We start from the raw sequence: 72,089 nt of genomic DNA on the forward strand, positions 1-72,089 counted from the left end.
GGAGGAAAAAAGTCCTTCAAATTCTATGTACTCCAAGCTTACCTAGTAATTGAATACTTGTTTTTCTTTCTTTCTCCTCAGTGTATTCTGTAAAAATATTTTTAGTATGTGTGTAACATGCTATTTTAATATTAAATGTTAATATTTCACTGTTGTGTAAAAAAAGATTATGTGAGATAGATTCCAAAATAAAGGGGAAAAAAAACCCTAATGACTGGTTGTTACAATCATGAAAGCAGAGTCTTAATACTTACAGCAATGTTTATATTTTGATAGGTAGCATAAGAACATAAGAATGGCCATACTGGGTCAGACCAAATGTCCATCCAGCCCAGTATCCTGTCAACCAACAGTGGCCAATGCCAGGTGCCCCAGAGGAAGTGAACCTAACATGTAATGATCAAGTGATCTCTCTTCTGCCATCCATCTCCACCCCCTGACAAACAGAGGCTAGGGACACCATTCCTTACCCATGCTGGCTAATAGCCATTAATGGACTTCACCTCCATTAGTTTATCCAGTTCTCTTTTAAACCTTGTTATAGTCCTAGCCTTCACAACCTCCTCAGGCAAGGAGTTCCACAGGTTGACTGTGTGCTGAGTGAACAAAAACTTCCTTTTATTTGTTTTAAACCTGCTACCCATTAATTTCATTTGGTGGCCCCTAGCTCTTATATTATGGGAACAAGTAAATAACTTTTCCTTATTCACACCACTCATGATGTTATATACCTCTATCATATCCCCCTTAGTCTCCTCTTTTCCAAGCTGAAAAGTCCTAGCCTCTTTAATCTCCCCTCATATGGGACCTGTTCCAAACCCCTAATCATTTTAGTTGCCCTAAGAAGCCAGTGACAGCTCCCTAATCTTTGGTCTGATTTTAACCTCAAAGTTAATTTAATCTATTCTCAATGGCTATGGCCTCTATAGGGCTGTACTCCAAGCTGGAGTTCACTGCTTCCAGCAGCTCCCATTGGCTTGGAGCAGCGAACCACGGCCACTCGGAGCCGTGATTGGCTGAACCTGTGGACGCGGCAGGTAAACAAACCGGCCTGGCCTGCCTGGGGCTTTCCCTGCACAAGCGGCAGAACAAGTTTGGAAACCACTGATCTAGACCAGTATGTTCTACAAGTAAGAGCTATGGCAAGGCAGGGGGAAGCTTTGCAGCTTCAGGATAGACTAAATCTAGTTCTTCAGACCAAGGTTTAGTGATGGGCGCCACAGTGTAAGTATTGAATGTGTTAATTTCTTTTAACTTCAATTATTTCCATACATCATATGTGAAATCCTGGCCCTATTTAAGTCAATGAGAGTTTTGTTATTGTCTTCATTGGGGCCAGGATTTCACTCTATAATGTGTCTCCTTTTAATCCTGTCCAAATCCTTCCAAAGAATGGACACTTACCATAGACCACAGTAGTATCTCCTGACCAGCTTTTGTGTTCTCTTTCACTCAGAGCTGACATAATGGGAGTTTTTCTTCAATTCAATATGGAAAAATCAGAGCACATGTATTTGTCTAAAGCTTCCTTCAGATTTAAACCATGAACATGTCAAGAGAAATAATGCAGCTACTCCTTCCAAGCACCCCAAAAAATCATAAAAGTCTTTCTGGATGTGCCTAGTTTCTCAAAAATCGGAAGAGAAGATTATATCATTGATATGGTAGAGTAGTCCATTCCTAATGCATGCATTTTCTTTTCAAGTTTTACTAGTGAAAATTAAGAGTTGATTTGAACTTTCTTACTATAAACATTACTTCAGAAAAAAGTTACCAGTTAAAGAGATGATTAACAATAGCTAACTAACAGTTTCAGGAATAGTACATTGGTTTTGCAGTTCTGTTTACTGTCTGAAAGAATGACTGTTTAAATCCCTTCTTTTCAATAGTCTTATAAATTAGTCATAGAAATTGTTCAATTTAAAATTTTGCAATTTCTCATCTGAAAGAAAGAGGAAAAAATTGAAAAATGAAATATGTCTTCTTTCAGTTAACTTTTTGCACCTCACTAATCTAAAATGAAAGCTACTTAACTTGGTAAATAGTGTCAGCACAGTAATTACTTTTATCAAAAAAATCATATATGTTTTAGCACAGACAGCTTCTCCATGTACAAATGAACAGAATGAATGTCTTCTAAGTACACATGATTTAACCAATGAGTCGCAAAGCAGCAGGAAGACAATGGGAAACCACTCTGTACTTTCTCCCACAAGAACTATTATGGCAGAACAAAAGCAAAGTGATCCACATGTGGTGCTGATTGTCAATACCTCCAGTATAGAAGGCATGACAAATTATACCAAGGAGGAATTGGCTCTGGACATTAAGGATACAGGCTGTGGTTATGATGGCACTATATCAAATTCTTTGGGAAGTACATTTCCTGATGTTTGCATCAAGAAAAAGAAAGATTTTAACCTTTGTAAATGAATCATCAGAGTAAGGAACATTGAATGTGAGGAGTATGTATGAAGAGAAACTTGCCATTGTATCCAAAGAATTGGAAAAATGTGTGATAGACATTCATGGATTCTCAGAGCTGCATTGAAAGGGTAAGAGTCATTTCATGACGATGGATGGATATGCAGTGTACTATTCAGGATCTGAGAAAATGGGGTTGCATTTATCTTATCCAAGGAGAGATCAAAGTATGTGCTTGTATGTAACACAATCAACAACAGAATCATTACAATTCACTTTTAAGAAAAGCTAGTCAATATGTTGATCTTATAGGTTTATGCCACTACAACAGCAGCTGACAATAGCATGACTGAGTTCTATGAATGACTTGAAGAGATATTCACAAAAATACCAGGAAAAGTTATCTTTAGGGTTGGGGACTTGAATTAAAAAGTTGAAGCTGTAAACTCTCAAAAACAAAAGTGATGGAGGAAAAAAAGTCTGGGCTCACAAAATGAGAGGAAGGCATTTAACTGAATTCTAATCACCTCCTCATTGCAAACACCATCTTTGCCAAACTTCCTAGAAGTTTATACACATGGTATGATAAAGAACCAAATTGACTAGGTAACAATATAGCAGTGGTGGAGATTGTGGTGGAATCTCCATTCTTAGGGGTTTTTAAGGCCTGGCTTGACAAAGACCTGATTGGGGTGACTTAGTTGGGGTTGGTCCTGCTTTGAGCAGGGGGTTGGACTAGATGACCTCTGGAGGTCTCTTTCAACCCTAATCTTCTATGATTCAGACTTTCCCAAATGCAAACTGTTGGTTAGACCATCATCTGTTAGCCTCAAACATAAAATTAAAACTGTCAAGAATGGGTTTGAGCATTGGCACAGGGGAAAAAAGAGAGCAACCCCAACAAACTTTGGAATAAAATGAAACTGGTGAATCACATATTCTGAAAAGTAAGTGTTGGACTGTACTATGGTTAACTGAGAAGGCATTTGAAGTGGCAGAAAAATGACGGCGTGGAAGAGAATGGCTTGGAGACAGAAGAATATAGGAGAGACTATAAAGAACTGAGCAAACAGAAACAAAATGGAGCAGCTCAAAATCCTTCATTTCACTTATATATATGTTCTAGTCTCATCTGGTCTGTTTTTTAATCTAAGTACGGCATTGAGAGACACTGCTTTGCCACCATTAACTGAAAATAGGGAAAGAATTTAACTGAATTAAACTGGTAAGAAATGGGGTGGCAGGGTAGACCATAACATTAAGGTGCATAAGTTAACAATTAAGCATGTATTAAAGAAATAAGGTGATGATTTACAGTTTAAAAGTTTGGTACTTTAAGCGTGCTTACAATGTTGACACACAGTCAAGGGCAGTGAGATGGCAGTTTTAAGCAATTTAACCTATGCCAAGTGTGTTGGTAGGCAGAGTGTGGACTGAGGTTAGTAAAAGGTCACTCCAAAACTGAAGGGAGGGGTCAGTCAGGCATGTTCAGTCCAAAACTAGATAAAGGTCACCACCCCATAATAATAAACATCTCATAATACCAAAACTTTTTGTGCAACAGCTTTGATTGACAGTCAGATTTAGCTGTTATGCTGATATGATAGCAGATAAGTATGACCAATCAGAGAGGGTCTGAAAGTGACTGGAGTATAGGTATGCTAATACTAGGATTGAAAAATAAGTCACCAGAACAGGACAAAAACTGAATACATTACAGACATGACATGCCTGTACGTGCCATTAAGATCTTAGAGGTAACATTGCAAAGATTCCATGGACATTTCACGAAATCTGAACCTGATACAATTTCAAGACATAATTTCAAAAGTTCTGAGTATTTTCTTAATTAAAATGATTGTGACTGTTGTGACTTAGAGAAGAGACGACTAAGCGGGGATATGATAGAGGTCCATAAAATCATGAATGGTGTGGAGAAAGTGAATAGGGAAGTGTTATTTACCTTTCATGTAACACAAAAACTAGGGGTCAAACAATTAAATTAATAGGCAGCAGGTTTAAAACAAACAAAAGGGAGTGCTTCTTCGCACAACACACGGTCAACCCATGGAACTCATTGTCATGGAATATTGTGAAGGCCAAAAGTATAACTGGTTCAAAAGAAGAATTAGATAAGTTCATGGAGGATATTGTCAATGGGTATTAGCCAAGATGGTCAGGGACACAACCTTATGCTGTTATCCTTAAACTTCCAACTGCCAGAAGCTGGGACTGGACAATGGGATGGATCACTCAAAATTGCCCTGTTCTGTTCATTCCCTCTCAAGCATCTGGCACTGGCCATTGTCAGAGACAGGATATTGGGATAGGCTAACAATTGGTCTGACCCCAGTATGGCCGTTCTTATGTTCTTTACTGTATGGTGCTGTAAAAAAGTATCAAATAGCCAAGATATAAAAATTGTTCAAGGTTTCAATTTACCACATGAATGCTGGATTTCTCTATACTGCCAGACAAATAAATTAATTATTATTTGTATTAAATTAGCACCTTGAAGCCTCATCCTTGAACCTTGGGCTCCTTTGTACTAGACACTGTCCATACATGCAGTAAGAAAGTACAGAGCTTTCAATCTAAATAGAGAAGACAGAAAAAGAGTGGGAGAAAAGAAGTATTTTTAAAGAATGAGATGTTTTATGCATTTATGCATATGCAAACAATATAGATACCATGAGGAAAACTGGTGTTAATGGAAAACTAAGAAACAAAATCCCTGCTGGAGGGTCCCTCTCAAAGGAGGTTGCTATCCACTCTGCACACTCCAAAGAACAGTTTTTTTTTCTTACATTAGAGAGATTAGAATCATAGAATCATAGAATATCAGAGTTGGAAGGGACCTCTGGAGGTCATCTGGTTCAACCCCCTGCCCAGAGCAGTACCAATCCCAACTAAATCATCCCAGCCAGGGCTTTGTCAAGCCTGACCTTAAAAACTTCTAAGGAAGGGGATTCCACCACCTCCCTAGGTAACGCATTCCAGTGTTTCACTACCCTCCTAGTGAAAAAGTTTTTCCTAATATCCAACCTAAATCTCCCCACTGCAACTTGAGACCATTACTCCTTGTCCTGTCATCTGTTTTCACTGAGAATAGTCTAGATCCATCCTCTTTGGATCCACATTGGTTAAAAGCAGCTATCAAATCCCCCCTCATTCTTCTCTTCTGTAGACTAAACAATCCCAGTTCCCTCAGCCTCTCCTCATAAGTCGTGTTCCAGACCTCTAATCATTTTTGTTGCCCTTCGCTGGACTCTCTCCAGTTTCTCCACATCCTTCTTGTAGTGTGGGGCCCAAAATTGGACACAGTACTCCAGATGAGGCCTCACCAATGTCAAATAGAGGGGAACGATCACGTTCCTCGATCTGCTGGCAATGCCGCTACTTATACATCCCAAAATGCCATTGGCCTTCTTGGCAACAAGGGCACACTGTTGACTCACATCCAGCTTCTCGTCCACTGTAACCCCTAGGTCCTTCTCTGCAGAAGTGCTGCCTAGCCATTCGGTCCCTAGTCTGTAGCGGTGCATTGGATTCTTCCGTCCTAAGTGCAGGACTCTGCACTTGTCCTTGTTGAACTTCATCAGATTTCTTTTGGCCCAATCCTCCAATTTGTCTAGGTCCCTCTGTATCCTATCCCTACCCTCCAGCATATCTACCACTCCTGCCAGTTCAGTGTCATCCGCAAACTTGCTGAGGGTGCAATCTACACCATCCTCCAGATCATTAATGAAGATATTGAACAAAACCGGCCCCAGGACCGACCCTTGGGGCACTCCGCTAGATACCAGCTGCCAACTAGACATGGAGCCATTGATCACTATCCGTTGAGCCCGACAATCTAGCCAACTTTCTACCCATCTTGTAGTGCATCCATCCAGCCCATACTTCTTTAACTTGCTGGCAAGAATACTGTGGGAGACGGTGTCAAAAGCTTTGCTAAAGTCGAGGAATAACACGTCCACTGCTTTCCCTTCATCCACAGAACCAGTTATCTCATCATAGAAGGCAATTAGACTAGTCAGGCATGACTTTCCCTTGGTGAATCCCATGCTGACTGTTCCTGATCACTTTCCTCTTGTCTAAGTGCTTCAGAATTGATTCCTTGAGGACATGCTCCATGATTTTTGTGGGGACTGAGGTGAGGCTGACCGGCCTATAGTTCCCAGGATCCTCCTTCTTCCCTTTTTTAAAGATGGGCACTACATTAGCCTTTTTCCAGTCTTCCGGGACTTCCCCCGATCCCCATAAGTTTTCAAAGATAATGGCCAATGGCTCTGCAATCACATCCGCCAATTTCTTTAGCACTCTTGGATGCAACGCATCCGGCCCCATGGACTTGTGCACGTCCAGTTTTTCTAAATAGTCCCGAACCACTTCTTCCTTCACAGAGGGCTGGCCACCTCCTCCCCATGCTGTGCTGCCCAGTGCAGTAATCTGGGAGCTGACCTTGTTCGTGAAGACAGAGGCAAAAAAAGCATTGAGTACATTAGCTTTTTCCACATCCTCTGTCACTAGGTTGCCTCCCTCATTCAGTAAGGGGCCCACACTTTCCTCGGCTTTCTTCTTGTTGCCAACATACCTGAAGAAACCCTTCTTGTTACTCTTAACGTCCCTCTCTAGCTTCAACTCCAGGTGTGATTTAGCCTTCCTGATTTCATTGCTACATGCCCGAGCAATATTTATATACTCATCCCTTATCATTTGTCCAACCTTCCACTTCTTGTATGAGAGTTTTTTATGATGCTCTTCCAAGGATAATAACATGCAGATACTATGGAATCACTGGAAGCTCTAGATGTTCAGATGACTTCCGGTTTAGTGGCCCGGCTCAGGTGAGACTGCCCATGCCTCAGAAAAGACTGTTCTCTAACCAAGAAACAAAGGAGGCAAAGACTGGAAAATTCAAAATATCCAAGTGGTAGATTAGCATGTTTCTGGAAACAGAGACCCCATGCCAGATTTAAAAGGTTTTCATAATAGAAGGCCATTGCCAAGGGCACCTGTAGTCTTACAGTGGATTTTTTCTGCAGAGTCTCTTTGTTGGCATTCCTGTAGCAGGAGCTGGAGAAGCAAGAAGAGAAGAGGACTGATATATGGTGGAATGAAGGCAGTCTTAGTCTCTGAGGACTTGTTGATGATTTGTGTAGGGAAGCCATTGTCAGAGAAATACATGGACACAGAGTCTGGGTCAAAGGTGAAGTAATCTGCAGGAGAAGATTGTTTCTTCATAGACAAAGAAGGTATGAAGAGTCAGAAAAAAGACAAAGAGCTGAAGGTTGTGTTGGCAAATGGAAGGAGAGACTTGTTCGTTTGGCAATTTTTCTTGAATGTCTAGTGAAGAGTATTTAAGAGGAAAATATAAGATACATGCAATTCTAATAAATTTATGTTAGATACATAAATGGGCTCCACCTACCTGAAGTCAAATAAAGGATTAGGTGAATATCCATCTGTGAACAAAAATGGCTTTCTACCCATTCATAAATATATATAGCCTTGGATGAGAGATGAGCATGGAGAGACACTATTAACCATTGCAGACATCTGGAGTGTATAAACTCCAGAGAATTAAGGTGAATATTAGTAAAATCTTCTAGAGTAAGATTTCTTAAGCTATAGAAGAGTCTCCTGAGGAAAGTGATAGAAATCCTATTCAGAACAAGACTTGACAAAGCACTATCACAGTGTGTGTTTATACACACACACACAGTTAGGAACAAGCCGATACTAGCAGGGAGAAGGATTAGATAACCCATAAGGTCATTTTCATCTCCATCTTCTATAATTCTTATCTGCATTTTAATGATCTCTTATTTAACACTTTTAACATTAACTTACAAGTTGTTAAATACAGTAATTACTAGGCAACTGATGAAGTAAACAGTGAAATTAGTGAAAGTATGATTACATGGTCATTAAAGTGTTGTTTTTTTTTAAATCTATTTTAAGATAGTACTGTACCAGGATTTTATTGCCATGCTAGAACAAGTATCTGTTCCTCTACTTTGTGTATGTCTCAAAGGGAGAACTCCTGTCTTATTTCTCTCATGACACCCTATATGAATGGCACAAATTCCCTCCTAACTTCATCATACCTCTGTATTATCATCTTCCAATCTCTCCTTATGTCTTATTTTTACCCTGAAGCTAGAGAACAGTGACAGTTTATAATAGTGGTGAGCCACATTGTGCACACAAATAGTCTACATAAAAGCATTATTGCTCCCTCCTTCTCTCTCCCCAACCTGTTTATTAATCTCATCTACATTTTGTCTATTATTAGCCAAAACTGTAAACTCTTTGGAACAGAGCCTAGTATAAGCTAATATAGTATGGTGTAGCCCTTATCTTTGATTAGGCTGTATGTAATACAAAAATAATAGTAAGATGAACTATTTTATTTGACATATGTTTTCTGAATACATCTACTGTTGCAGGTCTTCCAAAAATAAATTGGATAAGGGGTCTCTGAATTAGAACACACCATGGAAAAGTTCCAGTTACAACAAAATGCTGCAGCTCTTCTGCTTAGTAACAGGTCATTATTTATAAATCACCCCGTCCTCTACTATCTGCATTGTCACCCTATTGAATCCAAAGTTCAGTTCAAGAGTTTAATACTGAAATTCAAAGCCCCTTGTAGAATAGCTCTAGATACTTCTCTATTTTTCTTTCCATGACCATGATTCTGAACATGCATATATTGCCCTCAAACTATAAAGCTGTTGACCAAAAGAGAGAGGCATGTGACCATTGGAGACAGAATTTCCACAGTAGCTGGGATTAGGCTGGAACTCTATACCAGATGAAACAATAAAAATAAATAACCACAACTTCCCCACCTTCAAATGTAATGCAGAACTCATCTTTTCAAATTGGCTTTTCCTCAGAAACATCAGTAAATAAACATTCTAAACACACACACACAAAATTAATCCAGACTGGGAAAGAAGAGAAAGTTATTGAGAGTCATTTTATTGTTGTTTCCATTTTTAAATACCTGAGAGTTGTTCAGAGTTTACAATGATGGGGGCCATGTACCTACCTACATAGAGAAGAAGTTCTAAAAATGCATATCTTTCAAACAGGGAAATAAAATATATTAAGGCTGTGTGGAAGAAAAACACAGTCTTCACTCTTAGGTTGTTTGTAAGAAGTCAGAGACAATGTATTCTCAAGCGATTGCAAGGGGGAGAGTGCGCATGGACAGGGATTCCCCCTTCCTAGGCAGATCTCCGCCTGATAAACAATTAGGGCAAGCATTTATACCTTTTGTTACATACAATAATGATCAACTGCTGCGTCTTGTTTATACCTATTCCTTCCTGATATTTTACTTTTTCTCAGCAGTTCCTGCTACAGTCTGCATTCCATTCTTATCTAACACAAGGTCAAAACAGCATCTCTTAACAGTTTTCCCACTCGCTTCCCACTCACCCAGGCCCTGCCTTAAAGTCTCGCGTTATTAGAGTTAGAGTTAGCCTGTCTCTTGCTCTATTCCTAAGAAAACTAAGATGTCTGCGACCAAATCCCTTTTATCCCTTTTTTACTTCCACATTGGGAATTAGTGAGTACTCAACAAAATAAGAAGATTTAAATCTGTCTCTGCTTGACGATTGCAGATAGTGCATTGCCAGTGGCGATCCAATGAAAGAGAATCATAAACGAGGCTGACCTTATTAATCCATGACAAATCACTGACTCTTTGATTTTAGTATTCAAAACAGCAATTAAAGATGGGTTTGGTTAAATGTGGGCACCTGTGAATCCAAGCATAATTTTGAAATCTGTGGGTACAGGAGGTCAATTATTATGGTTCCCTAAAATGCTTCTAAATAGGTGGCTGCTGTTCTCCCATTCTCATAGAGGAGCTGTAATAGTCACTTCTGAAAAAGTTACTGTGTTGCCCTGCTATATACAGCGTTTTCAGACAATATGGACACCAGTACTCCTCATCATGCCTTTTAATATACTATCCCACGAATCACTATTGTTTTCCTGATTCTGCTGGACTGCTGCTCATGCATTCAGTTAATAACTGGGTACAAATTAAACTGTTTTTTCCTCATTGTCACATTTAGCTATCAGCTGAAAGTTCAGAGTGATATTAAAATTTAGTTTAATTACAAACTTTCACATTTCATTTTTCACTTCCTATGCTGAAATATTAGATGAGAGCCAAATAAATAAGTATATCTATTCAATTTGCTACCTGGATGTAAGACTAAATAATTTATCAGTTTAATATTTTGTCTTTGAATATATATTGGATAAGTTCAAATGACTGCCTTTAGAACCGCCAGCATTAAATATTTGTGTGAACGATATTTCTTTACTGTTTAAACCCTATATATTAAAACTATATGGCTTGCCACTGTAGTGACAATAAAGGCAGCAATGGAAACTGAGTAATGGTGTTACAAAAATGATCTTATTTTTATTTAATTCAATAAATTTAGAGTGAAGACTAACCCAGTTATTTTAAGAGTGTGGTGAAAAAGAGTGGATTATGAATTTGGAACAAGACATAGAGGTACGTTTTTATGTGAAGCTAAACACAAGAAAGAACAAAAGTAAAGATTCTGCAAGACAGCATGGTTCTTGTATCTCTCCTTTGTAGAAGGCCCTAAATTTATCTCGATTCCTATATAGAACACAATGCTGTGGCATTTGAATGGACTTATGAAATTATAAAATATATGAATAAATATATGGAATATTTCTGTCTCTCTTTCTGATTTCTCTTCACACTTCAGGAATGGACTTTTGTGGGAGTGCTTGTACTCGCAGTCTTGGAGAAATCTCCTATTGTTGCACTCCTGCCAGTGCACCTCCATTTGTTGTAACAACAGCAAGACCGTTAGTCTTATTATTAGTAAATGAAACGCTGGCATTTTTACTACAGCTGGTTGAAAATTTTTGGACTCCCTGTAATTTGTAACTACTATTTTGCCCAGACCCACTCTTACATTTCAGCTCAGTCCCATTAATCACTGTCACATCCGAGGAAGAACAGCGAGATCAAGGATGAACAGTATGAAATGCTTCAGAGTGTTAGGTAGAAGGAGGGAAGCATGGCTCTCATGTGTGACCAAGTTAACATCCATCCTCTGATCTGGCTACTCATGTACTTGTTTTGATTTGTTTTGTTTTGTCCTTGAGAAGAGCAATATAATTTTAAAATAGACTCTGTTAAATGGGTATTTGTAAAACATATTGCCATCAGGATGCCGCACAACTGGCCTACTGCTTTTACTAAAGATCTGTATCAGGATCTGAAATCTTCACTTTTCAGTAAATATTATGGTAATATTCAAACTATTATTTTGTGAGATGTAATTACAAAACTTCTCCATTTTAAATAAGTATAACTGATTTTCTGTCAAGTACGGTTTCTCCCAAGGGGTGAAAAAAAAGGGTCATTATTCTAATGTTCATCTCAGTTTGGACTAAATATTTCCCTCAGTTGAAGAGTTGGGAAAAAATGATCCCTTTGTGAAGAAATAGATTACATTCCTGTAGCTAACATAATATATCTGAGTGTTCATTTGTTATTTTTTGAGTTCTTCTGTAATCTCTATTACTATTTGGTGTCTATTTCCTATGTGAAGGGGTACCAATAGTATTAAATACACACAAAGGTCAAGAAGTCTGTTTGAATATACTAATCCAAAGTTAAGCCAAATAACAGGATTGAACATTATGGATTTCTACTGGGGCAAAGATGAAGCAGTTTTCCTGACCCTTCTATTGTTCTATCGTTGTTACTGTATGAGCATTTTAGCCAAAACCCTTTCCCATTGATGAGGATTGGAGTGTACCTAGCGGACCCACTGTGTTATACTTGCCTTAACACTCCCTTTGCAAACTATCCTGAGCTTTGTGACATACAAACACTAAGGACTTTCTGGATGGGATTCCAGGATTCTGCACACCCTCTCTGATCCATGTAGCAGACCCATACCAGTTCTACTGTGATAAGGGTGTTATGTGTGCGTGAAAGGCTCTGTCAGTGTCAGGATCTCCTCACTTTCATGAAAAATTGAAATCCTTATTCTCTCCTACAGTGGAATTACCCTCTCTTCTCCTTCCTTATTTTGAGCATAGTGGCTACAAGAAAGTAACCTATTCAACATGCTTAGCTAGAGAGCCTATTGTGGAGAGGATATACATATTTAAACTCTCTGTCTCTCTCTCTGGCTATATCAACAACCCCTCTCCACTCCAGGACCCACTCACCCACCTGCTGCCCCAGGCCAGTTTCAGAGCTTTCCTACAAGGTCACTATGGTGGGACCCTATGCTCTCCCACAGTTCAGTGATTTCAGTCTAGCCTGACTCTCCCCCCACATTGTCCAGCCCTTCCCACCTCTGAGACTGGGGACAGCTCAGACAGTCCTCTAGGGCCTACTCACTCATTCCTGTCAAAGGAGAAACAACTTATGAGGGAAAATCACTCACTTCCATCCTCCTCTGCTTCTGCCTGGAGCAAGCAGTGTTCATGTCACCCAAAAGCTCTTGGCACTGCTTTATGTTCCTGGAGGACCACTACTGCCACTGGGCTTCCTGCCTGCCACATGTGCTCTCCACTGCTGCTCTGGCTGCCTCTGTTGTATTCCTGGGGTAATTTCCAGGGCATTCTTACTGAGAACCTGGTGATGCCCAACCCCGCATGAGGTACCACAGCCACGTGTAGCCATGGCACACTCTTCTGCTGCCTGCCTTCTTGCTTCAGTTTTCCCCCAAGGTGCAAAGCAACACCCCAGACAGAGTGAAGGGCTTATAATTGCTCCCCTTGAGCAGGAGGGGGCCAATAGGCTTACGCTGCACCCTTCTGTTGAGCAACACATTCATTTTCCTCAAGCTGAAGAAGAGACTGGATTCCCAAGAGAGGAGGAAACAAGGGAGTACAATCCTCAAAGGGCTCAAGGGTTTTCTTTCTCTAGCTTCACCAGGTGAAGCCTCCACATCTCTGAGACTGCAGGAGGCACTCTGTAAAATGTAATGTGGGTGAATGGAGGGTCTATTTTAGACTGACCAGAGTAATTACTGGTTAGAGTCAGCCCCTAAATTGGTAGGTCATGGCACCTCCCTTTGAGGCAGAAACTGACTTTTGTTGTATTATGTGAACTGTGCCTACCAAAATGGGGTGTGGTCCTGATTGGGACCTCGAGATACTACCATAAATAATAACAATAACAATTAATATTATTTAATAATTCTTTCATGAGAATTGACTGTGCAATTCTGATTGGATTCAGCAGGAGTTATAAGCATATACACATGTAATGATAGAATTTGTCTTTCATCTATAAAGGGGCAATTTTTGAATTGGTTTTAAAACTGGTTCAGCTATACTGATTTTCAAATTTTCCAGAATATATAGGCCTGTAGAATATTTGCCAATATAAATCATTAAAAAGCTGTGATTTACTTAGCAGTAGTTGCCATTCAGAGGTTTGCTGCTTCCTTTTTTTGTTCTTGAAATACTTCTGACTCATGAATTGCACCTTCAACTTGCATCCGATGAAGTGAGCTGTAGCTCACGAAAGCTTATGCTCAAATAAATTGGTTAGTCTCTAAGGGGCCACAAGTCCTCCTTTTCCTTTTACCTTCAACAGCAAATTTCTAACCTGTAAAGAAAAACACTCCAAAGCTGGAAGTAGTTGGTTTTGTAGTCTTCCTTTTGCATTCAAATCCCTCTGAAGTTTGTTTAAAACTTATTCTTGTTAATCCTTAGCAAATTAATAAGGACTTGGCTACAATGTTTTATCTCAGTGCTGAATTAGCAAAATTTACATTTATAGCCATCATTAAAGTTGATTATAAATAAGCATATATCTCACATTTTACAGACCGCAATTTCAAATCAAATATCTTTGCCTTATTTAGACTCAGCTAATTTTCACTTTATAAACCTGATATTTATCAAATAAATAGTTCTGCTCAATTGAACTGCAGTAATTATGCACATTAATGAACGCTCCTCCTGGAAGGAAGCAAAGAAGGTGCAATTCATGAGTCAAAAGTATTTCAAGAACAAAAAAAGGAAGCAGCAAACCTCTGAATGGCAACTACTGCTAAGTAAATCGCAGCTTTTTAATGATTTATATTAAAACAAATGCATTAGTTTATTTCCATTTGGATCTGATCTAAAACAATTTCCTTCATGAAGGCATTAGCATTTTGAATCTACTTTACAAGTGTCTTCCAGCAGCAAAACAATCTAATTTGGAGTCATTGACTTTCAACTTTCAGTTTGTCATTTGCCTTAATTTAAATATTTTCAATGTTAATTTTAAAATATCAGTTCTTAAGGGACCCATAAGAGCAGTTCTACTAGAGGCAGACACAGTAGAGGGACCCCTTGCCATGAGAGGATGCATGGGAGATGGCCAACCCTGTTACAGACTTCTGCAGTCAGCAGGATCTGTTCACATCAAGCAGAGAGGATGGAAGCTCTATTTGAGAAGGAAGGTCCATCCTCTCAAGTGGCTTTATGCAAGGACAGAGCTGAATTCCCAGAATTCCCACTTCAATTCCACCAGATAAGCAGGGAAAACCGATCCTAATGGTCCTCCAGCAGCTCCTGGAGAACCGGCAGAAGCAAATGGGAGGTACAGGTGGAGCTGTGGAAGCAGTCTTGGAAGAGCAGCAACAATACTTACTAGACATCCTATGAAGGAAAAATAATCTGTGGGCACAGGGTTCAAGTAGGAAAAGGAGCCCAGAGGCACAACCCAGGGTCTGCTGTGGCTGTGAACAAAAAGGGCACATAAGGAGCGTTTGCCCATATATGAGCTTTGCTAAGAAGCTTAGCCCAAGAGACCAGAGAATCTCTCCAAGAGAGTGGAGAATACCTATATAAGCATGACCCAATGAAAAGATGCAGACAAGAGAAATTTATTTTGGGGATAGAAAATCAGATAATATATAAAGACACTTCCCAGTTAGGAAATAGAGTCGTGGCCCCAAGAAGGTTAAAATTAAAGAGGAGATGGTGTTCTGTGGCACTGATGCTCATGAGGCAGGCCAGGTGGCCATGGACCTTGCAGATGCTTAACTGACACCTGGTAGGCTGCTGCAGGGAGCCGAGCCACAAAATGGTGGGCACAGACACAAAACAGAAGGAAGAAGGGATGAACACAAGTGTGGGACAGTCCACGGTGGGTACCCAGATCTTGACAGAAAAGGTTATATGGGGTGCAGTGGCAGAAGGAAAAAGGGCTTTGGGAGAAGCTAATGGCCTTAGAACAGGCTCTGCAAGCAGCTGTTAATAAGAAGGAGTTACTGCAGGAGGAACATCAGAACACTGAAGAAGAGAAAGATTGCCTCCTAATTATGGTGAGCATTTTTGAAGGGGACACGGAGAAGCTGAGGACCCAGGCTGTACAAGAACATAGCTAGCAACACTGATGAGATGGATGAAGTTTAGATAGGAGTAGGACTTGCCTCTGGGGTGAAGAGGCTGGGGTTAAACTGGGTCTGGAGCTAAACTGCGGCTAACCCAATTCTGATGACAGGATAAGCCCCACCCATGAGGAATCAGGTGATTACTGTATAAAAGGAGCCAGGTTTAAGTGCTGACAGGGCCTACCTGGGGAAAGACCTGGATGGAAGAGACTTCAGGGAGGACAAAGGCTCCTGCAGATCCCTTATTCAGGAGGAGACTCCGAGCAGAAAAGAAAGCTCAGAGCAGGGAGAAATGTTCCAGGCAGGAAGGCCTGGGAGGGATCCTGACCCATCAGAGACTGAGGAAAGCTTTACAGGCAGAGAGGCCTGCGAAAGACCTTGACTAAGCATGGAAGAGACGGGGAGACCCAAAGGCCATTCTGTTCAGGGTGGGGCCCATCCCATTACCCTAGTGCCCTCACCCCTTTATTCTCCCCACCACGATGTGGGATTCAAAATGGACACCAATAAAAAGAGAAAAAAAGTTATACAAACTGTTATGACATTTTTACTTGTTAACTGCTGTTTGGTCTATTTATGGGCCAGGAGTCCACAATTCATAGTCTCATATGCCCTTCCCATGTAGTGCAGCAGAACTTACAAACTGGCCAAGCAGGCACTGTTCAGGACTGGCTGTTACGAGTCCAAATAAAACCGGAGTGTATATATGGTCCATTGTTGGCTTTAATGTATGAATGAGTCCAAACTGCAGCAGAGGGTCTGTCTGTGTTAGGAGCCCCAGTGGGTGGCAGTGAGTCACGGGTGAAGGGTGCTCATAAGGAGGCTGTACTGCATCTCTGTGGTAATTCACCTTCTTGTTGATTTTACCATGATTTTTCACACATTCTTTGGCTATCAGTGCGAGGATGAAGTCTTCCAAGGGGGTTCATTGATGAGTTTTCAGGTGGCTGAAGAGCCCAATTCATATCCTGCAGATTTTCCCACAGAAGTGACAGGTATGATCTTTGAGGAGACATAGTTGTTAGCTGGAGTATTGTTCTCTTTTTTTCCTCCTTTGTTGGTTCTCTTTCTCATGAGCATGTCTGTTCTCCTCAAAGTGGACTGTGGCTTGGTGTATGGTGTGGCACCACTGTGTTCTGTTCCATGCCAAGTCCTCCCAGTTTTGGGGTTTTGATGCCTCCCTTTTTAAGGTATACTTTCAGTATGCCTTTGAAGTGCTTCCGCTGCCATCTGTGAGCCCTTCTTCCCTGACTTAACTGAGAGAAGAGTTTGGGAGATGAGCTTCAGTCATATGTACAGAGTGGCCAGCCCAGCAGAGTTGGTGTTTCATGACCTGCTGATGTTGGCTGCACAGAGAATGCTGATCTTAGTGTGTCGGTCTTACCAGCTGAGGCAGTGCTGCTGCAACCACTCCAGCTGCCTGAGATGTCATCTGTAGGTTACCCACGTCTCACACCCACAGAGAAGGATGGGGATCACAACTACCTTGTAAGCCAAGATTTTGGTGCCTATTTGCAGATCCTTATCATTGACGATGCATTTGAATAGTCTTCAAAAGGATGTGCTGGCACAGCGGATCCTGTATTTGATTTCTGTATCAATACTGGCTGTTTGGGAGAGGTGGATGCCAGCATAAGGAAAATGGGCCACATTTTTCAGGGGTTCTCTGCTGATGGTGATTTGTGGAGTATGAAGTGTAGTTTCTGCAGGTGAGGGCTGGTAGAGTACCTTGGTTTTCCCGATGTTGAGAGAGAGAAACCCAGGCTGTGATAGGCATCTGAAAAAAATTGAGGGTGCTTTGCAGGTTGGCCTCTGTGTGTGCAAGGATGATGCAGTCATCTGCATACTGAATCAGTGATGCCAATTCTCGTTATCTTAGATTTTGTTTGGAGATGCCGGAGATTGAGGACTTGGCCATCCATAAGATACTCAGTCCTGATTCCATCAAGAAGGCTGTCATGGATGAGAATCAAGATCACGGCAAAGTAAACAGAGAAGAGTCTTGGAGCAATGACACAGCCCCGCATGACACCAGTGTGAATGATGAATGGCTTGGTGTCTGAGCCGTTGCACATAATGGTGTCAGTCATCCCATCAGGGAGTAATCTAATGATGGCAATGAATTTCTGTGGACATCCAAAACTACACAGCACCCTACATAGGGCATCATGATTGATAGAATCAAAGGCCTTGGTTAGGTCGATGAATGCCATAAGCAGTTCCTGGTGTTGCTCTCTGAGCTTCTTCTGAATCTGTTGTGCCATGAAGATCATGTCAGTTTCACCCAATCCTGGCTGATGACTGTTATGCTGTCTGGAGTGGTTCATGACTGTGAGTGCCCACCTCAAAGCATACTGTCAAAAACAGGGCAGACACCTCAAACAGATGGTATTTTCTGTATTTAGATTTAACCAACCCAGTAACAAATATGAACACCTAGATCACAGTACTAGTCTTACCATGAAGTCACAGACAGTCCCTTTGGCTCTCCAGTTTATCTTGCCACCCAGGCAAGATGGGTTTAGTGATAAATTGTCACTTACACTAAAAATCACAAAATATTCAGATTGCCTGAAGTCTCAAGAAACCAGTCACTTATCCCAGATTAAGTAGTACCCTAGATTTTATACCAAAGACAATGCCAATAACTAATCCTGTAATAAACTATCTGAAGGTTTATTAACTAGGAAAAAGAAATGAGAGCTATTTGCAGATTAAAGCAAGCAAATACATACACACAAACGAGTTACCATCTATGGTTCCTAAAGTTAACAGAGATGTAGTAGTCTCTCCTTTCAAAATGTCTTTCAGGGCGGACCCAGGTTAACTCTGGGGATCTCTGCTTTAGGGCAGGTCCACACTTAAAATACCACGTTGGCGGAGCTGCATAGCATGAAAGTGAAGAAGCTCCACCAATGGGAGAGCTTCTCTTTTCAGTGTAGTTAATCCACTTCCCTGAGAGGTGGTAGCTATGTCAGCAGGAGAAGATCTCCTGCTGATATAATGTGACTACACCAGGGGTTAGATCAGTATAGCTACGTTGCTCACCCCCCTGAATTTTTCACGCTGCTGAGTGATGTAGTTATACTGATATAAGTCTGTATAATAGACCTAGCCTTAGTTTAGTGTCTCTGGCCCTGTGAGAGTTCAAACAGCAAAAGAGATTAACAGTTTTCTTGTGACCCTGTTTTATCTTTTACATTTGGGCTTCCAGTCAATGAGATGAGCTCCCTTGCATGTAGCATTTCCAAGGTATGGTAGTGCCCTTCACCAATCCTTTCTATTGTGGTGTTCCTTAATGGCCAGTTTAATCTTGATAGGCCTTCTGGCTGAGAGGGGAGAGGGAGGAGATGATTCCCATGCCTGGGTTCACAAGTTCAGAGCAAATATTTTCAAAATTATAAAGCAAAACTTACCTATTTCCTTACAGCATGGAATAGAGACATTACAAGTGAGATTAATTCATGCAGCTACTTGCAAGAATTTCATGGAGTCTAAATAATAAATACATTCTTATTCAACAAATACCTATTTTTAACAAAAATAACATACAGGTGAATTGGGTTGCTTTCCAGCTATGAATTTGTTAGCTAACGCCTACAGCCTTCCCGTGGGTTGACATTTGGTTTAACAGAGTCACAGTGGTAAAAGCAAATTTCTCATGGAGTAGGAACTTCAGATGGTCTCTTACATTCTGGGGCAGACAATATTTATTAGGGCTACTTCTATAACTCACGAGCTCCCTCCATTCAGCAATATGCTGTTAGGTCACTAGATGCTGAAATAGCTCTTTAGCATAGACAAATGGCTGTTTTCCACTGGCCTGGAAAGAAGTTCATGCTGCCACTCGAGAACCTCCAGAATATGAGTGTTCTCAAGAGTTAGTCCTCCCTGACATCATTGAACAAACATAGCTTGTAACTAGACCACTTGTGGTTGTTACAGCATGTAAATACCCATGTAAAATAAAATGTTGAATTTCCACACAGGGCTACAATTTATTATTTGTAATGATAAAAGTGCCACAAACATTAATGAAGTCATCAGATGCCCAATGTCAAATACTCATAATAAAAATTTACACACTGTCATCACAGTAATTCATAAACTGTGAATGACAGTACAGTGCCAGTATGGATAAAATACATAACAAATATCTCCATACATTTCATGAAAGTGTATACAGAATTCATGATACCTAATAGCAATAGATTTACAAAAAAACTTCCTACAGCTGGCCCACACTCGCACACAGAACAACCTCAAAAAACATTTCATTTCCCCTCATCCATGGGACTGTGCAAATCTATTATGTGGGTGCAATCAGTGTTTGAAATCAGAGAACGGTTTCATAAACCATGGCAACAGGGGTTAATCAGGTCCCCTAGAATAATAGTGGGGTCCGTGACTCCATTTATAACAATCTCATTTGGAAAGACTCTCTGGAACACCCTGGCGCCTTGCACCTTGCCAGTGCATTCCATTTTAGTGTCCACAAATCTGCCCCTGTGGTTGATCAAGGCCTGCAAAATGATGTAATACCCTTTGTGGTTTATGTACTTATGTTCTCCTTGCAATTTCAAGCTATAGGCACATGAAGTCTCATCAGTGGCCCTAGTGCAGTTTGGAGAAAAAAATTCTCTAGAAACCAGCAATTATTTTAGATACATTTCTTATTCTTAGGGGGCTTATTCCTTCACCCACTTACTTCCCTGGTTCTTCTCGCATGAACAGAGAGCAACAATACCCGAAGTCCAAAGGTGCAAACAATTTGATGTAATTGGGGTGAACTTCCAGCAAGCATGATTCCAGTTTCCTTCCGTAGTTCCTTCCTTCCTTCCCATTCCCAGCTCTGACCCCACAGAGCCTTACACCTGTGTCCGTGTTCCCATTCCTGCCCTTAGCCAAACATGATTGCAATTTCCCCACCCCCATTCCCTGTTCCCATTTCCCCCTTTAGCAAAACATGATTCCAGTTTCCCCACCCCCATTCCCGGTTTCCATTTCCCCCACACCCACACACCCACCCACTTCCTGATTGACTGCAGACTCTATAGTAAAACTTGAGTTCTGCTTAACTATACGTTAACCAATCATTTTCCTGAAATTTAACTAATCAACCCTAACATATTGTAACATGATTATGTAACCAATTATATCCCACCACCTTAATTAGTTTACACCCAGCAAAATTAATTATATAGCAGACAGGAACAATCACAGAACTAGACAGAGATTATACAGACAAACTATGGCAAAGTGGGCACTATGATGACAAAACAATATAGGAGTGAGGATTTCACATCCCAGCTATTGATAAGTGAGTTCTTGCCAGATAGGATGCTATCAAACTAAGTTTCCTTTTACATTTTCTAGGCACTGTGTTTTCTCTGGACGTGATAGCCATTATCAGGACAGGATTGTATTCCTAACAGCCCAATAGCACCTTATTTCAATGTGACTAGTTTGGAATGTGAGGAGGTGACCGGTCGCTTCCCAGCTTATGGCTGCCTCTGTTGCTTAGCCAAAGGCCTTAGCCTAAGAACAGGGCCTCGGACTGTCACAGTAAGAGAAGGACCTTACACTGGCAGACAGTGATTTTAATTCTTTCTTTTATACCTCTAACTAGCCAAGTAATAAGAATACACCTAAATTCTTAGAGTATAGGCCTTTACAGACAGGCCTGAATATCTATATCCTAACACTTATGCCCACCCTCTCTGTGTAAATCACAGTCCTGATGGCCTGACAAACCTCTCCTACAACAACTCCCACAGCTGAACTGCCAACTCCAATCTGTTTAGCCTTGGACCTGTAGCAGTCTGGAGTCACCAGCTTCCAGATGGATATAGCAATCCACTTCTGAACAAGCATGGCCTCCCTCATGTGGGTGTCCTGCTACTGGAGGTAGGGGGCAAGCTGATCACAAACCTCCAGGAACGTATGCTTCTGCATCTATAAGTTCTGGACCCACAACTGGTCATCCCAGTTGGGTGACTATGTGATCCAACTAGTCGGTGCTTGTGGCCCTTCTCCAGGAGTGCTGATCTACACAAGGGGAATGTGTGACTAAAGCAACAACATGCACGAGCAGCATCAGCTGGCTTGCAGCTGGTATGTTAATATCCTTCTCTGAGAGGTGCCTTTGACAGTTCATGAACTGCAAACAAAATGCCCACCAGGGTCTCACAGATGCTCCATCTGTGTCCTGAAATAGGATTAAGAGCAAGAGGTAGAGAAATTATTCCACTGGAGTGGAATCTTTGTTGGCTGTGGATGCAGGGAGGGCATGGTCACAAAATGACAGTGAAGGCTAAAACCACCCAAAACACTTCTGGACAACTTGCACAGGGTGGGCAGATAAGTTCTCCCACAACTCACTCTGGAAAAATTCCCAGAGTGGCTTCAGCTGGCAAAGGTGCTAGGAAACCTGGGATACAATAGTCCAAACCCACAGAAACTGAAGTTCTGACTTAGGTCTGCATAGTCCAGTATGGATACACCAGTACACTTACATAGCCCAAGTTTCCACTGTGGTGTAAACTCTCAAACATGGGCTTAGAAATGCAAGTCCAGAAGCCTGGGTCTAACATACCCAGGCTTATTATGCAGTGCAGACATACCTTTAGAGTCCCATTGAAAGCAATCTTCTAGACTTGGACATTGCATTTAGAAAGGAGAAATTTCAGAATCTGAAGTCTGTCAGTTTCATCTGAATGCCTATCCTAGCCCTCTTACCCAGACCTGTGGCACTTTCCAAAATGGGGTAAAATGAAAGGCACGTCCTTGAATCCACATCCCACCTTTCAGGGTACCCACTACTCCAGTCTGCCTGAGACCAAGTTTAATTTTCTGTGTGTCAGAACAAGAACAAGAGACAGGGAGACTCCTTATGGATTTATAAAGAGTTGTCCATGAAAATGGGGGAAAAAATGTTCAACAAGCTTGCTGCTCCTACTTCTGTTTCCAACCCTCATCAGCAAGATACCTAAGAGAAAAAGGACAAAGAAAAGCAGATATTTCCCAATGTTGTATGCAGTGCTGTGGTAGCCATGTCAGTCCCAGGATATTAGAGAGACAATATCTCTCTCACCAACAGAAGTTGATCCTTTACAAGAAATTAACTTACCCACCTTGTCTCGCTAAAGAAAAGAAAGGCAGAAATGCCAGAGAGGACAGAAAAGAAGTTATCCAAAAGAACTCCCACTGTCCTTGAACTAACCGGATCCACAGGCAGATGCACCCTTGTCTCCAGAACAACTAGACACAGCTGTAGTCTACTGTCAGTATCTCTGGCCAGGAAGGGGAAGATGAGAACTAGTTGTTCAGCTCTTGTGACCCTTTCAGGGATGGCCACTGTTCCTACCCGTTGTACAGAAATGAAATGAATTGTCAACTGTACAGTGGCAATCATGTTCCCATCCATCTAGGTCCTTAAATGGCCCTTATCACCATAGTATCTTAGCATCTCATAATCACAAACATAAGGGGAATAGTTGGCAGGCCAAGATTAATGCCAGAGATGCGCATCATCCACACAGTGATCAGGAAGAAAGGAGATCAGCCTAAGGCTACATTGCTTTTCTCAAGGACCACTCTCCATGGTGGATGAGTCTTCGAAGTGTACCTCTTTACAGTCATGATTTCAGGAAGTTGGAGAGTGAAGTTTAGCCCTATGGAGGGTCAGAGGAAACATGTCTTGCAGGTTTTAAGTGCTGAATTCCAGGCTACTTGAAAGAGGAGGCAAATCCTGGCCAACAGAAGAATGCAAAGGAAACTTCCTGAGGGAAACTTCACAGAATTATACTTTGCATCATAGTTAAAAAAATCCTGATGTCCAAGACAGTCACAATATTTGTTGCTAATGAAAGAAAATACAGTATAGAACTGATCTTGTTACAGTTGAAGTCAATGATAATTTTGCCGCTGACTTTAGTGGAAGAAAGATCAGCCATGTCCTGTTTGATTAAGAGAAACGCATATGCAATATGCATTCTAAAAGTAGAAAGTAAGCTTACATGGATGCTCATTTTTCCTTTATGTGCATAATTATTTTGACATTCTGAAGGAGAAAAAAAATCAAACAAAAATGTAATAATATGGTTAGTTAGTTTTCTATTATTTGTGCTAATTTACTGCAACAACTGATAGCTATTAGGGAAGAGCTAATTTAATTTAAGAGTAGTATATCATTAGGATATTTAATTACAACTTATATGCAAACTTGTAAAGCATATCACAGTAAGATATTTGAATAAAGGATCATATCCCTCGGGCCATCCTCTCATCAAATACAGAGATCCACCATTCCCAAGGAAGGGGAGGAGCCAGAGTTGCCAAACACAGCAGAGAGGCAGGAGATGCCACACCAGAGGCCTTGTTTTCATCCCGCCACACAACCAGTTACAGAAATACTTGAGTTTTCTGTTTTTCCTAATGACTGGCTGGGATTCTAACTCACTCACACTCTGCCTTTGTCTATCAGAAGGATGGAGCGCACAGAGAGAGGAGAAGTTGGGCTTTCCTGGTTTAGTTTAGCAAGGGATCTTGTAGGTCTACAGTAGTGGATAATGCAGTATACCTAATCATTTTGCTTACTTATATGTACACGTATATGTGTTATGTAGCTGGGGGCTGGACTTGGCACCTCTTACTCATACCAATAAAGGAATAAGATTACTTGTGATAGTACTACCCCGCATGATGAAGCGTTGAAGAATCAGGCTTTTGGGGTCCATCTTTCAGGTGCTTATATGGCCATTGTTATGATAGTATTTGAGCACCTCACCATCTTCAATGTATGAAGCCTCACAATGCCCCTGTGTGGTAGCCAGGTACTATTTTGCTGGTTTTGCAGAAGGAAAGCTGAGACACAAAGAGAGGTTAAATGTCATCCCAGAAGTCTGTGGCAGAACAAGGAATTGAGCCCAGGTCTCCAGACTCTGTAACTAGTCTGTAACTGTAACCCTAACAATTGGACCATCCATTATAATTCTTCACTGTAGGGATTCTCTGCCTACCCATGCTGGGAATCACACCTATTGTTGTAGCATAGACATACCGTATATGGAGCACCATTGATTTCAACAGAAGTGTGTTCAAAAGGAACAGATTGCGGAGTCAGGGTCCAGTCTGCAAACTTTTCATGTTCCCCCACCTGCAGTTTTTATCTCAGTCCTTCTTTATAAGGAAGTTGTAGTTTAGCCAAGCGAATGCCCAGTGGAGGGGGATTTGACATGCACATTGTTTAGTGATTCATTTTTCAGGATCAATCAAATAATTTTTACAATATTATAAATGTATTAATAAGGGGGTGAAGTACATTTGAAGGCCACCCTATAGATTGCACCTCATAACTATTAAAGTCCCAGTTGCCACCATGGAGCCTGATCCCTCATGCCTTAACCATATGAGTTGGATGAAAAACTTCAGAGAGATCTGGCCTCATTTTTCTGTTTGATTTACAGTGACGCATTGGCACACAGGAAGAACTAAACATTTATTCTCATTTCTTAATTGTAAAACTTTTTTTCATGACAACTGAGAAAAGAAAGTATATCCAATTATCATTTTATAACTGTAATTATGCCAAATTATATAATTACAAACATATTATAAATAACTTCAATCATTTTCTGACAGCTTGTAATTAAGTAATTACTGAATGAATTTATGTGATTGTAATACACAGATATCTATCTAATACTTGACTTTCTCCAAGAGGAGCATGTAAGCTGGGTCTGCCCCTGAAGAACCAGAGCTTTCGTTTTAAACACAACCTCCATATTAAGAAAAGGAGTACTTGTGGCACCTTAGAGACTAACAAATTTATTAGAGCATAAGCTTTCGTGAGCTACAGCTCACTTCATCGGATGCATACAGTGGAAAATATAGTGGGGAGATTTTATATACACAGAGAACATGAAACAATGGCTGTTACCATACAGACTGTAACAAGAGTGATCAGGAAAGGTGAGCTATTACCAGCAGGAGAGCGGGGCGGGAGGGAACCTTTTGTAGTGATAATCAAGGTGGGCCATTTCCAGAACTTTACAAGAACAGTAGGAGGGGAAATAAACAAGGGGAAATAGTTTTACTTTGTGTAATGACACAGCCACTCCCAGTCTTTATTCAAGCCTAAGTTAATTTCATCCAATTTGCAAATTAATTCCAATTCAGCAGTCTCTCTTTGGAGTCTGGTTTTGAAGATTTTTTGTTGAAGAATTGCCACTTTTAGGTCTGTAATCGAGTGACCAAAGAGATTGAAGTGTTCTCCGACTCGTTTTTGAATGTTACAATTCTTGACATCTGATTTGTGTCCATTTATTCTTTTACGTAGAGACTGTCCAGTTTGACCAATGTACATGGCAGAGGGGCATTGCTGGCACATGATGGCATATATCACATTGGTAGATGCGCAGGTGAATGAGCCTCTGATAGTGTGGCTGATATGATTAGGCCCTATGATGGTGTCCCCTGAATAGATATGTGGGCACAGTTGGCAACGGACTTTGTTGCAAGGATAGGTTCCTGGGTTAGTGGTTCTGTTGTGTGGTGTGTGGTTGCTGGTGAGTATTTGTTTCAGGCTGGGGGGCTGTCTATAAGCAAGGACCTGCCTGTCTCCCAAGATCTGTGAGTGTGATGGGTCATCCTTCAGGATAGGTTCTAGATCTTTGGTGATGCATTGGAGAGGTTTTAGTTGGGGGCTGAAGGTGATAGCTAGTGGCGTTCTGTTATTTTCTTTGTTGGGCCTGTCCTGTAGTAGGTGACTTCTGGGTACTCCTCTGGCTCTGTCAATCTGTTTCTTCACTTCAGCAGGTGGTAAGAACACTTGATAGAGTTCTTGTAGGTGTTTGTCTCTGTCTGAGGGGTTGGAGCAAATGCGGTTGTATCGTAGAGCTTGGCTGTAGACAATGGATTGTGTGGTGTGGTCTGGATGAAAGCTGGAGGCATGTAGGTAAGTATAGCGGTCAGTAGGTTTCCGGTATAGGGTGGTGTTTATGTGACCATTGGCACCATAGTATCCAGGAAGTAGATCTCTTGTGTGGACTGGTCCAGGCTGAGGTTGATGGTGGGATGGAAATTGTTGAAATCATGGTGGAATTCCTCAAGGGCTTCTTTTCCATGGGTCCAGATGATGAAGATGTCATCAATGTAGCGCAAGTAGAGTAGGGGCATTAGGGGACGAGAGCTGAGGAAGCGTTGTTCTAAGTCAGCCATAAAAATGTTGATGAAGTGAGCTGTAGCTCATAAAAGCTTATGCTCTAATAAATTTCTTAGTCTCTAAGGTGCCACAAGTACTTCTTTTCTTTTTATGGATGCAGACTAACACGGCTACTACTCTGAAACCTCCATATTAGTGCAGTATTTTGTTGGATGATACACACCTGCCTTTCAAATGTCTGTTAGAACATTCAAGTCATTACTCCACTCACCTGTACAGACACCAGCCTTCTAGTAAGTTATTCTGTGCTCTCCATCTCATCACATGCACTAGGGCTCATAGTGTATCTCTTTCCCTTCCGGAGGCATCATATGTAGTTCTCTGGTGCCTCAACTTGTTACAGGAGCTGAGATTTTTTTCCTGTCTGAGTTTCATAGCTTCTTGCTTACTTTTTTTTTCTATGTGGAGCCACAGGCTTGTAAGTCTCATATATACTTTTCTATGTTTTTAGCTTCATTGTTCGTGCTCTGCAATTCATTCTGGAGCAGATCATTAATCCTTTTCTGAAGACTGCTGGAAAAATAATGCAGTTTGTAGTGATTCAAAACCATAACAGGAAGTTAGGTTGGATGAATGATGGATCAGAAGGATGTTCCTGTGAATGTTTCCTGGGAGGCTGCTCACAAAGAGACTGGAAGACAGCCTTATGCCAGTTTACCAATGGTGCAGACTGGACCGATTGCCTTGCAAGATGTACAGTTTGTTCAGACTTAACCATGTGTTGAGGACTATGAAGGAGTATATTTGCCAAATGAGCTACATAGCACTTTGGAGAACACAACTCCTGGTCTCTACATATGGCAGTGATGAGAAAAAAAATATGGCCAAGGGTCTTGCAGACTTCCTTGGGGCTGCTAAGCAGGCAGTGCCCTTCTGGCTGGAGGATAAAGTCAAGGGGAGGTGGCTGGGCCAGCAGTCATAGTGAAGTAATCTAGGCAAATTGCCTGATGGGCTCCCCAATATAGTCATGGGCAGAAGGTTAAATTTGCCCTAGCACCTGGCAAGATTCTGCGGCAGGCAAGGTATAGGAAGGAATGTACACCCTCCCCTCCTCCCCCCCGGCCCTTTAAGGAACAGGCTGGAGCAAACATCCAGGAACACCTTAGGAGTAATCAAGAAGGCCCTTGGGAAGATAAGGAAGATGAGTTTAGGAATGAGGAGGGGTGGCAGGAGAAGCTGGGGAAATCCTATAAAGTTTAGGACGTCCAGTTTACAAGAGATGGTGTTCTCTCTTTCTGGCACCAGAAGACAAGCCTGACCAATTTAAATTTTCCTTATAGTCCATCAGACTTTGTTTGAGGACTTTAAGTTTGGGAGCCCTGAGCCAGGATCCTGAATGAAGATGTTATGAACTGTTTGTTACTTCCCTGAAAGCTTACTAAGTGAGACATACTTATTTTGTTTAGTTTGTTTTAGCTTTCCCTGGTCCAGATGCTTTAAGGAGAACATTTTGATGCCCCAGTTGGGGTAAAGTACCTGTCTACAAGGGAGCACAAAGGGACAGGCCATAGCTTTACAGGCTCCCAAAGCACTTTGTAAATATTATACTTGGATAGTTAATGTTGCACAATTTGTATTCTGACCTCTGGCCTTCACACTCCTTTAATTTTACAAACTTTATAATTCTGAAGCTGAAATTTCCCGGTGCTTGAAAGTGAGATTGTTTGGAAAGTTTAAATTTTCTTTATCTGCATGTTTTATGAGAATGTGAGTATGAGTATTATTGTTGTTGTTAATATTAATAATGATATCATTACTGTGTAACATTTTTATATAGCATTTAGAGGTCTCAGTCTCATTATGGAAGGCTCTGTACAAACATATCAGTGACAGTCCCTGCTTCTAAATACTCACAACATAATGTTATTAATGCAAGGTGCATTCACAGAGCATAACCTAACGTTACTGGAAGTTCCCTGGGCAATTCAGACCTAATATTTTCAATGGGCATCCACAAAATTGTGCAGACACTTTTGCTCATAACTATTTCAAAATGACAGGTTTCAGAGTAGCCGCTGTGTTAGTCTGTATTCGCAAAAAGAAAAGGAGTACTTGTGGCACCTTAGAGACTAACCAATTTATCTGAGCATAAGCTTTCGTGAGCTACAGCTCACTTCATCGGATGCATAAAAGTGGAAAATGCAGTGAGGATGTTTTTATACACACAGATCATGAAAAAATGGGTGTTTATCACTTCAAAAGATTTTCTCTCCCACCACCCCACTCTCCTGCTGGTAATGGCTTATCTAAAGTGATCACTCTCCTTACAATGTGTATGATAATCAAGGTGGGCCATTTCCAGCACAAATCCAGGTTTTCTCTCCACCCACCCCACTCTCCTGCTGGTAATAGCTTATCTAAAGTGATCACTCTTCTTACAATGTGTATGATAATCAAGGTGGGCCATTTCCAGCACAAATCCAGGGTTTAACAAGAACGTCTGAGGAATGGGGGAGTGGGGTAGGAAAAAACAAGGGGAAATAGGTTACCTTGCATAACGACTTGTGGTGACCTAGAATCCTATTTTCGACGTCTCCGACTCAAGGAATATTTCCAACACTCCTCTGAACAACATACTAATCCACAGAGACCTTCCTACCAACACTACAAAAAGAAGAATTCTAGGTGGACTCCTCCTGAAGGCCGAGACAGCAGACTGGACGTCTACATAGAGTGCTTCCGCCGACGTGCATGGGCTGAAATTGTAGAAAAGCAACATCACTTGCCCCACAACCTCAGCCGTGCAGAACACAATGCCATCCACAGCCTCAGAAACAACTCTCACATCATAATCAAAAAGGCTGACAAAGGAGGTGCTGTTGTCATCATGAATAGGTCGGAATATGAACAAGAGGCTACTCGGCAGCTCTCCAACATCACTTTCTACAAGCCATTACCCTATGATCCCACTGAGGGTTACCAAAAGAAATAAGAATTTGCTCAATAAACTCCCTGAAAAAGCACAAGATCAAATCCGCAGAGGCACACCCCTGGAACCCCAACCTGGGATATTCTATCTACTACCCAAGATCCATAAACCTGGAAATCCTGGACGCCCCATCATCTCAGTCATTGGCACCCTGACAGCAGGATTGTCTGGCTATGTAGACTCCCTCCTCAGGCCCTACGCTACCAGCACTCCCAGCTATCTTCGAGACACCACTGACTTCCTAAGGAAACTACAATCCATCAGTGATCTTCCTGAAGATACCATCCTGGCCACTATGGATGTAGAAGCCCTCTACACCAACATTCCACACAAAGATGGACTACAAGCCATCAGGAACACTATCCCCGATAATGTCATGGCAAACCTGGTGACTGAACTTTGTGACTTTGTCCTCACCCATAACTATTTCACATTTAGAGACAATGTATACCTTCAAATCAGCGGCACAGCTATGGATACCCGCATGGCTCCACAGTATGCCAACATTTTTATGGCTGACTTAGAACAACGCTTCCTTAGCTCTCGTCCCCTAATACCCCTACTCTACTTGCACTATATTGATGATATCTTCATCATCTGGACCCATGGAAAAGAAGCCCTTGAGGAATTCCACCATGATTTCAACAATTTCCATCCCACCATCAACCTCAGCCTGGACCAGACCACCCAAGAGATCCACTTCTTGGATGCTACGGTGCTAATACGCGATGGTCACATAAACACCACCCTATATCGGAAACCTGCTGACCACTATTCCTACCTACATGCCTCCAGCTTTCACCCAGACCACACCACACGGTCCATTGTCTACAGCCAAGCTCTACGATACAATCACATTTGCTCCAACCCCTCAAACAGAGACAAACACCTACAAGATCTCTATCAAGCATTCTTACAACTACAATACCCACCTTCTGAAGTGAAGAAACAGATTGACAGAGCCAGAGGAGTACCCAGAAGTCACCTACTACAGGACAGGCCCAACAAAGAAAATAACAGAACGCCACTAGCCATCTCCTTCAGCTCCCAACTAAAACCTCTCCAATGCATTATCAAGGATCTAGAACCTATCCTGAAGGATGACCCATCATGCTCACAAATCTTGGGAGAAAAGCCAGTCCTTGCCTACAGACAGCCCCCCAACCTGAAGCACATACTCACCAGCAACTACATACCACACAACAGAACCACTAACCCAGGAACCTATCCTTGCAACAAAGCCCGTTGCCAACTGTGCCCACATATTCAGGGGACACCATCACAGGGCCTCATAACATCAGCCACACTATCAGAGGCTCGTTCACCTGCACATCTACCAATGTGATATACGCCATCATGTGCCAGCAATGCCCCTCTGCCATGTACATTGGTCAAACTGGACAGTCTCTACGTAAAAGAATAAATGGACACAAATCAGATGTCAAGAATTATAACATTCATAAACCAGTCAGAGAACACTTCAATCTCTCTGGTCACTCGATTTCTGATCTCAAAGTGACTATCCTTCAACAAAAAAACTTCAAAAACAGACTCCAACGAGAGACTGCTGAATTGGAATTCATTTGCAAATTGGATACAATTAACTTAGGCTTGAATAGAGACTGGGAGTGGCTAAGTCATTATGCAAGGTAACCTATTTCCCCTTGTTTTTTCCTACCCCCTTCCCCCCCCCCCCCCCCCCCGCCCCCGTTCCTCAGACATTCTTGTTAAACCCTGGATTTGTGCTGGAAATGGCCCACCTTGATTATCATACACATTGTAAGGAGAGTGATCACTTTAGATAAGCCATTACCAGCAGGAGAGTGGGGTGGGGGGAGAGAAAACCTTTTGAAGTGATAAACACCCATTTTTTCATGATCTGTGTGTATAAAAACATCCTCACTGCATTTTCCACTTTTATGCATCCGATGAAGTGAGCTGTAGCTCACGAAAGCTTATGCTCAAATAAATTGGTTAGTCTCTAAGGTGCCACAAGTACTCCTTTTCTTATTTCAAAATGTGCACCTTCATGCATACCAGTCACAACTTTCTTTATTAAGGTATCATCACAGAAGATTACCATTGGAAGAGACCTCAGGAGGTCATCTAGTCCAACCCCCTGCTCAAAGCATGAAAGTGATCTGTTTAGTAACTGCCTTTTCATAGAATCATAGAATATCAGGGTTGGAAGGGACCTCAGGAGGTCATCTAGTCCAACTCCCTGCTCCGAACCACTTCTTTCTCCACAGAGGGCTGGTCACCTCCTCCCCATGCTGTGCTGTCCGGTGCAGTAGTCTGGGAGCTGACCTTGTTCGTGAAGCCAGAGGCAAAAAAAGCATTGAGTACACTAGCTTTTTCCACATCTTCTGTCACTAGATTGCCTCCCTCATTCAGTAAGGGGCCCACACTTTCCTTGACTTTCTTCTTGTTGCTAACATACCTGAAGAAACCCTTCTTGTTACTCTTAACATCTCTTGCTAGCTGCAACTCCAAGTGTGATTTGGCCTTTCTGATTTCACTCCTGCATGCCTGAGCAATATTTTTATACTCTTCCCTGGTCATTTGTCCAATCTTCCACTTGTAAGCTTCTTTTTTCTGTTCAAGATCAGCAAGGATTTCACTGTAAAGCCAAGCTGGTCGCCTGCCATATTTACTATTCTTTCTATACATCGGGATGGTTTGTCCCTGTAACCTCAATAAGCATTCTTTAAAATACAGCCAGCTCTCCTGGACTCCTTTCTACCTTATGTTATTCTCCCACGGGATCCTGCCCATCAGTTCCCTGAGGGAGTCAAAGTCTGCTTTTCTGAAGTTCAGGGTCCGTATTCTGCTGCTCCTGAACTTGGCCATCTCATGATCACTGCCTCCCAGGTTCCCATCCACTTTTGCTTCTCCTACTAATTCTTCCCGGTTTGTGAGCAGCAGGTCAAGAAGAGCTCTGCCCCTAGTTGGTTCCTCCAGCACTTGCACCAGGAAATTGTCCACTACACTTTCCAAAAACTTCCTAGATTGTCTATGCACCGCTGTATTGCTCTCCCAGCAGATATCAGGGTGATTGAAGTCTCCCATGAGAACCAGGGCCTGCAATCTAGTAACTTCCATTAGTTGCCGGAAGAAAGCCTCCTCCACCTCATCCCCCTAGTCCGGTGGTCTATAGCAGACTCCCACCACAACATCACCCTTGTTGCTCACACTTCTAAACTTAATCCGAAACTCTCAGGTTTTTCTGCGGTTTCATACCAGAGCTCTGAGCAGTCATACTGCTCTCTTACATACAATGCAACTCCCTCACCTTTTCTCCCCTGCCTGTCCTTCCTGAACAGTTTATATCCATCCATGACAGTACTCCAATCATGTGAGTTGTCCCACCAAGTCTCTGTTATTCTAATCACATCGTAATTCCTTGACTGTGCCAGGACTTCCAGTTCTCCCTGCTTGTTTCCCAGGCTTCTTGCATTTGTGTATAGGTACTTAAGATAACTCGCTGATCATCCCTCTTTCTCAGTATGAGGCAGGAGCCCTCCCCTCTTGCGCTCTCCTGCTTGTGCTTCCTCCCGGTATCCCACGTCCCCACTTACCTCAGGGCTTTGGTCTCCTTCCCCTGGTGAACCTATCTTTTTAATGGTTTAAATTCATAGGTGATTCATGGGTATCATAGGCTGGGGGAGGCTGAGCCTCCACAAAGAAGCCCAGTGTGGCTCTGCCCCCAGGAGTGCCTGTGAGTTCCCAGTCTTTTGTGGTCCAGGCTGGCCTGCTGCCAGAACTTGGGGAGGCTAGGGCTGGTGCCTGCCTGGCACTCTGTGGCTGAGGTCAGGGGTGCTGGCCTGAGAGGTGTGTGCGAGGGGGGCAGTGGCTGCGGTGGGTTCTGCCACTCTGGGCTCCAATGGGGGAGGGGGCACAATGGGAGGGGAAGTGGTGGGGCCTCAAGTAGAAGGGAAGGGGGCAGGGGCTAGCCTCCCCCAACTGCTAGTTCACCCACTGCCCATGTTCAAATTAGATTCACTGAATCATAGAATCATAGAATATCAGGGTTGGAAGGGACCTCAGGAGGTCATCTAGTCCAACCCCCTGCTCAAAGCAGGACCAATCCCCAATTAAATCATCCCAGCCAGGGCTTTGTCAAGCCTGACCTTAAAATCTTCTAAGGAAGGAGATTCCACCACCTCCCTAGGTAACGCATTCCAGTGCTTCACCACCCTCCTAGTGAAAATTTTTTTCCTAATATAGAAACCTAAACCTCCCCCACTGCAACTTGAGACCATTACTCCTTGTCCTGTCATCCACTACCACTGAGAATAGTCTAGATCCATCCTCTTTGGAATCCCCTTTCAGGTAGTTGAAAGCAGCTATCAAATCCCCCCTCATTCTTCTCTTCTGTAGACTAAACAATCCCAGTTCCCTCAGCCTCTCCTCATAAGTCATGTGTTCCAGTCCCCTAATCATTTTTGTTGCCCTCAGCTGGACTCTCTCCAATTTTTCCACATCCTTCTTGTAGTATGGGGCCCAAAACTGGACACAGTACTCCAGAGGGGAACGATCACGTCCCTCGGTCTGCTGGCAATGCCCCTACTTATACATCCCAAAATGCCATTAGCCTTCTTGGCAACAAGGGCACACTGTTGACTCATATCTAGCTTCTCGTCCACTGTAACCCCTAGCTCCTTTTCTGCAGAACTGCTGCCTAGCCATTCGGTCCCTAGTCTGTAGTGGTACATTGGATTCTTCCGTCCTAAGTGCAGGACTCTGCACTTGTCCTTGTTGAACCTCATCAGATTTCTTTTGGCCCAATCCTCCAATTTGTCTAGGTCCCTTTGTATCCTATCTCTACCCTCCAGCGTATCTACCACTCCTCCCAGTTTAGTGTCGTCTACAAACTTGCTGAGGGTGCAATCCACACCATCCTCCAGATAATTTATGAAGATATTAAACAAAACCGGCCCCAGGACCGACCCTTGGGGCACTCCGCTTGATACTGGCTGCCAACTAGACTTGGAGCCATTGATCACTACCCGCTGAGCCCGACAATCTAGCCAACTTTCTACCCACCTTTTAGTGCATTCATCCAGCCCATACTTCTTTAACTTGCTGGCAAGAATACTGTGGGAGACAGTGTCAAAAGCTTTGCTAAAGTCAAGGAACAACACTGTGACCCTTATTGATATCTAAATTTTAACCATACCTAATGTGGAGGAAAAATTCAGTGGACCCAAGTAGGCCTAAAACTTTGGTCAAGCTAACTGTGTATATGAAGCATAAGAAGAGAGTGTGGAAAATTCTATTGTAAGGCAATTGCTGCAGCACAGCTTAAGAAACGTTAACCGCAAGCGAACACCTGTCGATAACAGGAAAAGCTTGTTTTGCTATATTCCAAATAAGGTAATTAAGACACAAGTATGTGTAATTTGTCTGTGCTTTTAAGCTTTAAAAAGCTGTGTGTGCTTTGCATCGAGGGGCAGCTACTTAGAGCTGTTACCCCCCTGCGCTTTTAATCAATAAAAAAGCCTTGGGCTTGTTTCTGATCCAAACACAACACGTGGTTCAATTTTTCCACCACACTAAATAATTTAAACCACAAGTGAAGTTAACACATTTTTTGAGTTCTTAAGAAATTGTACTAGAAATATATACTGTAAAATAATGCACACATAAAATGAACATGTTCACAAGTCTAACACCACATGGTTTGATTGTGGGCAATCTGACACAATGTAAAATGACTATATAGTAACATTCTAAGGCAGCGAATCAGCGTGCATGCATATATATAACTTTACACATTTGGGTAGTCCCATTGAGTTCAGTGGTCAGTATACCCATCGAGTTCAATGGAGCTTCTCATGGATAAAATTAAGCATTATTTGCTAGACTGGGCCTAAAGCAATAACAATGGTTTTCTCCGACACTTTTCCTTGCCCGGCTTCCCTGATCAAGCAGCAATTCTGCAAGGAGGAGATTGCCAACTAGAAATCTTCTAGGACTATTTTGTAGGCCTGATCAGACCTCAACTGGACCAAGCCCACCCAACCAGAGCCAAACAGGGTCGAGTTATTTTCTGACCATAAGCGTAGCTTGACTGCTATATTGGGGGGGAGGGTGTGGAGAGGGGGAGGGGTCTGTGTGCACATGTGTGTCCCTTGTATCTGGGCTGCCAGTGATGAGGGCGGGGTGGGCCTACTTAACTGGGGAGCCCCAGCTGCTGCTGTTGCTGAGGGGATGCCACATGCTGGGCTCCTGCTTCCTTCCCACATCCCCTGTTCCCATTTCTTCCCCATCCCATCCCCCTTCTTCGCTGCCCTTTGCTCCATCCCCTCCCCCTTCCTCTCACCACTGTCCCGTGCCCATCTCCCTCCCCTCCATCCCACATACCCTTTCCCCTGTCCCTTTCCCCACCCCCTTCTCTTTCCACTACCTCCCCCTCTCCTTCTCCCCCCCCCCCCCCGCCCTGCTCTACCACAGACACTCATCATTGTAACAGAAAACAGGATGGTGGCCATGTAGGGAACCCAGCACACATAGAAGGGGAAGTTCACCAGCACTAGGACCCAGGAGGTGGCGTCCAACTCTACAGTCAGTGAGCTGGAGTGGCCACTCTCCCTCACCTGACAGGAGATGCTGCTCGGTCCCACCCTCTCCACTCCCTGCCTGGGCCTGACTTGCAGGGAGAGGGGCTGAGTGAGCTGGAAACGTGCTGGGGGTGAGGAGCAGTGTGGGAACAACCTGAGCCCCACCCCCCAGCAGGCCGAGCAGAGCAAGCCCTTGGCAGCTCTGTGCTTGCAGAAATTGTAGGGGAGAGGAGGCAGTGGACTATAACCTCTTATGCTGCCCATGTCTCACCTCTGTTTGGAGGCGCAATGCCCTCCATCCTCCCCAAACTATGCCCATGTTTGTGACCCAACCCTTTCCCCAAACCTGAGGCAGCACCACCACCTGTCCCTGAGGCTGGGCCTCCTCCTCATGCATATAGGGGTGCCCCAGTGGCTGTGTGTGCCCTGCTGTCTGGTACATGCTGCAGAGGGAGAGGTGTTGCAACTCCTCGTCATGCTCATTGCGCAACACACGCAGTGTAGGGGCAGGTGCTGGTAGAGTAGAGGCACACAGTCACGGCCTCGCCAATCCCATGGGCATGAGGAGGAGATCCAAACCATCACCAAATGGGTCCAGTTGTTTTTCCCACCTGACCTGACTCCAACTCTTGAATCTGGGTCCTGGTGGGTTTGGATCAGGTTGCAGGCTCTGGTGTCAACTATAACTTTCCCTGTGCACATTCTACTTTGTTACAACTATTTGTTACTTTGTACGAACCAGCGATTGTTCTGTGCTTTGCAAGTGATAAAAGAAAGACTGCCCCTGGCCTCAATTGCTTGCAAGCTCAAAGACAAACAAAGAAAAGAGAAGACACATTGAATAACCTAGACAACACAACATTTCCAATTTGTACCTTCCTATAAAAATAAGACATGACCTCAAACAATGTTTGCACTCTGGTATTGTGTAGGCAAGGTCCCACATTAGCGCTGCAAACCCTTTAAAAATATTTCTTAATTACTATCTTTCTTCTAACAAGGTCTCTGCAAAATCCTTTTTTTGTCCCTAACTATTCAGACAATCTGCTATAACACATAGTTCATTACCTAGCATATTTTTCATCGTATTTTCAGCTTTTTCCCAACAATAGTAATCTAAATACATGAACCATGACACCGAGTGCTTTATTGTACCATGTGACTTTAATCTTTATATTGTAGCTGTACTGCTTGAGTGGGGTTTTCATCAGCATTAGGCTTACACATTTGAATGGAGAGCAGCAGCCTTATTCATGCAAATTCATTTCCCTCTTCATTCCCAAGCATCTCCCAGTCCCAAGCACCTTGTAAATCCTGTATACATTTCTGATACATTTTGTGATCAATTAGCAATCTCAGTATACTATTTAATCCTTAACTGTGTACAGTTATACCACAATCAATAGACAGCCATAGAAATAAATCAATCTCATTTATTCTTCTATTTTCAAATTCAGGCATGATAATTATTTTCCAATTGTATTTAAATAATTCCATAAATCATCTGAGCTATTGAAATTGATACTTAGATGAAATACACAGGGTGCCTGATCTTGTCTGATCCTCAGCATCTTGTGGGATGTGCAAAGACTCCTCAGTTTCCAGTGAAAATAATGGGAACTGAAGCTAATGGTTATAGAGGTGCAGTGGCTGAGAGGTTAAGGCACTTGACTATGACTACAATCTTGAAGATTGTGGTTTCAAGTTTCTCTTGATTGCATACTCAAAGGCCATCTCCTGTTGACCCAGCTAAAAACTGGGTACCTGATCCATTGGGTAAGGGCAGTCAGATGTTCTGGAGGTCACATCACTTCTTTGTATACTGTTGACTTAGGACTGGTCTACACTACGGGGTTAGGTTGAATTTAGCCACATTAGGTCGATTTAAAAATGACCGCATCCACACAACCAACCCCGTTCCGTTGACCTAAAGGGCTCTTAAAATTGATTTCTGTACTCCTTCCTGACAAGGGGAGTAGCGCTAAAATCGACCTTGCTGGGTCAAATTTGGGGTAGTGTGGATGCAAATCGATGGTATTGGCCTCCAGGAGCTACCCCAGAGTGCTCCATTGGGACCGCTCTGGACTGCACTTTCAACTAGCCAGGTACACAGGAAAAGCCCCAGGAATTTTTGAATTTCATTTCCTGTTTGGTCAGCATGGCGAGCTCAGCAGCACTCAGCAGCAGGGGTGACCATGCAGTCCCAGAATCACAAAGGAGCTCCAGCATGGACCGAAAGGGAGACACTGAATCTGATTGCTGTATGGGGAGAAGAATCTGTGCAGGCAGAACTCTGATCCAAAAGAAGAAATGCCAATATATTTGCCAAAATCTCACAGGGCATGTTGGACAGAGGCTACAACAGGGACACACAGCAGTGCCGCATGAAAGTTAAGGCGCTCAGGCAAGCCTACCAAAAGACAAAGGAGGCAAACGGTCACTCCAGGTCAGAGCCCCATACATGCTACTTCTATGAACAGCTGCATGCCATTCTAGGGGGGGGACCTACCACTATCCCACCAGTGTCTGTGGACACCTGCAAGGGGGGAGTCTCACGCCGCACGGATGAGGATTTTGTGGATGAGGAAGAGGAGGAGGATGAAGAGGAGGAGAATGCACAGCAGGCAAGCGGTGAATCCGTTCTCCCCAGCAGCCAGGACCTTTTCATCACCCTGGAGCCAATACCTTCCCAAGGCGGGATCCCCGACCCTGAAGCCAGAGAAGTCACCTCTGGTGTGTGCACATTTGTAACTACAGTACAGGGTTTAAAAGCAAGAGTGTTTATGGTCACCTGGTTGAAATAGGGGAATTTTGTAAGGGAATAGTAAAAGGACCCCATTCATGCTGGGCTGTTTGTGCTTGGCTAAAAGGGATCATCCCAGAGAATAGCCATGCGGGGGGAAGGGTGAAGGGATCATCCAGGAGAATAGCCACGTGGTGGGGTGGGGGTAGGTGTGTGCTGCACATCTACCTGAATACTGCAGCCCCTCCTTTTAAATGTGAAACCCGACTCATTGCTTGCTCTGGGAAAGCGGGGTGCTGCAATTTGAAAACATTCCCACATGTTATGAAGGCGTAAGAAGCTAACCGAATTTTACTCTCCCTTTTTATCTCCCCCCAGGTGCAAATGTTTCTACATTCCCCCTATTATCTCTATTCCTGAGGTTATCGCAGATTAGAAGGCGAAAAAAATGCACTCACGATGACATGTTTTCCGAGCTCATGCAGTCCACCCGCACTGATAGGGCACAGCTTAATGCATGGAGGCACACAGTGGCAGAGGCCAGGAAAGAATTAAGTGAGCACGAAGAGTGAAGGCAGGACCTGATGCTGAGGCTAATCGGGGAGCAAACGGACATGATGAAGCATCTGTTGGAGCTGCAGGGAAGCCAACAAGAGCACAAATCCCCTGCTGCATCCACTGTATAACCACCTACCCTCCTCCCCATGTTCCGTAGCATCCTCACTCAGATGCCCAAGAACGCGGGGAGAGGTAGGGGGAGGCTCCAGACACCCATCCACTCCACTCCAGAGGATGGCCCATTCAACAGAAGACTGTCATTCAAACAGTTTGATTTTTAGTGTGGCTACAATAAACAATGAGGCCTTGTCCTTCCCTCCTCCCCCACCCCACCCGGGCTACCTTGTCCGCTATCTCATTTTTTTTAATTAATAAAGAAAGAATGCATGATTTCAAAACAATAGTTACTTTATTTCGAAGGCGGGAGGGTGGTTGGGTTACAGGGAATTAAAATCGCATTCCCATGTTTAATAATCTCATTTGATTTGCTAACCTTTCTTTACAATTGAGGATGAAACTTTCTGTACTGAACATTCTGCACTAATCTATATTCATCCACCAAAGTGTAACCTTTTCTGCAGAAAAGGACCTAGGGGTTACAGTGGACGAGAAGCTAGATATGAGTCAACAGTGTGCCTTTGTTGCCAAGAAGGCTAATGGCATTTTGGGATGTATAAGTAGGGGCATTGCCACCAGATCAAGGGACGTGATCGTTCCCCTCTATTTGACACTGGTGAGGCCTCATCTGGAGTACTGTGTCCAGTTTTGGGTCCCACACTACAAGAAGGATGTGGAAAAATTGGAAAGAGTCCAGCGAAGGGCAACAAAAATGATTAGGGGACTGGAACACATGACTTATGAGGAGAGGCTGAGGGAACTGGGGATGTTTAGTCTTCAGAAGAGAAGAATGAGGGGGGATTTGATAGCTGCTTTCAACTACCTGAAAGGGGGTTCCAAACAGGATGGCTCTAGACTGTTCTCAGTGGTAGCAGATGACAGAACAAGGACTAATGGTCTCAAGTTGCAGTGGGGGAGGTTTAGGTTGGATATTAGGAAAAACTTTTTCACTATGAGGGTGGTGAAACACTGGAATGCGTTACCTAGGGAGGTGGTGGAATCTCCTTCCCTAGAAGTTTTTAAGGTCAGGCTTGACAAAGCCCTAGCTGGGATGATTCAGTTGGGGATCGGTCCTGCTTTGAGCAGGGCGTTGGACTAGATGACCTCCTGAGGTCCCTTCCAACCCTTATATTCTATGATTCTATGAACCTCCTGGTTACTACATTTAGTAGGGAAAGCAATTCTAGGTAATGTATTCAGGCATGCAGTATTCATTAAAACAAATACCCACACAAGGAATGCATCACTTCAAGCTTGATCAGGGGGAGGTGAATTATTAGCTGCACCCAGTAGGAGCTATAAAATATCTGGTGGTGGCTCCCTACTTCTGGGCTTGGTTCTATGCCCAGAAGTCAATAGGACTAGTCTGAGAGCACAGCACCATTCAGAGTAAATAGGGATGGTAGAATAAGGCCCAGGAAGATTGGGCAGTCAATAGGTAAGCTGTTGGCACAACATGAAGGTTCAAAATCATTTGAAAGTATGTACTTTCCAGAACTAGGTTTCCAGACCTTTCACAGCACCTGTTACAAAAATATTCATCAAATCCACCTCTTTATCAATCATTTAGCTATAAGTTCATCTTTTTTCCAATAAAGGTCCTAGAAAGCATTGCAACCTTTCCAAGTATGGGCTCTTGTGCCAGGCTAATCAACTGTCTGCTGAACTGTGTCTGAGGTTTTAGACCACATCATAATACAAGACTGTAGAATTTGAGTAATTAATAATATTCTTGTTGACTGTGGCTTTGGGCCATTGTCTTTCAAAAACTATTTAACATTACAGTAGCTTATAAATTGGCCTCAGAGTGTTATTTTATAATGTAATTTGTCAACCCCAGTGAGACTTCAGTGTTATTCATTCTACTGTTTTTTTAATCCTTTGTCATTGGAAGTTATTTTTGTCTAAACTAATTATCTTCTTTTCTCGTGATTTGTGATGTATAATCATGTGCAAACTCTCTCTCTCTCTCTCTCTCTCTCTCTCTCTCTCTCTCTCTCTCTCTCTCTCTCTCTCTTTGTGTGTGTATGTGTGTTTGTCTGTGTGTGTGTGTGTGTGTGTGTGTTTGAAATCAGATGGATGAGCAGCAATGAGATGGGAAAGCCAGAGAAGTCATTATAAAAATGAAGTGGCAGAAACAACAGAATGGCAGGATATAATTATTTGGAAGTGTTCTTTCTCACTGTGCAATTTCTTCTGCTGCTGTAACTCTGGAAACTGCTTGGGGACACAGCCACAGTGATAACAGCATCACCATCATTGTATGCCAATTCCCACCTCCAGAAAATATTGCCAGTCAGAACAGATGTGCTGTGTGGGAGCATAGAGTGCCACCATGATTATGGCTGTAGGGACTTCAGTCATGGTGGGGTTCTGTATATTTATTCTGGTTGGCAGCAACTGCTGGAGGAGAGAACCAGATTCGTTCCCATAGAGGAAAAGGGGAAGTGGGACAGGGATGACCCTGCAGCCTGATCTGAAAAGCGGGGAACTAGCATATAACCCTATTCTGTGACCATACACCAAAGATAGGGTGGAGAAGAGCAGATTCTTAACAAATCCCTGACAGCCCCCTAACTATAAGCCAAGAATTCTTGCAGTTACCAAACCCATCTAAACACTCCATTCACTGAAAGGGCTACTAAAATATAACTGCAAAGTGACAATGTGAGATTTTTTTTTTTTTTAAAAAGAGATTTTGGAAGCAGTTCAATTATTTAAGGAGTCTGTAGCCTTCCCAGAATTGACATAGCAGCATGTTTATTCTCTGTCTTGGTAAGAAGACAGAGTATGTGTATTTAGCTAAGAATATCCTTTGCTTTGCTAAGTTGCATCTCTTGAGCATGGAGAAATGTATCAAGGACAATTTAAGTGGTAGGCTAAGCCTTAGGAAAACACTGTGCACCTGGAGGACTCAGTGTCTCCCACCCTGCCTGGAACCACTGTGGGGAAAAGACTCTTCAACTGTGGAAAGATTTATTTTTCCCCTCCTCCTTGTAACAACCTTTTATGTACTTGAAAACTGTTATCATGCTCCCTCTCAGTCTTCTCTTCTCCAGATTAAATAAACCCAGTTTTTAGAATCTTCCATCATAGGCCTTGTTTGTTTTCTAGACCTTTTATCTTTTTTGCTGATCTTCTCTGGACACATCGCAATTTCTAAAGTTGATTGTCCTTATTCTGCTGCTCTCCTTCCTTTCCTTAGAATAATGAAATCTATCATTTCATGATCATTTTCACCCAAATTGCCTTCCATCTTCAAATTCACTACCAATTCATCACTGTTGGTCAGAATAAAATCTAAAATGGTGTCCCCCTTCTTACTTCGTCGACTTTCTGAAACAAATTGTCCCCAATGCATTCAAATAACTTACTGGAAATTTTGTGTTTTGCCAAATTACTTTTCCAACAGCTGTCTGGTTAGCTAAAATACCCCATTTCTATCAGGTCTTGTGTTTTGGATATTTCTGTTATTTGTGGTAGAAATGCCTCATCCACCACTTCTGCCTGATTTGTTGGTTTATAGTAGATCCCTACCATGATGCCATCCTTATTTTTTACCCCTTTTATCTTTACCCAGAGACTTTCAAGAGGTCTGCCTCTCACCTTCTTCTGGATCTCTACACAGGTGTATATATTTTTGATGTATAATGCAACACCTCCTCCCTTTTTATCCTGCTTGTCCTTCCTGAACAAGCTATGGACCTCTATACCAATATTCCAGTCAGGAAATTTATCGCACTTAGTCTCTGAGATGACACCTAAGTCATAATTTAACTTATGGACTAATATTTCCAGTTCTTCCTGTTCATTCTGCATACTTCTTGCATTTCTCTATGAATATCTAAGATGATGAGTAGCTTTCCCCCACCGATTTCCCTCTTATTGCTCCTGTGACCCTATTGTAAATTTCCATGTTCCATTCCAATGTCTAGCCCTCACTTACGGTTGCCTTTTTTATGCTTAACTGTGTGGTTTTTTCACCTGCCCCCTTTCAGCCTAACTTAAAGACCTCCTCACTAGGTTGGTGAGTCAGTGAGTGAAGATGCTCCTCCGCTACTTGGTCAGGTAAATCCCATGTCTTCCCCAAAGACATTCTTGCCAAAACAGCATCCCTTGGTCGATGAAGTCAAAACCTTCCTGTTGATACCAACAGCACAACCATGCATTTCTCTCTAGGATTTGCACGTCTCTGTCTGGGCCCTTACCCCCAACTGGGAGGATGGATGAGAACGCAGCCTGTGCCTCTGACTCCTTCACCTTACTCCCGGAGCCCTGTAGTCACTGCTGATCTGCTCAGGTTAATAGCTGGTAGTTTCATTAGAGCCCACATGGATGAGCAGCCTGGGGTGGTAATCAGAAGGCTGGATGAGCCTCGGCAACCTTTCCATAACATCTCGGGTGTGGGCTCTAGGCAGTCAGCATGCCTATCAGGACATCAAATCAGATCATCAGGCCTCTGTCCCCCTCAGAAGGGAGTTCCCAACCAACAGCACACTACAACTCCTCCTCCTGGGTGTAGTGACGTAAGTCTCTGAGCCTTGTGGGAAGGTGTCTCTTCCTCCTCAGTCATTGGGTTTGCTCCTCACCTCCTGTTGCCAGTGCAGCATACTTGTTCTTCTGTGGCTGGGGAACCAGTGTGGAGCACTCTCTACTGCCCAAGGTGCCAGGAGCAAGTATCCTTGCCATATAACAGCCAGTTCTCCTTCCTTTTCTGGTGCTGCTGTATAGCTGGCTAGCATCCTCCATGCCAGAGGTTTCCACTTGCATTCTGTCGATGACATCCTCACACTTCCAGATGTTACACTGATGAGCCATCTCCTCTTGGAGCTTTCATAACTGCTTCTTAAGGGACTCCACCAACAGACACCTCTCATACTGGCTAGTTCCCCCTGCCTGCCTTTTGTCAGCATGGACATGCAGGCTGCATTTCCAGCTAGTCAAGACCAGGATCTGGGTGGAAGCCTCCAGGGTCATGATGCTTGTCTGGCCGGGGGACCCACAGGTCCAGGCAGAGGAAGAGCTAGCAGTGGTGTTGGTGACATGCCGTGTTCCTCCCATTGCTCGTTCTTCTTTATAGAGAACCAGCTGGCTAATTCCCTTAGTCTCCCAGCTGCCTTTTTCCCAACAGAGACATACCTTACCAGCCACTGGGAGCCTGCATGCTTTAATCAGTTCCATATCTAGTGAGTAATTCATTTGTGTGAATAAAGGATTTCACTGTTGGGAGGGAGATGGATGACACTGGGACAGAGGCTGGTATTAGTAAAAAGTAATTGAGTTAGGTGCTAATGGATGTATAAAACAAAACAAAATGTATAAAATAAGGTATTGTTGTTTTGTTTACCTGGAGCATCTGCAGGCATGGAGCCCCTCAGCTCCCTGTGGCCGCAGTTCGCTGTTCCCAGCGAACCACGGCCACAGGAGCTGAGGGGCTCCATACCTGCAGATGCTCCAGGTAAACAAAACATCCCAACCTGCCAGCAGCTTATCCTGACAGGCCGGGAGCCAAAGATTGCTGACCCATTTATTGATGTCAATACTGCAGCCTTTTAAAGTTGCAAAGGCTTTATTTAGTGGACTACATTGGCTTGAAAGGAATACTAAAAGAGCAGTGCTGCAGATCTGCATGACATTTGAACCCTGCATTTCACAAAATGCTACGCCTTACAAGCCAATCAGAAAAATACAACGAACAATAGTACTATAGCACTGGTGTCAGTCCACTACTGTGTAATTTGATCTCTTCATGCATTTCTACCAGTGGACCTCATAAGTCTTGAGCCAATATGAAAATATAATGTGCAGAATCGATGGAATCTCTAATAAAATTGAAATAGCCTGTTATCCCCACAGACATGCCAATCTACAGGGCTGCCTTGAAATAAACAAAAAACAATAATAATTTCACAGTGATAAAGCAGGTGACATTCCTATATAAAGTCCTACAAAATTTATAATTACAATAATAATAATAATCTATTTTCATACTAGTATTTAAAATGAACAATAGTGAAATCAAAAGAAAAAGGTCTGCTTATCATGCAGCATTCAAACTTAAAGTTGTTGAATATGCAGAAGCAAACAATAATTGTGCCACTGCTCGTGAATTCTATATCAATGAGAAGCAAGTAAGAGAATGGCGAAAAAATAAAACAACTCTAAAAGACATGCCAAGAAGCAAGAAAAAATGTCCGAGGTGCGCTTCATTTTCTGAGCTGGAGAAAGATCTTAATAATTGGGTTGTTGAATGTCGACAAAATGGGTATGTCATCACTAGAATTGGAATTCATCTGTGTGCTCGGCAAATGTCGAAAGACGACAAATACAAGTCAGTAAAGCCATCAATGTTTGTCGCATCAGGGGGTTGGTGTACTTGCTTCATGAAAAATCAGTCTCTGTCTTCATCAGCGAACAAAGACAGTACAAAAGCTGCCGAGAGTTCTGGAAGAAAAAATTGAATCTTTCCAAAGGTTTATTATAAAATATTGAAAGGAATATGCATTTGAACTGTCACAAATAGGAAATATGGACAAAACACTGATGGCATTCGATCTCCCAAGCAGAGAATGGTAACCAGTGTTGGTGAAAAAACAGTTTTAATTAAAACCACTGGCCATGAAAAAATCCATTTTACGGTGGTTTTATTGTGTTTGGCAAATGGATCAAAGCTCCCTCCTGTTGTTATTTTTAAAAGAAAACCCTGGCCTAAAAACATGAAATTTCCTGCTGGTGTCATCCTACGTGCACACGAAAGGGGATGGATGGATGAAAGTGGGACTATTGAATACTGGAAAAAGTGTGGAATAAGAGACCAGGAGCACTTTTCAAGAAATCTGCTATGCTTGTTTGGGACCTGTTCAGGGCACACAAGATGGGTGACATGAAAAATGTGGCCAAAAATATGAAAACTACTTTGGCTGTAATACCTGGAGGCTTAACTTCAGTTCTACAACCACTTGATGTCTGCCTGAACAAACCCTTTAAAGACAGGCTACACAAAATGTGGTCTGAATGGATGTGCTCAGGCATGGTGAAGTTGACAAAAGGCAGGAATATTATGAAGCCCAAAATCAATCTGGTCGCCCAGTGGATCAAGGACGCATGGCTATCCATTCTCTCAGAAATGATAAAAAAATCATTTAGGAAATGCTGTATCAGCAATGCACTCAATGGGTCAGAAGATGATGCCATATTTGATGATGGCACAACAGAGGCTGATGATGAGAAGGAATCTGAGTCTGAAGACGACACTGCTGACATCTACGATGACAATGTAGGTGCAGCTGTGACTGAAACCAAGTTTAATGAACTGTTTGGTGAATCAGAGACTGATTCAAACTTTGAAGGATTTTAAGACTTTTTAAAGTCTCATATTGTTCTAAGTTACTTGTTTTAAATATGAATTTACTGATTTTAAATATTGACTGTAATTTTGAAAGTGAATACATATTTTTTAAGTTATTATTATAACAACAACAGGTTTTTCGTTAGATTACATTAAAATAATTCTAGCAAAACTTTTGACTGTTTCTTGTGACACCAGCTTTTAAAATATAGCAGGCGTTGGCAAACTTTGGCACCTGGCCCGTCAGGGTAAGCTGCTGGCGGGTCGGGATGTTTTGTTTACTTGGGGCGTCTGCAGGCACAGAGCCCCTCAGCTCCCAGTGGCCAAGGTTTGCCATTCCCAGCCAATGGGAGCTGGAGAAAGTGGTGCCACTTCCCGCAGCTTCCATTAGCTGGGAATGGCAAACTGTGCCCACTGGGAGCTGAGGGGCTCTGTGCCTGTGAATACTCCAGGTAAACAAAACGTCCCGACCCGCCAGCAGCTTACCCTGACGGGCCGGGAGCCAAAGTTTGCCAACCCCTGAAATATAGGGTCGGCTTATGAAAGGGTCATACAGTTTTTACTATTTTTACCTATCCATCTTGGGGAGTCAGCTTATAAACGAATGGGCTAATGAACGAGTATATACGGTATATGACAAATCTGCATTTCATGTTTATTTTATTAACAAGGTGCTTATTTGTGTCTTTTTTTAACACTAATAAATACGTTTTCTTGGCCTACTGGCCTTTATGATATCTTAAGATTCCTAATGTTCTTACATGATCAAAGTACTACGGAATTAAAATGGGAGGATTTATAAACATTTCCTTTTCAGGGTATTGGTGTTGATGTAATATTACTATAACACTGTAAATGCACAACTTTATAGATAGAATTTCCCACAAAAGGAACAAAGGGAATACAAAGCTGTTTTATGAAGATTATCTAATATGTTGAGAAATGGTCAGAACTGGGGGGTGCACATTGAAAAAAATCTATATCTCTACTTATGATCTCTTTTCAACTTTATTGCTCCCTGGAAGGAACACCACCCTTAGCCAAGAGTGATCAGCTCCTATTGTCTAGCCTAAAGAAAACTCTTGAGTCATAAGTTTACCCATAAACAAATCTAGTGTTCTCCCTTGAACCATTGTAGTTTCTCTACAAAAAACACTACCCACACTCCAGTAAGTGTTCTGATACATGGATCTAAACTCTGCATCAGTTCCATTGGGATTTCATCTTCTCCTGACTGATCATGCTGGGGGCTCTGCCTGTCTCCAGCACTCAGGATCCTGAGCTACCACCATCACCTGGGAACCCTGACCAGTTCAAGCTTCATGGATTGGTGAGATCCCAGCTCTCTCTCTCTCTCTCTCTGTGTTTTCTTTTCTACCTCAGCTTTTCTATATATGACTTTTGTAACCTTTAATAATGTAACCGTTATGTTAGTTTAGGCTCTCCTTGTGTAGTTATCAATATTAGTCAATAAATAACTTTTATGGTTAAGCTGGTTGCTTCCCTCTCTCTCTCTGAACTTTACTCTTTGGTGTTTTTAGCTTTCCCATTTACTCTGCAGCAATGCTTCTCTTACCTAAGCTAAAGATCCCTGTAGCCCCCCAAAATACTGTGGGATTTGCTCGTCAAGTGGGTTACTACCAGTACAATAGTAACGTGAAAGTGGGGATAGGGACATGCTGAACCTGTGACATACGAGGGTGGCAGCTTGAAAGTGCTGCTTGGCCCAGTCCGCTGAGTCCAGGGGCACATAACGGTGGCAGCCTGGAACTGCTGTTTGACCCAGCCTGCTCAGGCTTACTCTATTCCAGTGCGGTACCTGTGGCACGTAAGGGTGGCAGCTTGAAAGCGCTACTTGGCTTAGCCCACTGAGTCCAGGGACATATAAGGGGTCAGCTTGAAAGTGCTGATTGACCCGGTCCACTCAGACTTGCTCTGTTAATGTGTGTGTGCGTGTGTGTGTGTACATCCAGTTTTGGGGCTGGAGGAACCCAACCCTGGGGAACCTAGGTCCTGCAGGATAGCTCCATAGGGAGGGGACTTGCAGAAAGGAGAAGTTGAGCTCCATATGAAAACACAAGTGACACAAGCAGTACATTGATAGAATTACAGAATCCCTCTCCCCCAGAAAAGTAAACCTAATAAATGAGTATACCGCGAAGTAACAGGCACATCTGGTAACACTAGGCCTTGCCATTTTACAATATGTGTCAATTAAATAATGCATAATGGGCATTAAATTTCTGCATCATCTCATAGTTCATTATGTGTGTGAGTCTGCTACCAGGTATTCATCTCTTTCCTTTGTGGCAGCCATGTTTAATCAAGCTTTTCGTGCCTTTTCAAAGCCCTTTTTTAACTTATCCTATTTTTATAGTCATGTAGACAGAGATACTCAGAAGCCTGAGTATGTCCAGAGCTACTAGTAGAAATAAAATCATATCTATATCATATATTAGTGCACTTTAAGATGAATATGATAGAGATACGGAACTGTCATCTCACTTCTTACAATTCCATTTTCACTTGCCCACAGAATACAGACCTGTGGCAGTAAATATGACCATATATCAACCCCTGGGTATTCTCAGCTCCCCAGAGCTTAAAGATCCCATTTTCTTCTTGGAAGTAAGATTATCTTTTTGATCTGAGGCTTTCTTGTGTTTTTCCGTCTCTGTCTCAGATGGCAGGTTTCTCTGCAATGTACTTGTAAAAGGTAAATCCTGACTTTCTAGACATATGGAGCCAAATCATCCCTGGTATAACTCTGATTTCTGAGTTACGTGAGGGATAATGTGGCACATTACATTAGATATTTTCAAAGATGCACAATTATTAGAATTCCAGTACTTTCAAAATTGTCTATTACAGGCTTACTGTTATTTTCAAGTCCAAACTTTCTGAGTTTTTTATGTTGGTGAATTTTCATCTTATTCCCAATATACAAATTGGTTCCAGTGGGCAGTTGAGACTGCCTGTGGATGTATATGGTAGTAAAGTAGCTTTCCCCACAAATTCCTCCCTTATGCACAGCTGTAGAAGTAGTGGCAGATCTTTAAGGACTCTCTGAGGATTTCATTGTATTCATTACCAGTTCTTATCCTCTCCACCACCTGCATTACATTGTTTTCTTTTCTCTTCCATAGCAGTGGATCTTTAACCCAGGCAGCTAGATATTTTTAATATGGTTTTGCGTTAGTGACAACAAATTTTCCATTCAAAATATTGTATTTGTTTGGGGTTTTGAACAAATTAGAAAAGAGAACTCAACTGAATATATGAGCTGTCCGCTATTACAAAATCTCCATTATGGATCACAATGCACTAACATGGGCTATCTTAATGTTATACCAATAAAATAAAAACCAGCAGGATCTTATTAAAGGGGAAAAGGCAAAATACCACATTTATTGTGAATACAGAAAGAATCATAGTAAGCAGTTAGTTATAGCTATAACATTCCATTCAATCTCATATTTATTCACACATTCATTCATGCACACACACACACACAGGTTCTGCAAGGTTGTTATCATAGTTACCAGCCTTAGAGTTGCTTATGCCAAGCCACTGGCCAGGTGGCCTGGACATGAGGAGGGAGCAGGGCCTTGTCAGATGTACATCTGATGCTCCTTGAAGTTGGTTTGCAGAATCAGACCCCAAAGTTCTCACTTTCTAGAGTCCATTTTTATAGGAATTTCTTCCTAGGGCTGTCTATGGGAATTGCTTCATCATGCTGTTGCTGAATCAATCAGCAGATGTCACATTCCTGACGGCTCCGTGCTGCCAGATGTTATCTTGTTCTTTGATTCTCCCATTCTTGAGGCTGTTAGGTGGATTCCAGTCTGCCCTCCGGGGGTCCTCTGGTTATTTCCACTTGACGCCTTCTTCAGCCAATGGACACTGCATTCTTAGGCTGGCACCTCCCCGATCATTGAGTTATTATCCACATCAAGCATCCATCCACATACATCCTCTATCTCTATTTTAATCACAATTGTTAACAAAGCGAGATGAATACAACAAAAGGGTGGGGAGTCTCTGGGTGCTGTTTCTATTGTTAGAGAGTATTGCTTTTGAGTCTCTCTGTGTGAATAGTTGTTGTTACAAAGAATTGCTCTGAGAACAGACTCTGTCTTAGAATGTACTAACACAATTAGCAGCTTGCAAGTTTCACACATAGAAGGAGAGAAACAGTACCAAAAACCAAGAGACCTCTTAATTAGTAATACCCTGGAATTTAAACTATGGGGAATCAAACTCATTTGTGATTTTAATACAGAACTTCTTTAATATGATCCAACATTAATGTATTTTTTTATGAACTCTACATTAGAAATGTGATCTTTTGAGGAAAAAAGAATAGATCTCTGGATTTCAACATCATCCAATTTGGGTTATAAAGGACAGTGGCCTTATCAAAAGTAGACTGAGTTATAAAAATACAATACTAAATAACACTACTGTACGCCTTTAGAAAAGTGCACATTAGGAGAAGAGAATTTGACCAACATTTAATAATACCACTCTAAACCAGAAAAAATTCCTTGCTTCTGAATCTGCAGTTGTGTAGTTTTTACTGAGTTGCCAGACCACTGTTTGTTCCTATTTCTCCATGAAAAAAAAAGAAAAAGATTAATATGGAAAATGTATCATTTAGGAACAACGTGCAGCTCTGGGACACTCTCTGGAGGACTGTGACTCTATAAAGAAGTGGAAGAATTATGTAGAAGTTTGGGCACCAGAGTTTGCTAATTACCGTATTTTAGGAGGAAAAATAAAATCCTGGACACTGAATTAATAATTCATCCTAATCTATTTTGATTTATAATTCCAAATGCAACTTCTGCAGATAGGTTTTGAACAGAAATGGATCTTAATAGTAAAAGCAGCACAACTTTCATGGTCTCCTCAGAAGAGATCTCAGATCCAAAGTAGCCAAATGCTTGTCCTTTTATTGAGTATAACTCAGAGTTCAAAAGCTCTGTGTGAAATTCCATCCGAGACACATTAGACACACTGGCTGCATCCTTCTAGAACCACTACAAAAGCCACCTTATTGCTGATCGAGACCCACTATGCCTTTCACATGGTCCCACCAAAGCGATCACTTAAAGCTTTAAAGGCACTGATGATCATACAAAGTGACCTCACCTTCCTGAGAAAATATGATAGTACCTGTGATCTCTCAGATGCCAGAGTGGACAACTTTTAAAGTCTTATGAAGCTGAACACTAAGCACTAATAGTGTATTTTTGAAGTGCCAATCTATTAAATGCCCCCACTGCCAGAGCTACAGAGTGAGAACCATGTTTGTGAAAGGGCATAATCTACTTGGATTCCCTTACATAAAGCACAGAAACTTGCCAATGTTTTTGGACTAAGATACTTTTTTTTTTTCAAAAGTACATCAACTAGCCGATGTCTCTGATTATTTTATTTCCCACATGCAATTTTATAAAGGGTTAAAAATGATCTTGAGCATCTGGATTCTCAGTTCTTCAAGGAGTTAATTTTTTTATTCTCTCAGAAGTATCTTCTCAGTCTAAAAATACTGGATCACATTGTGGGTGACTTCACTGTAGCAGCAAGGTAGGAACTATAAACCTCAAATGTCATCCTGCTTATTTATTGAACTTACTAAAATGGCAGGCAGGGAGTGGAGTCATCTCCTTTCTACTTTGATTCTCAGCTCAATAGCAATGATGGGGTGAAATTAAGTCTTTCCATCACTTTCTGTCATGCACCAGCTTCACAGCTTTGTTCATCTTTAAAACTTTTTGTTCTGCCATTTTTCACTATGTCTATCCAATGCATTCTTGTCTTCCTCAGTTTCTAGATCCTTGCACGCTGGTATGTATTGCCATGTAAGTTTTTCTTTCTGGGTCCATTCTTGACATGTGTCCAAACTATGTCACTCGTCTTTCTTGAATCGTCTATAAAAATATTATTTCTTGCCCTACCCATTTCTTATCATTTCATTATTTTTTTATTTTCTGGTCTGGAAACTCTCAGTATTCCCCTAACCCAGTTCATTTCTGATGTCAATATCTTTTGTTTGTTGGCTTTCCTCTTACGTCAGCATTCCAAAGCATTCAGCAGAATCAGCACAACAATTGTCTCATGTACACTCATTTTTGTTTTGATCAGAATGTCTTCAGCCTTCCAGATCTTGCAGAGTTTTTCCAAATGCAGTAGGGGTTAGTCTTATTCTTCTTTTTATGTCATCTTCACAATTCCCATTATTCAATAACAGTAGTCCAAGTTATACAATATTTTCCACTTGTTCTAGTTCTTTGTCTCTGACTTTGATCTTTACTTCTTCCTCCTGTGTTACAATTGCCATAATTTCTCCATGCTGATCTTCAGTCCAAATTTTCTGCTTTCCTGGTCTACCTTGTAAGATATTCTCTGTAAATCCTCCTTAGTCAATGCTATGAGGTCAATAACATCTGTGAATCTAAGATTAACATAAGAACATAAGAATGGCTATACTGGGTAAGACCAAAGGTCCATCCAGCCCGGTATCCTGTCTACTGACAGTGGCCAATGCCCGGTGCCCCAGTGGGAGTGAACTTAACAAGTAATGATCAAGTGATCTCTCTTCTGCCATCCATCTCCACCCTGTGACAAACAGAGGCTAAGGACACAATTCCTTACCCATCCTGGCTAATAGCCATTAATGGCCTTAACCTCCATGAATTTATCCAGTTCTCTTTTAAACCCTGTTATAGTCCTAGCCTTTACAACCTCCTCAGGCAAGGAGTTCCACAGGTTGACTGAGCACTGAGTGATGAAGAACTTCCTTGTATTTGTTTTAAACCTGCTACCCATTAATTTCATTTGGTGGCCCCATGTTCTTATATTATGGGAACAAGTGAATAACTTTTCCTTATTCACTTTCTCCACATCACTCATGAGCTTATATACCTCTATCATATCCCCCCTTAGTCTCCTCCTTTCCAAGCTGAAAAGTCCTAGCCTCTTTAATCTCTCCTCATATGGAACCCATTCCAAACCCCTAATCATTTTAGTTGCCCTCTTCTGAACCTTTTCTAATGCCAGTATATCTTTTTTGAGATGAGGAGACCACATCTGTACCCAGTATTCAATATGTGGGCATACCATGGATTTATATAAGGGCAATAAGGTATTCTCCGTCTTATTCTCTATCCCTTTTTTAATGATTCCTAATGATTGTTCACTGTCCTCCCACATACATGTGACTCCTCCCATTTCCTCTCTCAGTGTTAGAGCCATAACTGCTTCCAGTACCAAACAGAACAAATCTGTTGATAGTGTTCATCCTTGTCTCACTCCTCTGGTCACCCTGAATCATTCCATCAACTTTTTGTCTACTCTCACAGCATTCACTGACTTGCTGTAGATTTTTCTATCTACTTGATCAATTTCTTGGGGATGTCACACATTCTAAAAACTTGCCAATAGCCCTTTCTGCCAAATGCTATAAAAACCAGGAAGTGACAACATAACCACAGAGTGGCTGCCAGCAGGTGAAGAACACACAGTAGAGGTGATGCATAAGCTATTCAACAAACAAGAGCAAGTGCCAACTGAATGGGAGATAGTGATAATAGTACCAATATATAAGAACATAAGAATGGCCATACTGAGGCAGACCAAAGGTCCATCCGGCCCAGTATCCTGTCTACCGACAGTGGCCAATGCCAGGTGCCCCAGAGGGAGTGGACCTAACAGGTAATGATCAAGTATAAAAAAAGAGATAAGAGTGAAAGCAAGAACTACAGAGGAATCAGCTTGTTGAGTATGCTGGGAGAAGCATTAAACAAGATGTTGCACAGGAGAGTGAAGAGGTACTTGTTGAGGAATAAGCCAGATTTAGACCAGGACAAAGTACAACAGATCAGGTATTTGTGATAAGATAGATATCGAGTACGTAGAAAACCACCAAACTTACAACAACAACTTTAGAAACTTCAAAAAGGCTTTTGATAGTATTTGGCAGAAAGATAGTGGTGGTATGGGAGGCCCTGGTAATGCTACACGGAGTGCCACAAGACAGTCTTTCAAAATAAAACTAAGTAGCTGAGTATTAGGATGAAGTGTAGGGGAAAAGGTGGCATCATTCAGGGGAAAGGAAGGGATCATTTGATTTTGAGACTACAAATTGGAGTAGACAATGTCCCTATTGTTGTCAAAAAGAATGACAACTTTGGGGGTAATTTTTTTCCATTTGATCATGGTCTGGGTGTGTCTATGATAGGCTAGTATTGGTGGGAGACAAAGGGAGCTTGTTCAGTACAGTGTGACTGTCTGGCAAAGAACTAGGGAACTATCACAGCTCAAAGTGTTCCCCTTTTCTGAATTTACATTTAATGATTTTGTAAAACTAGCAGGTTTTAGAAATAATCTGAATGTCATTAAATGGAGACTTCCTCCCAGGTTTAGAGTAACACTGTGCCAAACAGTTCAGTACATTTCTACAAAAGATATTAAATAATAATGACACTGTAAGTCACCTTAAGTGGTTCCTACAAAGTCCAACTGAGAGTGCTTTGTAGCATCCTGTCACTGACCCCAGTGCTGAACATAACGGGTCTCCTCATAAGGGATGAGATATAATTCACTGTTTGTGCAATCTCAGCTCTGAGCCTTTCTTGATCAAAGGAGGCACACTGTGCCAGACTGTTAGATGTGTTGGATCTGTGATGTAAATTATCTGCTAAACACTCAGCAGATATCATCAAACTTAATTAGGACCTTACATACTGGATATGATGTATGATTCAAAAGATGGAAGGCCAGTGTTTGAACTAATAAGACAGCCTGCTCTTGGAAAATTAAAATGAGGTGATCTTTTGTAGTCCAACAGCAGTAAAATCTGAAGAACCTTTTGTTAATAGTTTGATCAGAAAATGTAAGTAATAAATAGCCATGCTATTGCTTTTTTTAACAATGGATGCCTTTTCCTTACAAGTGTACATAGAACAAAGTATATTCTAAAATTTCACTTAACAGTCAACCCCAGGTTTTATATCTCTGGTCTAATTAAAAAGATAAACATTAACATTATGTTGTTACATCAACTACAAAATTATGCAGCTTGAAAAACAATAGTTAAGGGGAGTCCTGGTGGTTGGTATTTCCAAGTGTGACATGTAGCATATGCTCCCAGGGTTTCTATGTTCTTGTATCATTATCTGCAGTATGAAGAAATATAGAAAGATTTCTATCTGCTCTGTAATGCTTCTAGACCCTTGTGTGCAGTAAACAGTTGGTGAAAAATAAAGATTTGTCAAGAACTGTCTTGAGAACTTAGAAAGTTATGTTCTGTGTGGTGCAGTCTTTGTTATTGCCAACTCCTGCAGAAGGAATAGCAGACACAGTAATACCACATGTCCTCTATGTAATCTGTTCTTTTGCTCCAACAGAGTATACAATTTTTGTTCCTGACTTCATAGCTGAATTTTTACACAGTAAAATTAAAAGTTGTAGTAGGTTTGGAAATACACAACCAGATTACTGTATGCTTATTGTATGCATTGCCGAGTTGAATCTTACATTAGCAGATTGGTAAACTTCACAAATAATGAATCTTCTCTATCCCTAAATCTTCTTTATCCCCTGTTTTGTTTTTCCAGAAACAAAGAGCACACAGATACTTTTAATTCAAATATAATTTATTTAGTAATTATGTTCTTGGTTTGGTAAGAGAACATCAAACCAAGGACAAAAGAGACAGAAAGCATTCAGTAACTTAGAATTGCCTACCACATCGGCCCAGTTTTCCATTTAACCAGAATCCTATCTCTGACCAGTAATAGATGCTTCAGAGACAGATGTAACAAATCCTGAAGTGGACAAGTAATAATCTGTCCAAAGGGGAAGTTTATTTCTACCCCAATCTGTTTTGTGGTTAATATATGCCTTAAAGCACAAGGGTTATGTCCCTTTTAAATTGTTATCCTATGTATTATAACTGTGGGTTTTTCTCAAAATCCATATAAATTCAATTCTTTCTGAATTCGTCTAAACAATTGGTGTTGGATATATCTTGTGACAATGAGTTCGACAGGTTAATTCTGCACCATGTAAAATGTATTTCCTTTCATCTATTTTAAATTTGTTGCCTTTCAATTTCATCAACTCCTTGGTTCTTGTAATATGAGAAAATGTAAACTGGTCTTCCCAATTTACCTCTTCTACAATATTTCTTACACTCTGTGATTTAGTAATGTTTCTACTTTCATTTCCCCTCTTGTTGTCTCCTCTCTAATATGCAGCCCCAATCATTTCAATTTCTACTCAAACACAAGTATGTCCATGTCTCTTTGAATGTTATTGTCTATTTCTGTACTCTGTCTATTTCTGCAATATATTTTTATGATGCATGTTATCATAATTGCATACAGTTATTCCAGAAGAGGGACTACCATTGTAATAGGATTACAATATTGCCATATTAATTTCTATCTCATTTGTTGTATATCCTGGGTGAAATCTTAGCCTCATTGAAGTCATTGGCAAAGCTCCCACTGATTTTCTTAGGAGCAGAATTTCACCTCCTTATTTATATATTTTATTTTGGCATTTTTGACTGCTACTGTACACTGAACTGAGATTTTGACTGAACTTTCCACAACGATGTCAAGGTTTCTTCCCTGAATGGTTATAGCTAATGTAGAACTCAGCAAAAATATTTTCAAAATAGTTTGAAATATTTCTTAAAATGTGCATTACCTTATGTTTGTTAATACTGGATTTCATTTACCATCATGCTGCCCATTCTTCTAGTGCTGTTGGAGCCTCAAAAATTTCCTTACTGTCTCCGGTCTTGACTAACTTAAGTCAGTTTGAATCATTTCTGTATGATGCTATTTCACTGTTAATGTTCTCTCCATATAATTAATAAACTCAGACTCCATCCCTGAAATACTATAAGGGAGCAGGAATGGAGAGCACCAGCAAAAAAACACCAAACTGCAAATGTTTGATATGTTTGATGAACGTGTTGCTGGCTAAAATAAGGAGAAAGTTACAGTAAAAATGTGCAACTGCAACATGCAAATTCCCCTCCAGCCATAACAGCCAATGTGGAATACTTACCAGATGTGGGAAGAGTTCCGTCATCAATTGGAACTGTCTCAAAAACAGGAAGTAGGTATTTAGGGATCATGTGCTGCCCAGAAAGCATTGCACCACCTGAGTCATTGTTGGGTTACAAGAGCCCATATGGTTACAGATACTACTAGCATGTGAAGGGTCAGATTCACTCTCAGAAGCACAGAGAGGACAGTGTTCTGACGTTGTGTCCTGGTGTCGCTGCCTTCTGAATTCACCTCCAAAGGTGGGCAATGAGAGTGCCTTTAAAAGAAGACAGCTTTACGATCCTGTTAGATCTTCATATTATCCACAAAAACAGAGGGTGCCTGGGACAGGTGTGCTGCCCAAGCTGAAGTCACCACATACAAGGTGGTCCTTGCCTGCTTTTGAGGGTGTGCCATCCAGGTCCCGGCCCGCTGGAGAAATGAGTTTTGTAGGTGGCTTGTGCTATTGGACTCCTCACAGAGACTTTTGATCTATTAGAGCAGATATCCGGGGTTCTGCAGGCTGGCGGGGTAGTGGGGGGGAGGGATTAAGCGGGGAATTGAGCCAATTTTTCTTGTAAAAATAATCAGAATCAGATTGTGAGAGGTTCTGGCCACATGTGTGTGTCACTGAAGTTCTTGCTGGATGATGAAATTCATTGTTAGAAAGCATTCTAGTGATACACTATTTAAAATATAGAAAGGACACCAGTCTGTTCCTGTGGCATAGCCATTGCACTCTTATTATTATTTATTTGTTTGTTTGTTTATTGTTACAACTCTAGCTACAGAACAATGATGCTGCTAATGTTAGGCTGCCAAAGGCAACTTTCCATTATATTCTGTTGGCCCATACTTGTTATGTGACATTTCTAATTAATACTGTCAAGGCTAATCCATCAAGAAACGATCTTTCAGATTACACAGTGAAACCCTGGCTTTATCACATGCACACCAATGTACTTCAGATAATGATATTCTCTGTTGAAGAGATGATCAGTGGGCTTTTAGGGAAGAAATTTATTACAGAACCCATTGTGTGGATCAAGCTCATAATAAAGAACCTTGAATTCACAAAAAAGTTCTAAATCTAGCCACATATATCTGAAGAGTCACACACATATCTGTGAAAGGGTAAACACTGGTAGAAGTTTGATCGCCATCATAGCTTACAATATTTCTTTCCTTTTGAAATCAGGATATGACTGCATGACAAGGCAATGGATTCAAGGACCCTGCGTACAAATGCAGAGTTATTTTTTTCTGAAACACCCTGTTTTCCAGCTCTAGGACCATACACTGAGATGTGGGCACCAAAGTGGGTGTAGTCCATAAAACCTAACCCAATAATTCAAAAAAGGGTTGACTGTGTATCTAAGACACACACAGTCTGGGACAGGGATAGGCGTGTGTGATGGTTTGGGGAATGATGAGCTTATGAATTATTTTTGATATTGAGGACTCTGTGTATCTGAGTCAGACTACATATTCCATGTTGACTGTAAGGCTGGTCTTTTCCTTTTTCTGCTGTCATTTGCCTTCTCTGCTGTAATTTGCCTTCATATTGAGCTAAAACCCAGAGGAGGAAACAGAAGAAATTCTTACATCTGGCACAGGGCTAACAACTGAGGGCCATTACACTATGAAAATCAACCATTTAAATGGAGCACCCTTTGATCAAAAAGATGACTGCTCCCCAAGGGAATACCAACTTTTCAAGTCTGAATTCTAGAAGGGTAGTAACTAAGCAACATCTGGTAAGAGATTTTGATCACCTGATGAGGCTGATCAGGAAGTCACATGACAGAAGGGACTCGAGGTCATAAATGAGGGGGTCTCTCAGCAGCCATTTTGAGAGGTGGAACTGACATTTCATTATCTGAATGAGAAGCCATGTGCAGAAGAAGGATCCTTAGAGGACTCTGTCCTAACCCCAAAGAACTCTCCATAGTGGTGAGGAAACGAAGGCAGGGAAATGCATATGTGTGTTCATTATGTTGTATAGATTTGTGTATTTTTGTGCTACATAAGTAAAGAACAATGGTGTTTTAGAATCCTGTGCAAAGTCTGCCTGTGTCTGACTGTCACTCTCGTGTATCCTTTAAGAGAGAAACTATAAGGCTCACACTTTCGCTGGGATTCTAGGGAACATGTAAAAGCTGTTTGGGAGATGTGGGAGAGTTGGTTCTAGTTTCAATGCCTAGACAATTGGTCTGTGGTGGCCTGCCCTGCCAAGAGGGATGTCAGAAATGAGGTCTGTACTCACAGAGAATGCCTAGTGGCTCAAAGCCAGGAACAGCGTCTGAACTTTTTATTTCTTTTAACAGTTAATTATAGTAGTGACTTGGGACACAAATCCTATGTATTCATGCTGTTTTGAGCAGAAATGGGGCTCCACATTCACCTTTGGTACTAGAAGTAGACTTTCTGGATACCCTTTATGTAAAGGGGGATGGGAGGAAGGTGGAAGTCCTTAAGTGGTTAGCAGAACTGTAACAGCAACGTTAGGAAGCCCAGGCCGCAGCTTAATAGCTTCTTGCAACTGCTTCTGAGGATTTTAAAATAAGACCCCCATTGAACCCCAGCCCTTTCCTGTCCAAGCTTGAATCAACAATGACCCAAAGCGAGGAAGAAATATTCATTTGAGTATTTTCTCACAACCAGTAGCAGATGCACACCCATTGAGAAGTAACAAAGCTGTTTTGTTCCTGACTAGTCTACTGCCCGTGTCTGCAGACTAAACCAAGGCCAAAAATTACTTGAAAGCTCTCCTGCTCTCTCTTTCAACCATGTTCTCCTGAGTATTCATAGCTTTCTAATGAGTATGGAGCAGGCTTCCTTTGTTTGTGATTTGCAGAGAAATCCATGAGTGGTTCATGAGCATCCTAATCTCTGCCTGCTTGTGTAATCCAGTTCCTGACACAATTAGGTAACAGAGCACCGTGATTGAGCCCAAGATGTGTCCAAATGCATTTGAAAATCTCAGTTGCGACTTAACTGTGCTCCTTGTACTAGTGCAAAGTTATGAAAAAATTCAGCAATGCTGTATTCCCTCTTATATATATTTTTTGTCATTCCTCCCTTAAACTGCAATCAAGGTAGTTCTGAATAAAATTATGTATTTTTCTTTGTTAATAAAAAACAAAAAACAACCCACACACTGACTTTCACTGAAATATTCACTGACAAACTTCTTGGTAATATTTCACTTTTGGAAAACCTCTGCAAAAACGTAACTTCTATTTTGCACAGCTCTGGTCATAATATGTAATCTACTAGCCTTTAACGTTCAGTTAATAATCAAACTTTCCATAGATCTAGGGGTTGTATAATTATTGCCTACTGATTGCTTATTTACACATTATAGAATATTTAAATATTCCTTACATAATGCTCCTTTTTCGCAGTGGGAAAACTTCTTTAATGTAATCGTTTGTTTTTAATTAATGTCCTCCTTCTGAAACTTGTGCACGTTGGTTAGAAACGTATCTTCTTGGATAGTCAAAACACTTTAGGCTCTTTTTTTATAATGAGTACTAGAACACTATGAGAAACAAGCAGTTGTGTTTAGTTTCTTAGTAACTCAAGTTAGGCTAAAAAGAGTTGTAGCCTCTCTGCAGGCTGAAAATCTGCAGTCTCATTTAATTCTAGGAACCTTGAGAATAACTTGTAAAACACTTTGTTTTGTCTTTTGTGAGCCTTAAAATTGCTTTGATACTACAAATTACAGGTTCACCAATGACATCTAGGTAGTAATGACAAGGCTGGACTCTACAAGTGGAAAAACTTTTATCCCACGAACCCACCCAGGGACCTTAGACATGCTCCCCAAGATACACAAACAATCCAGGCAGCTCTGTTAGATCTGGCTATGGCACTCTTACTGAAGGAATATCGGGACTCATAGAAACCATCCTCAAACCACTCACCATGAAAAGAGCCAGCCTCCTCCAGGACACAACTGACTTCCTCTAAGAACTCTGCAACATTAGCTATCTCCCTCAGAACACCATCCTTACCAAGATGGATGTCACCTCCCTATATATCAACATCCCTCACAAGGCAATGAATAACCCTTAAATATCCACCCCAAACATATCACCAAACTCATCCATTTCATCCTCACCCATAACAGTTTTACATTCAACAACAAACACTTTGTCCAAACCCTGAGAACAGCCATGGATACTAGGATGTATACCTAATATGCCAACCTCTACATAGTCCACCTTGAAGAATTTCTGATGAACCAATGATATACCTGAGATTCATCAATGATAGTTTCATCCTCTGGACGAACAACTTAAACTCTCTCATAGATTTCTACCAGAACTTCTACAACCGCCACCTGTCCATTAAACTCTCTCTAGAACACTTCCACACCAGCATCAACTTCCTGAATACAACAATCATCTTCAACAATGGAACCCTACAAACAGCTATATACAAGAAACCCACAGATCACTACACCTACCTTCAGAGATCCAGTAACCACTCCAAACATACCAAGAAATGTGTCAGCTATAGCCAGGCACTGAGATACCATAGGATAGATGCATGTGTAAAGACCATGCATACCTATTTTCTATGTCTTGAGTTTTTACTTCATTGAGGCAACACCACATCATACATCTTTTCCCCACTAAATTAGCTACTCTGGTTTGATGCTGGGATGTTAAACGGCAAATGTAGGCTGCTGTTGGTAAATCAGATACAGTGGCAGCTTTGTCTTTGCTCTCTTGTTATTTTCTGGCATGACATGCTGACAGGTAGTATCCTTTGCTATCACACCTGGAACAGTGGTCACAAGAACTACCTCTGCCAGATGGCCTGCAGCTAGCACATCCTTTTCTCTTTTGTTGCCTGCCTGAATGACTGCTCATACCATTAGCTGTGCTTTTGTTATGCACTCAGACAGCTTTCTTTAATATGTTAATTTTGGCTTTCACACCTTTGATTTAATCAGTACTGCTTTTTAGTTCCCTTATTTCATTAATTAATGAGTCACTTTTTGAGGCTTCTTTTCCCTTGCCAGGGAGGTAGGGTGATTGCACCGAATTACAGTCTTAGCAGGTTTCAGAGGGGTAACCGTGTTAGTCTGTATCAGCCAAAACAACGAGGAATCCTTGTGGCACCTTAGAGGCTAACAAATTGATTTCGGCATAAGCTTTTGTGGGCTATAACGCACTTCATCAGATGCATGAAGTAAAAAATACAGTAGGTAGGTATAAATATATAGCACATGAAAAGATGGGAGTAGCCTTACCAAGTGGGGGGATCAGTTCTAATGAGGCCAGTTCTATCAAAGTGGACGTGGCCCATTCCCAACAGTTGACAAGAAGGGGTGAATATCAACAGAGGGAAAATTACTTTTTGTAATTTTTGTAAAGTCTTATCAGGGGCTCCATTCTCCAGCTTCTGCTATTTCTCTACATCATCACTTACAGCAGTGTGTAGCTTCTTAAATTCTAGCTATGTCTACACTTTAGATTTTACAGTGGCACAGCTGTACCAGTGCAGTTGCGCCACTGTAAGGTCTCCTGTGTAGCTGCTCTATGCTGATAGGACAGAGCTCTTCTGTCGGCATAATTAAAACACCCGCAACAAACAGCAGGAGCTATGTCAGCGGGAGAGCATCTCCTACCTCCTCCACACCAGCGCTTTTGTCAGTGAAACTTATGTCAGTCAGAGGGGTGTTTTTTTCACACCCCGACCAACAGAAGTTTTACTGATAACAGTGCTAGTATAGACACAGCCAGGGTCACATCTGCAGCCTGATAATCTTTAAAAAAAAAACTTGCATCACAGTCCAAATATTGTTATTTTGCAGTGAATGGAGGAACATGTTTTGTACAAGGACAGGGTCATAATCTAGGTCAGAGTCAACTTTTTGTGAAGCAAAACATACTATGTCTCAAATCAAATGTTCTGACTAGGAAACCCTGAGGTTTCTCTTTTGGATTTTGCACTGCATTTGATAGCAGCCGGTGAAGTTCAGTTGCATCTTTTTACAATAATAGGACCATAAGATTCTCCTCGATTTTGGTAAGCTCAGGTTGTTTTTCACCTACCCTAGCCCCCAAGTTGCCCCTTATTACAATATCCATTACCTCAGCCTCAGTGTAGCCCTTTCGAATTGATAAGCCAAACTGATTAGGGTTAACCCAGGATTCCCAACTCACTCCTTGCTGAAAACCAGACCCCCCTGCCTCACATCTGCTCCCAAGGCCTTGCCCCCATTCACTCCTCTGCTCCCTCCCCCTATCTCTAACTGCTCTTCCCCCTCCCTCTTCCTTGTGTCTCCTTGCTGGATCCTTTCCACCTTCCTTCACCTCCCGCAGCTGGGCTCCCTCTTCTCCAGGGCTGAGCTGGGGGCTGCAGCCTGACACAGAGCCTGCTGCCTAGGAGATGCCGGGGCTGGTGGGGGCTGATGACCTGATACCTCCCCCCACCCTCCGCCCACGGTAACTGGATTTTGGTATCTGGTCAGTACATCTGATCAACACTGGCAGGTCCCCTTTTCGATCGATTTTCTGATTGAAAACTGGGCACCTGGAAACCCTAGTAATCTGAACTTTTGAGGAGAATTCCCAATCCTGTTATTTTAATGTCTTTATATTTAATTGGTTTTGTTTTCAGTGCTGTAGGTGACACATTTTCTACAGGAGCTTGACTTCTAATTTCTATTTGCTTTCCTGAACTGTATTTCAAGCAATTTTACTATTTCTGCATACTGTTTCTGAATTGTTTCTATTTCAGTTGTTTCAGTTTGCTCCTCTTTTGCTGTATCTGTGAGGTTTAATTTTTTTTAATGCCAGCAGTGCAGACAGTCCCTGATCTTCCGACTCTTCCTGCTCATTTAAGTGACTTATTAGATATCTAATTAAAGCAAAAGGTTTTTTTGCTGCAGTTTCACTTTGACTCATGAATGCTCAGAGAGTCACAAACTTCTCTTAAATGCTCATCCTTTGGCTGGTATAAAAGTTTCCCTACCCCATGTGCAGATCCTGTAGCTCTCTCCCAGCCATAGTGCTTGCAGATAATTAAGTTGTTCCTGGCAGCTTTTCTTGGGACCATTTGCAGCATCTTCTAGGTAAGTTCCTCTCTCAGCAAGATCAGATCATTGCAATTCAGCCTCTCCTGCCTGTGCTCACCAAATGTTACATTCTCAGACCATTTAGGCCTTTATTAAACTTAGTATCAATAACCAAATACAGCTTGTTCAAGCCCCATTGCTGCTTAATCCTTTCAGAGCAAACAACTCTGCACCTGTGTAATGAGAGCTGTCCCTTTTTGACCCTCTCATCAGAGCACAAGTAAATCTAACCCAGACAGTCCCTTATGAGTGCTACAACTTGGTGAAAGGGGAGCCCACACTCACTGCTTCAGGTTTATTCCAGGACATCTTAGTTTGCAGCAGTCAAAAGAGTAATGGTGAGAGATAGACACCAACAGACGTTGGTCCAATAAAAATATTATGTCACCCAACTTTCTCTTTTATAACCCTATACTAGAAAGTGATATAGCGCCCAAAACACTGGCAGCAACAGCAAAGAAAGGTAGGAGGAGCTAACATGGAACCACTTAGTCAGCTGCCCTGGAAAATTTAGCAAAAAATGAGTCCAATGTCATGCTCCGTACACTGGGCCCTTTCCCAGCTCATTCGCCAGCTGAAGGTCATTTTGGGGCTCTTTGGAATTTTCCTCAAGCACTTTTGTCTGTAAACAGTGTGCCTTTATTTCTTTATAATTAACTCACTGCTTCTTATGAGGAAGTGGAAATTGAGACCATACCCAATTATTCAGTTCCACTTTACACTTCTTTATTACTGAGGAAGGTTGGTTATACTATCTAGTATTCCACTTAACATATAGGTAGTGTATATGTCTTTAAAGAGTGAGACAAGGTGAGTGAGGTAATATATCTTTTATTGGACCAATTTCTGTTGTGAAAGAGACAAGCTTAAGACCTAAAGACTAGCTCTGTGCAAGAAAGAAAGCTTGTCTCTTTCACCATAGAATTTGGTTCATTAAAAGATATTACTCACTTGTCTCTCTAATATCCTGTGACTAACACAGCTAGAACACTTTAAATAGCGAGTCAGCTAGTGGTGCTCACTATGTTCTGAGTTTTAGAAACCAGTCAGAGCTGTAACATGTAGTATGTAGGTAAGTAAGCCTAATAGAGGAGAACATAGGGCTGTCAGATATAAAAGGCTATTGGCCTTCCCCAAGGTGAGCCAATTCAGGCAAGGAGGGGGCTGCCAGGAGCTTCAGTCGTGTGCAATTCCTAAACTCCATTAATCCATTCTTCACAACTTCCGTTTTGCAGAGTTTATAAGATCAATTGCTGCACTTCTTTGAAGCTTCAGTCAGTGCAACCTCACAGAACAAAACTGGACTTAAGTGAGCTATGATCTTTGGTTTACCAGAGTTTGGTAAAATGCTTTTATTATTTGTATTTATTGACTGGTACTTCTGTGGCCTTTATCACCATAATATCTGCGTGCTAATTTGTAAGCTCTGACTATTTAATCAGACCTCTAGAAACAGAAAGCAAAACACAGTCCTTGTACCTAATGAGCTTATGGTCATTTCTTTGCTACATTTTGTGACAAATCCCATATATCCCTTAGAGTTGTATCTTTTGCAAGTGAAACTGTTTTCTACCTTCCACTATCCATTTCACATGCTTTCATGTACTATTATAGGGTAAAATAAAACACTTTAGCATACTGTCCATAGGCCTAAGTGTATAAACTTGGAAACAATGTAAATTAGTTTATGACTCTTGTTTAGTGTCCTGGCACATCACTACCCATACCCAAGGTTTTGACCTATTTGCAGGGGTGAAAGTAAGTTAGAGGACTTACCGGTACGCTGGAGTTCTGAGCAAAGGGCGTGGCCTCAACCAGAAGAGGCGTGGTCTCAACGGAAGAGGCAGGGCCTTAAATCCCCAGGCCCTTTAAATATTAATTTAAAGGGCCAGGGCTCCAGCTGTGGTAGTGGTGGCTGAGAGTACGGGGCCCTTTAAATCATCCCCGAGCTACCAGCTGCAGAGGCGGCTGGGAGCCCCGGGGCTTGGGGGCGATTTAAAGGGCCCAGGGCTCCAGCTGCCGCTACCGCAGCGGAGCCCCGGGCCCTTTAAATCACTGAGGAGTCCTGGGGGCTCCCGGCTGCCACCACTACCCCGGGGCTCTGGGCTCTGGCAGAGCTTTAGAGGGCCTGGGGCTCTGCTGTGGTAGCAGCTGCCGGAGCCCCAAGCCCTTTAAATCCCTGCCTGAGCCCTGCTGCCCGACCCCTGGGGTAGCGGCGGCGGGGCTGTAGCGGGGATTTAAAGGGCCCCAGATCTCCAGCCACTGCTACTGCCCCGGGGCCCTTTAAACGCGCACCGGAGCCCTGCTGCCACTACCCCAGGGCTTTGGCAGCAGGGCTCCGGTGGGGATTTAAAGGGCCGGGGCAGTAGTGGTGGCTGGAGCTCCGGGGCTCTTTAAATCCCCGCCAGAGCCCTGTCGCCGCTTCCCCAGGGCTCGGGCAGCAGGGCTCAGGCAGGGATTTAAAGGGCTTGGGGCTCCAGCCGCCGCTACCGCCCCGGCCCTTTAAATCCCCTCCGGAGCCCCACCGCCGCTACCCCAGGGCTTCAGCAGCAGGGCAGGCGGGGATTTAAAGGGCCCCAGGAGAGTAGCGGAGGCTGGAGCTCCGGGGCCCTTTAAATCCCCGCCGGAGCCCCACCACTGCAGCTACCCCAGGGCTCGGGCAGTAGGGCTCAGGCGGGGATTTAAAGGGCCGGGGCAGTAGTGGCAGCTGGAGCCCCGGGGCCCTTTAAATCCCCGCCAGAGCCCCGTCGCTGCTACCCCGGGGCTTGGGCAGCAGGGCTCAGGCGGGGATTTAAAGGGCTTGGGGCTCCAGCCGCCGCTACCGCCCTGGCCCTTTAAATCCCCTCCGGAGCCCCGCCGCCACTACCCCAGGGCTTCAGCAGCAGGGCTCAGGCGGGGATTTAAAGGGCCCTGGGGGGAGGAGGGGTAGCAGTGGCTGGAGCTCCGGGGCCCTTTAAATCCCTGCCGCAGCCCCGCCGCCACTACCCCCAGGGCTCTCGGAAAGCTGGTCCTGGTACGGCGTACCGGCTCTTACCGGTACGGCATACCGGGGCGTTCCGGCTTACTTTCATCTCTGCCTGTTTGTTCTAACAATCCACCAAGAGCTAATGCTGATCCCAGTGCTTTCCCCTGCTAGCTATCTTAGTTTGCAGTGTTGTTGTTGTTGGTCCAGTAAAAGATATTACCTCACCCACTTTGCCTCAAAGATATCTAAATGGCTGTTTGAGTACACACACATACAGTTTCCAGTGAATGTTACCTTTGTTATAGATTTCAGGGCCTATGGAACTGCTCCAGCCTCAATAAAGGGTCTTGTTATTAATAATATTATATCTTTTTGAGACTCAATTAGTCCCATAAACTCATTGGCTACTGGAACTTGTAGTGCACAGAGGTATAGTAAACAGAAAAAAAGATAGGCAAACGGCATTTCTGACTGCGAACTAGTCGGCCAAAATAAAGGAACAGAATACAGTTTAGGGCAGGGGTCGGCAACCTTTGGCACGCAGTCCATTGGGGTAATCCACTGGCGGGCAATGAGACACTTTGTTTACGTTGATCATCTGCAGGCACACCCCCCCCATCCCCAGCAGCTCCAAGTGGCTGCAGTTTGCCGTTCCCGGCCAATGGGAGCTGTGGGAAGCAGAGACCAGCGTCCCGGTGGCTTCCCGCAGCTCCCATTGGCTGGGAAAGGCGAACTGCAACCACTGGGAGCTGTGGGGGTCCATGCCTGCGGACGGTGTACGTAAACAAAACGTTCCGTGGCCCACTAGCGGATTACCCTGATGGGCCACGTGCCGAAGGTTACCGTCCCCTGGTTTAGGGTTAGGCTTTGATGTAAGCTTTAATTAGCTTTAGGGGTGGAGTTGTAATTGGAGAAGAAGCAGAAGATACCATTGTAATATATAGCAGGGGTTTTCAACCTTTTTCTTTCGTAGGCACCTCCAACATGCCATAAAACCTCCACAACAACATTTTTTCCTGCCTATCCAGTAGATTAAAAGCTCTATTAAAGTAATAGTTATACAGCTAAGCACCCACACATATATAATGTAAAAACGAGAAGGATAACATAGGTACAAACATTAAAAAAAAAACCTGAATGTTATTTTTGTTTTACTTCCTCATCCTGAAACTTTTTGCTGGTGCTGACCCACAGGCTTGGAGTCTGCTGAGGTGAGACATGGGGCTGAAGCCCAAGCCCCGTTACCCAGGGCTGAAGCCTGGTTTATTTTGGTGAATCCCCTGAAACCAGCTCGCAGACCCCTGGAGCACTGCAGACCCCTCCCCCAGTTGAGAACTGCTGATATATAGGAATTGAGTAATATCCCTGTAAATAGTTGTGCACTGTCTAGTGGCACCTACTTTGGTCTGTTTCAGGAACAATCCAGAGTTGTAGTATGTAATTAGGCCTTGTATGTCTGTGTAAAGTTCATGGTTATGACACCCAACTGAACCCATGTGTTTGTTCATGTTATTACTGTATAAAGATACAACAACCACTTTTGTGTGGAGTCAGAGATTTTGAGAGAAAGACTAGAAAACAGTTTAGAGCTAAAGTAAATGTCACTCATTTATCTATCTAGGTTCTACTCCAGTCCTCTATGGTGTACTTTCAAGTACTTTTTAATGCCTTTACTGATGTTTTTTTTAAAAAAAATCTGAAAGCCTAAACGCTATTGTTTTTATTTTTGTTTTTTCCCCTCTGAGCACAAGAAGGTTGCAAGCAGAAGCTTAAGACCTGATATTATAAGTTGTTCCCCTGCACAGAGCCCCACAAAAGTCAGTACTGTTGTATTCTGGTATAGGGGTACACATGCATAGACCAATTTGAAGAATCAGTGTCCATGTAAGTAAGATCCCAGGTCTTTGTAAGGGATATATGGGTTAGATATGTCTTGAATGATTAATGATGCCTTCTGGCCCTCAAAAATGAGAAAAGCTATCCCACCTCTGTTTATTCCAAAATGGGATCCACCTATGAAGATGATAAGACTTCATATGAGACACTTTGTCTAAGGACCCACTGATCACCCAAGGTCGGGAGTTTCTCTCCTTAAGAAGAGAAACTAAAATATTAAAATATTGACTAGAGTACTGTTAATCATTTAGGCAAGAATCTCATAATTTGCATATGGATAAAACATCTTTCTTCTTCCAAATCTAGCTAAAAAGAACTCTCAGTTACCAAGCATGGGTCACACCCTGCTTTGTTATGCAAAGTTTTTTCACCACAAAGTATAAACCATATGTTGTTTTCCTTGTAAGTTAAATATTCCATGAATAATCTTTCACCCCAAATTAGGATCTGCTCATTTTTTTTTATCTTGAGTCAGATCTTCTTTCCATATGTCAAAATGTCTCTTGTTCTACTGTAAGTCCTAAATAAGGTGAAATGCTTATGAACAATGAAATAATGTGTAGAGTATGTCCCATACATTTAGCAGATGAGGATTTTGTTGGTTTTCAGTGTAAATACTTGTTGCATTCTAGAAGTAGTAGGAATTGTCTGGCACAATGAAGAAGAACTGTTAAGATATATAGCAGGATATCATTTTGGGATACTAAAAGAAATTGCTTAAAATGGGGAATCCCAATGGATAGTATGGGCTAATAATGAAACACAGTTCTTGAAATGAATCAAACTTAAAAAGTATCCTATAAAAAAGGGTTAAAGAAATCTGTTTTATATCATTGCCATATACTGGATACCAATGGAAGCATCGGAGAAATTCAGATGAAATCTGAGCATCCAGTTGATATTGCTCAATGGGAGTAAGAGGGTGGCACCGTCCTACAAGCCCTGAAACTAGCATATATAAACTAAAGTCACCATGTGCTCAAGAGGGTTGACTGTACCCAATAAGAAGCTGACAAAGTGCAACCAATGCCTGGCCCAGCTATGTGGAAAGGGTTCTCTCCCATTCCAGGGTTAAGATGAAAACAAAAAGGGGTGAGATTTCATTTAAAAGATTGTATTTCCTCATATTCTTTAATATAAATACCTGTATGTTATCTCTTTGAGTCTGCACTCTTTAGTGAGACCTCCAGTAACCATATTAAGATTTTAATGCTTTTATAAAGAAAATTGGCTTAAGAGAGATTGAAAAGAATTACTTTAGGCAATTGTTCTTAATATTCTCAACTTATCCCTTTGGGGCCAATTTAGCCCTGGTCTACACTGGGGGCGGGGATTGATCTAAGTTACGCAACTTCAGCTACACGAATAATGTAGCTGAAGTTGACGTACTTAGATTGATTTACCATGGTGTCTTCACCGTGGTGAGTTGACTGCTGCGGCTCCCACATTGACTCTGCCTGTGCCTCTCGCAGCGCTGGAGTACAGGAGTCAATGGGAGAGCGCTGTGGGGTCTCCGCTGGATCAATTGCTGCCTGCCGATCCGGAGAAGTAACCAGACTCTTTAAAATGCCTTAAAGACAAATGCAGCGTCAGAAGAATGAAAAATTTGCTAGTAGTAAAGAATTGAAAATTGCTGATCATAGGTAAAAGTAATAAGATGTCTTAGTAATTTGTATTGTTCCTTGCTATAACTTTTGAGCCACAACTGTAGTCTGTGATAATTGCTT

This window comes from Chelonia mydas, chromosome 3 (genome assembly GCF_015237465.2).
Source record: "Chelonia mydas isolate rCheMyd1 chromosome 3, rCheMyd1.pri.v2, whole genome shotgun sequence".
In the NCBI taxonomy this organism is placed as follows: Eukaryota; Metazoa; Chordata; order Testudines; family Cheloniidae; genus Chelonia; species Chelonia mydas.